Source organism: Abramis brama (genome assembly GCF_963993115.1).
Source record: "Abramis brama genome assembly, chromosome: 1".
NCBI lineage: Eukaryota > Metazoa > Chordata > Actinopteri > Cypriniformes > Leuciscidae > Abramis > Abramis brama.
In genome coordinates this window covers 23,169,625-23,227,727 of record NC_139963.1, presented here as the reverse complement: position 1 = coordinate 23,227,727, position 58,103 = coordinate 23,169,625, and the positions used below count along the sequence as shown (strand labels likewise).

Sequence of the window (58,103 nt, the reverse complement as noted above, 5' to 3'; positions counted from 1 at the left end):
AATTTCCTCCAGAGAAACCCGCCAACCCTTGCATCTCTCTGTGGGGGTCTTATCAGGCAAGTGTACAATAGTTTGACCAGCTTTCAAAAGACAAAAAAAGAAAAAAATGACACTATACCTTTAAACATAGCTATCTAGTGTTCATAGCGCCTCACGTCCATTCAACAATTTTGAGGAAAAAGTAATACAGCCTTATTTTTTTTAAAAAAAAAGAAAGGGCACATAAAGCAGTTTAATACGGACTTTATTTCCAAATTCACGTTTACAGCAAGGAGTATCAGTGTAAACCAATTAATAAAACACATTACGATAAGGACATCACAACTGTCAAGCTAGAATGAAGAACTGCGATGAGAAGAGCAGAGGCGGGAAATGAAACGGAGGAGAGAGAGAGGCCTCAGAACTGGTTAACAGATTACAGAACCGTTTGAAACACATCTAAAGGGTAGAATTACTAAGAAGGTTTTATCCTGTGCCATTTTTAAACATTTCATCGGATAAGTCTGTTCTTCAGCTTAACCCACACGTCTAAATGCTCAGGTTTATTCGCAGCATGCTGTAAAGAGGATGCAGTGTTGGGTTTACAGCAAACAGTCTAAAGCTTCTCACAGGGTCATGTGGCACTAGGCAAGACTTTTACTGATATTGGGTTCTGAATGCAAATTTTACCCTTATTTACCTATTTGTATTTGTTTTTGTGTTTTTTTTAAATGCAAGATATACGTCTTAATGAGTAATGTAGTTTGAGGCAGCTCAATATGTCTTGTCAAATCAGTGCATTCACTTTCAAATTAGCATAAAGCTGCAATGCACTGCAGATATTAAATAAAAAGCTTAGTGTCAGATCATCTGAACGCATTCGTACATTTTACATCGTCCACACAACACTATTAGAAAAAAAAGAGTGCAACATAAACCTGTATTTCAGCAGGTAGCTTTGTTCCTTTCATCTTCCTCCACTTTTTTTTTTTTTCTTTCTTTCTTTCCTTCCATGTTTTAAGACTAGTTAAACGCTCTTAAAGTCTAGTAAAGGTAGTTATCTAAACAGCTGGACAGGGATGTGGTGACTGTGGCTACTATATTCAAGACCATGGATGAAGTCTATTGCATGCTGGGAATGTGCAGCGTGTGTGCATTGTGGTTTGTTTTGAAGGCTTTAATACTGAGGGAAGCATGGCTATGTTTTAAATGTCCTGCATCGTATTTCAGACCAAATTAATCAGCTCTGTGCTGCTGTACATGACTAAACCAAAGAGAATCTTTAAAACATAGCCAGTTTTCTGAAATGTAGCTGATGGACACTGGGGAGGCACTGTCAGCTGTCTGTTGTCAATGCCAGATTTCCTGTAATGAATGTTGTTACAGATATTTTATTGAGTGATTTGAAATCCTCTTGGTCCATTCACACATTCTTTGGAACAGCATTTTATACACAGAAGCTGAAATCCATCAATACAAAAGCATTGTTACCATACAGGGAGGATTAGCTCATGAAAAACCGAGTGATTCCAGTTAGATGGTGCTTGTGCAGGGCAAAACTACTTCAGAGCTCAACTATAAGGATGACATGGTTGTCTGTGGCTGGAATTTCAGGAATTGTCACTACATCTTATATTTAGTGTCATATCTTTTTTTATCATAATCATAGTCTTTTTCTTTGTAAGAAAAATTGTAAGAATAATACAATGGTAGATAGATAGAATCAGTTTTGCATTATAATGCATTGTTTTCCAACAAAAGTTGCATGTAAAACATCAATTATTTGCATTAAATGGTTAAAAAAAAAAATCATCTCAAATTATCCTTATTGTTGAGCCCTGTACAACAGCTTTAGTTCAAAGTTTTGTATGATTTTGTGTGTTGACATTTGCTTTCTTTTCTGTCAAGAGTCACTAGAGGCCAAGCAAGACGATTTCCTTCAGCGATGCAACTTCCTGTGCATTCATCATCAGGACAGATAGGCCTGCAAAATATGCTGAGGTGAAGTAGATGTAGTTTTGAAGAACAGGCAAAGTCCAGTACCAAAATTTCCAATTCATAATATAAGACTGATCTGAATAATTATGTCTTATTTTGCTTTTGTAAAAGGAATTTAACAGCTTTGAATGACTGTAACATGCACTATAGTGGCCTCTGACCGATTTTATTTAAATAATTATATAGCATGCCTTAAATTTGTGTCCTTTACAGCCAGATTGCCTCAAGTTTTACCTAAGAGCGTTTGAAATGTTCGCTTCATGTCAAATTCACAGCCATTTTCATTAACCGCACACCCTCCAAACCATGTAGCATGTTTGCCTTCCTTACTGCTGCGAGTGCATAAGTTATGGTAAAGAAAAACATTCACAATAAGGCAACGAAGCAAATACAACTTTGAAAGCAAATGTCATTGTTGTTTCTTTCAAAAAACGGGGCATTAAATGAAACAAATCAGGCTACTCAGTGCTGTAAATTACCATTTGGGTCAATACACCACCAGCTCCTTTCAAATTGTAATTTTTTTTTCTTTTGAGGACACTAAGCCAATAACATCAATACCCGTCCCTCTGTGCCAAGAGGCAAAAATTATTTCACGAGCAGACAAGCCGCTGGGACAACCTTTAGTTAGGAGAAATCCGACAAGCACCTTATTTGAAAGGACTGAAGGAGGTACATTTTTAAATTGATTTGTCAATCGCCGCTCACAGGCCTTGTTTAGCGAGGGAGGCCGACACCTGATCAGCTAGCGTGGACAGTTGTGGGGAGTCGGTCATGTTGATGCTGCCGGAGGAAGACACATTGCTGAGGCGGCGGGGCGATCCGTCCGTGGAAATGTTGGGGGACTTGTACACGATCTCAGCGCCGTGGTCGGTGCGCGCTTTGGCTTGCTCTCGGAAATTTAGCTTGTGGCTCTCAATCTGATGGGAGGAAGGGTAGAATTTGGATTAAGTAGGATGGATATGAACAATTAACAGTTTTTTTAAAGATAATGCATACATAAAATATTGTGTATTGTTTGGGGTCGGTAAAAAAATGATTTATATTTGAATATATTTATTAATTTATTTGATCAAAAATACAGTAAAACATTACAATTTAAGATAACTGTTTTCTAATTTAATCATTTTAAAATGTCATTTATTCCTGTGATGGCAAAGCTGTCATTACTCCTGTCTTCAGAGTCATATGATCTGGTGATTTAGTGCTTAAAATACATTTATTATTATTATCAATGTCAGGATTCTTTGATCTTTAAAAAAAAAAGAGCATTTATGTGAAAAAGAATTTTTTTGTAATATGACAAATATCTTTGTCACATTTGATCAATTTAATGTTTCCTTCCTGAATAAAGGTATTAATTTCTTTAAAAGAAAAAAAACTTGAAAGAATGAAAGGTCTTGTGTCTGTTAATTCATTTGCAGAGACCGCTGAAACTGTAAGGCTGCCCTCTAGTGGGCCTCCTGTACATGGACAACTTGATGCAATATGGTAAGATGGGTCTTGTATAATTATTATATTTAATATAAATCTGCAGCACTAGTCTTCTTATAGGGATTAATATATGCCCTTTGCATCCATAACATGAGAGGGTATCAGAAATTTACCAAAATATGGTGATTAAGAAGTAAATGCACAATTGAACTGAAATAATACAGTGCTCAAGAAATTATAACTAGCACAGAATGACATAAAAGCCATGTAATGGTGACATGTCAGTTAAATTGACACTTCATAATTCTAATAATATACTTACTGAGGCTCTCTGACTTAAACCAGACTGTTCCCTTCAGTGGAGGGAAGGTCAAAGGTCATGTCCACATCATTAGAGTGAACAGCGTCCCCATTAGAGGACTCTTTTGCAGCCTGCGGCTCTGCTTCCTTCCCCTTCTCACTCTACAGTTCACAGAGTTATGGGTAAACAAAACAAATTATTGAGAAGTTGGGTTGGGATGAAAATTATGAAATTAGGTTTTGAAGGCAAAAAACACTCACACAAAAAAACAGGGAATGCTGGGAGAAGGGATGAAGCTGTCTTAAAGGATAACTGTCACCAAAATGCAACCTAGGGTCTTTTTGTTAATCTACCCGAGGCAAACTTTCGTTTAAAAGTATAATTAGAATGGAAACTCCACTTTTAAGTTTGACCGTATTTTCGTTTTCGGTCAAATTGCCTCTTGAATGGGAGTGCTAGGGGCACTACAGTGATAGCATCAAAAATCGCTATTTTAAAACACTAAGAAGGCTCGACACAACATGAAACTTTGCTCTAAGTATCACCAGGGGCTCTTCACATGAACTCGAGCATTGAGAACATTGTTTGAGTACACAGAGTTTACTAAAAAGAAAGATTTTGAACAACTCACTGTAGCTGTGTCTGCCGGAATTTTGACAGTCAAAAACAGTCGTGAACTAACCCTTTCAATTTTAGGGGATTTGGTGAATGTCTTTGTGAATTCTCTTTGAGTCATGAAAAAGTTTAATCTGAGATCAGTTCCATGATTTTATATAGGCTTATTAACTTGGTACTTTATTTTGATGGTCCACTTTAAACATTCTACTAACTATAAGTAACTTTGCAACTCCGTGTCAACTAACTCTCATTAGAGTATTAGTAGACTCACTGCTTTACATCTGCTAACTCTTTATTGTGATGCTCCTCCAACAAACATTCAACTGACTATAAGTAACTTTGCAAGTACATATCAACTTATTCTTAACCTGAACCCTGACCTACTGTAACAGTGAGTCTACAAATACTCTAATGAGAGTTAGTTGACATGTAGTTGCAAAGTTACTTATAGTTAGTAGAATGTCTAAAGTGGACCATCGAAATTATAACCATTAACTTTTATCTGCTGGAAATAGTTCTTAGATCAGCACTCCTAAACGATTCCTGAATGTGAACACATGAAAGCAGCACTCAGCCAGCAGTTTTAGGTTATGTGTGATAAAAACAGAGACAGAAGCAGAAAATTGCTGCATGGAAAAATAGTTAGCACTAAGAAAGGGAGCATTAGAAAGTGTAGTGATCTTGAAAATTACTGAAAATATGTTCAGTAGAGAGAGAAGATGAAGGAGAGCAAGATGCCCAGATGCTTTTTTATCACTCAGTAGATCCTGTGCTGTACTTTTATTTCATTTGTTACATATATAAAATCATCTTGATTCATTATGTAAATATATATGTAATTCGTTAGCACCTATATTAATGCAATCGATACCTTTTATAGGCTTTGATAACAATTTTATAGATTTAATAAGTTTTCATAAAGCTGCAAATATTTTCAATTAAGGAGTAGTTCATAATTTACTCACTGTCATATCATATGATTTTCTCTCTTTGGAACACACTGCTTTTGAAGCCCAACAGGCCCCATTCATTTTCATTAATGGAGTAGAGCAGCTAGAACATTCGGATAAATGTCTTCTTTTGTGTTCCACAGAAGACAGAAAGTCATGCAGGTTTGGAATAACGTGAGGCAAGTAAATGATGACAGAATGTTACATTTTGGATGAAATAAACATTTAAATAGATAATGGACCATGGGATACTAAATGACAGTTGCTCTAGATTAGGTGCTTTTCCAAACTTGTATTCTGTATTTAAACACACAGTCCAATTAAAAACAGTAAATCTAAAAGGCAACTCAAAGAAGTTGGTAAAAATCTGTGCAAAAGAAGTACATTGAAGTCTGCCAAGCAGGAGGAAGCATGCTGATCATAGCAAGATCTAACTTGAAGGAGATTTTCAACTGAGTAGTGCAGATAAAAGAATAGATAAGTCAAACTGCATCATGGAACATTGTCTTATGCATTGTAATATTTTTGTGAATTAATTCTACATCTATATTACACATAATTAAACACATTATTGCACATTTGTGACTCCTTTGAGACTTGTGGTGGTGTGCTTAATAAAGTCAAGAACATACCCTTCTCTGTCCACCCCGAGGAACATGTCCAATGTTCTCCAGAGATCCAACCTTTGACTGGGCTTTGAAATCCAACTTCTCAGATTTGATCTCCACATTTCCACCTCCTAAAATACAGATAAAAGTGTAAAACATTTGTAGAAATCTTGGAAAAAATTCAATAAATAATGCTATCAGAAATTATATTATTTTATAGTATTACATACAGTGATAAAAGCTATGTCGATTGGCATTGCATTATAAATATACATTATCCTTATGAAAATACCCAAGATGTCTTGAAGAACACAGATAAACCATAATACTGTCGCACGATGTGTAAATTCTCTCTATGTTTAATAAGTCAAAATGTCTCTATCTGTGTTTATTCTGCTACGTCGATCACTGGATATCTTTGTGCACATTATGGATTTCCTGGATCGTCCTAAGTTTTAATACTCTTATGGGTCTCACTTGTGGACTTTCTGCGCCCTCAAATGTCGAGTATGATTGACACATAATTACATGTGAGAGTTTAGCGCTCCATAATGCTCACATCGTCCTATTTTGGGTAAAGATATTTGAAGAAAACATACAATAATCCATAAGTTTTTATCTGAATGAGCACACTTTTGGACTAAAAGCCCAGAGGAATGTAAAACACAGAAAGTTGTCAGCAGTTAACATGAAATATAAATACCCATATATTGCGACACAACCATAATTAACACTATAGTGATATTTTATTTTTTAAATATCATGGTTGTCGTCAATATCACAACACCCCTAATCTGACTGAAATCTTACCCGGTTTGTGACGAATGTTGTCCTTGGAGCCGCACTTTGCTTGAACGTTGCTTAGGTCGATCTTTTTGTGCACTATCTGAACCTGAAGCACAAGGAACAGATAAGAGTCAGTCATCAACCAGAGGGAATGAATTGCATGCTCAGGCACCTGAGGAGCTGATGATCTGGAGTAGGAAAATGGCCATTAATCACAACAGCAGGGTTCATGGGACAGAGAGGAAACATGCTTCCACTGATAGGCCACTACAAAATGTGGTGATTACTATCTATCTGAATACATCATAGAGGGCATTTACACTTGGTCTTTTCATGATCAGATGTAAAAATGTGTAAATATCTTCTCAAATAAGATTCAAAACAGAGAAAATTTCCCCTGTCCCAGATGCCGAGTCAGAAAAGAGATTCACTCAATATATGCATCACTCATACAGTTACAGAGGGAAGAGAATGCAAAAACATCTGATTTACTAAGACAAAATTCAGATATAACTACATTTACATCTGAAGGCAATACCAGTGCTTGTAAGGCAAGAAAACAACATTTTTGTAGTACATTTTAAAAATAGTATTTTGTCTAATCTCTTAATCTAATTTATTCTAACAGTTTAAAAATAGAAACAATCAACACTGTCTTTCTGACTGTGTGGGTGTTTGGAAGATAATACTTGACTTGTTGATGGAGAGCTACTTAAAAGCTTTGACTGGGTAATGGGTATTTGTGTCAGGGTTTCATTCGTTACAAGAGGTGAATATTGACATTGAGTGTGCAGAACTGTCTTTGAGAGATTAACATACTTTAAACTGTTAGAAATATACAGCAGTCATTGTCAAAGCTTGAGGTCTTTAAATCGCTAATTTTTGATCATTTCAAAACAGATCAAGTAGAATATCTTATGTAACTTAAACAGCAATGGAGCGACACCCTGAGGGAACTGTTCCAATTCACAAATCATTTTACAGGATATGTCATGTACATTTTGTTTGTGGAGGGGCCTATTTTCAATCAGAAACACAGCTGAAATATAATGCTATATTTGGTTGTTCTTCTCGTTATAATTTTCTACATTATTTTACAACTATATCTAGTGTTAACTGCTTCTAACTACAGTATTTGTCTGAGCGAGTTCTAACCCTACCAGTTACTCGCATTACCACCTCCAGGAATATGCTTGATATTGTCTTTGGATCCACATCTAGACTGAACATTAGACAAGTCAATCTTCTTATGAACAATATCCACATGGAAAAGGATAAGGAGAGTCAAGGGCTATGCCAGTGAATGCTGTTTTACATGAAAATTATGACACGAGTGAAGCACAAAGCTTTGTTTACAAAATAAATAATAGGTTAGCAATTAAATGTTACATTGCAGCCATGGAAACCTTTGGATTCATGACGAATGAGAGAGTTGTGCGTGAGCCCATAAATGTAAGCTTTGTCGGCTTTTTAGTCTGTTTTGCGATCTGGTCACACCGATTATCAGATTATTCCACTGGACATGGAATCTCTTGTTTCTTTTCCCAAATCTTCACTCACGTCTCACCCATTATAATTATAAACGTTTCTTCCTTTGGTTCTCTTTTAAGTAGGCCTATTATATCCGCATTCTTTACTGTGGTAAAGTTCAGGCATGAAAACAGGTCAGGGGTAAAAAAGGTGAGAAGGATGCGGCATATATACCACCTCAGGCTTTCTTTCCGACGTGCGGTACTTTGTTCGGCAGTGTGTCCAGTTGTCAGACTCGCGGTGTAAAAGACTAACATTTCTGCCCTAACGTTACTCTGACTCGTATTGGCTGTCATGTTTCGGCATTAGGAATGATGATTGTTTTTTAAAGCTGCGAAGTTTATGGTAACTTTATAGGGGATAGATGCTGGCCTCGACCTCGACACCCCCCCCCCCCCAATAAATATTTTCTCATCGGATCTGCACAAATCACGTAGGTGACCCTTTTAGGTTTTAAAACGGCGAATTTCGCCGAAAGGTGAGGAGTTTTCATGCCTGAAAGTTGAAAAACACTGTAGGAAAGATAGCCTATATTTTTACTTGCACGTCAAATTCTTTTTAACACAGTTTGTGCTAGTTATTAGACATGGTAAGGCACGACAAGTTTATTTGTAAAGCACGTTTCGCACACGCGGTTGATTTTAGTTTCGCTTTCTCTGGCAGCGCAAAATGAAACATCGCTTAAATGTCTTGCCCTTGTGGAAGATAAAATTCGCTCTTCAGACCTTTTACAACAAGTAGAAAACATGAATATATTAGAAATGAGAATGACTGTCTCTTTCCTGCTCGTGTCCCACATCCCTCTCAAAGCGCAGAGCGGTAGGTTATATCACGTGTCTTTGTGTGGAAATATAAAACAAATATTTTTAAAATATTTAACTTTATTATATTATATTATTATATTATATATAAGTTAATATTATTTTCTGTTATTTATTTCAGTGCTTTACAGACTTTAGTGTGGTGTTTCATTGACGGAAGTGCTCAAATAAACACGCATGGCTGTTACGAAATGGATGTTTGAGCCTTGTTTATTATTATTATTTTATTTCAAAATGTATTTAATTGAGGTGTATAGGCCTCTCTCTCTCTCGCTCCCTCTCTCTCTCTCTCTCTCTCTCTCTCTCTCTCTCTCTGTCTATATATATATATATATATATATATATATAATATGAAGACTTCAGATGCAAAAGCCTCTAAGTGCCATCTGAAATTTTCTTCTAGAATGATCATTTTTATCAAGCTTATATATTTATGTTCAGTTATTTCACTTTAATGGCAATGAAAATTACCTATTAATTGTTATTAAAGTGAAATTACTGAACTTAAATATACGAGCTTGATAAAAATGCTTATTTTAGAAGAAAATTTCAGATGGCACTTAGAGGCTTTTGCATCTGAAGTCTTCATATATATATATACCTGGTGCTTTGAACTGAACTGCAGTTCCCAGGTTCTGCAAAGGGGTTTGTTCTACTGTTAAAGACAGTTTTCTTTTCTGGTGACGTTCTTCCATTTTACAACCAACTTTCCCCAACATGGATAAGCTTGATTATTGGATTTTCTGGAAAGTATCTTCCAGAGTCCAAATATCCATTAAACATCTCCACTCAAATATCTATGATGATTGGCCTACTTTCACTTCAGTCTTTTAATTACGCACTAAATGCGTCCCAACCAGCTGGTTTTGTTTTCAGACCTTCTAGATGTTTGATTTTACCAGTTGAAAAACATGTTGTCTAACATGCATGACAGAAATACCTTCCCGCCTCCAGGTTGGTGTTTAATGTTCTCAGTGGAGCCGATCTTGGACTTGATGTTCTTCAGGTCAGGCATAGGTGCAACAGGAGCGATCGGGGCGCGAGATCTCAATGAACCAGGTGATTTGGGAGGGGTGCGTACCACCGCTACTTTCTTCACCTGCTGTCCAGGGGTGGAGGACCGACTGGCCGGGCTGCTGCAACCACTACGGTCTGGGGTTTTAGGTGAGTCAGCTGACGGTGAAAAACAACAAAAGACCAGAATATTTCCTTCTGTTTTTGCTCTTCTGATTTTCTTTTTACTCTGTAGTTAATTAGCCTAAAGGAAAAGTTTTCACCTTTCAGCCTTTCTTTGGCATGTTAATATGTAACAGCTTTCATTACGTTTTGTGTAGTTTTATTATTTCAGCAGTGCAGATTTTTGGCAGGACCAACAGTATTTTACAGTAAAACTTTTGATTGGCTCCCGCACATAAGAGGCTTTTTTTTTACCTCTTTCAATGGACCCTGGTCCTGTCTTTCGCTGCTCCATCCGTGAAGCAGCTGTATTTCACAAATCAAAGTGGTACAAATCAGTCACGCAAATTCTCTATAAATAGAGAATCATTCCCTTGGGGTTTCCCAACCCATTTATAATATTCTGTACTTCCTGAACACTAGTTAAAGGGTTAGTTCTGTGGTCATTTACTCTCTTACATTGTTCCAAACCTGTATTAGTTTCATTTTAGTTTTTTCATCTGTTGAACACAAAAGAAGATATTTTGAAGAATGTTGGTAACCAGACAGTTGATGTAGCCGTTGAATTCCATAGTAGGAAAAAAAAATACTATGAAAGTCAATGGCTACCGTCAACTGTCTGGTTACCAACATTCTTTCAAATATATTTTTTTGTGTTCAGCAGAAGAAAGAAACTCAAGGGTGAGTAAATGAGGACAGAATTTCCCTTTAAGTGGTGCACAGTGAAATGACTTTTGCAGTTTGCCATGCAGTGAATACACTGAACCATATATACTTGCTTATGAATTTATAATTAGTGCACTTTTGTTTGCATACAGCGATACTGAATGTGGACTGGGTTTATGCCATGGGAGAATGTATTAAAAAAAGCTACATTTGTTATAAATTGTGAAGACTACGTTGCCTGAAAGTGCTTGGCTCACATAATAACATTTTTGTTTCCCTCTCAAACTGTCAGAAAGGGAAATTAAATGTTGAGTCACCAAGTACAGTATCCTTCCTTTTCATGGTACTAAATAAAGATTATTGTGGGGACCTTGAAAAGATGCATCTAAAAATCACTTACCAGGCATTTTAGTGCCAACTCCTTGGGGTTTGGCACCCACTGTCTTCGTCTTGGCATCTCCAGCCTAAATATGGACAATTAAAGCAAGAATCAGCTAATAGTGTATCTCTTACTTTTTAGAATTATATCACAATTCAAATGCAATAATATACCAAAACATGACAGTAAAATACATTCATTAACTTCTCTTTCTGGTCTAGTAATAAGGATGTTGACGTTGTAAAGTATCTCAGGTGCTGTAACAGTAAACTGAATCGCCTTCATGTTCATAAACAACCCTAATGACATAGGCTTTTTCTTGCCGCACAAAAGCTCCTGGACTGTTGGGTGTTTTTACAGAGTTTGCGGAGCCTGGACAGCTAAAGCGGCACGGTGGAGTTGAGGAGGCTGAGGGCTTTTTGCTGGGGATGCCTGAGACTGGAGACCCTGTGGTGGGTATCTTATGTTTTTTGAGGGTGATAGAGATTAAAAAAAAAAAAAGAAAAAAAAAGTAAAACAAGGGTAAAAAGCAATCAGTAAATTAACTTAAAAAAATGCTAAAATGCGTTTAAAAATAAAACAAAAACACCAAATAAAATGCTAAACTAAAACTGAAGATGATTTAGTTTTTAGAAATGTAAAGGAAATTAAGTGTAAACACAAATGAACTTATGAAACAGTGACTCCTCTCAGTAGTGATGTATTTTAACTAATCAGACTAACAGCTGTTTTTCAGACGAACCATAATATCACCCGTGATAACAGTACCTTTTTTTCAGGAGTTGCCCCAACTCCAGCCTTGGCTGTAAGAAAGGAAGGAACAGTAAGTGCAAGCTCATACATTGATGGTTTTAGTTGCCTGAAATCAAGACTTACGTTTATCAAGATGTCGATCTACTTGATTCAAAGAAGGAAAGTTGTTGTTGTGTTTTTACATCAGTACTAAATGTGATACTAAATGTAAAGGTGATCAGATGTGATGTTGAGAGTCCTGTTCCCAGAAGCACAGATTCCTGTTTCAGTTTTTATGTTTGTTTATGATAAACATTCAGAAACAAACATTTATTACAAAATGAAAATTCTGTCATTGTTTACTCACCCTCATGTTGTTCCCAACCTGAAAAAGTTTATTTCTTCTGTAAAACACGGAAGTATATTCCAAGTTTTCTAAAGCCATTCTAGAGCTTTATAGAAACAGACCAAAATATAATTCAAATCTCACATTCTTGGTGGATTTTTATTTATTTATCAGAGTTCATGTGGGAATTTTTTTTGTTTTGATCTCTGATTCATATTTTAAATTAACTGATGAATCCAGATCACAGAAAAAAATTGAATGATTCGTTCATAATGTGAACTTGTCTGGTTCTTGATTTCAGCTCTCACAATTATCTGTTTGGAGATGTGAAGATATTCCTTGAACACAGTCACATGGGTTTGGTATAACAGGAGGGTGAGGAAAATGATGACAAAATTACAAGGACCTTTTTTGGCATCAGTTGATTTGTACAGGACCTTGTTTTATTATTTTAACCTTGTACAGGGAAACAACAGTAGATTTTCTTTTCCTGGAGTAAATTGGTGTGCTTGCAAGGCAGCAAAAGAGTAGTGTTAAAGTTTTAGCTTAGGGTTTAAGCTATGAAGCTGTCTAAATAAAATGCACAATCAGAGCTGTCATTGTTGACATTATAATGAATGCACATCTTATTTTCTTTTGCCTTTGCACAACAAAAATCAACACATACATTGACACCTTCTTCACAATTTCTCAATCTGATTAAATAACCATAGGTAAAAGAAATCCAATTACAATTCAGTATACAAGTTTATGCAAGTGATGATCAGTTGCAATTCAGAATGCAAATATTAAAATGTCATCACAATATTTCAAAAAATATATATATATATATTATTTTGTCTTATTTCTTTATTAATCTCTTACATTTTATGTATTTACTTGTTTATTTATTGGTTTATTGCTAAATTAACAAAGTTTTGAAAAAAGGTAGATGGCTAAAGTAAAGACAAAAATTGTGAGAAGTGCAGAATGATTCATGAATATCAATATAGTGTTGCCTTGCATGCACCAAACTTAGATTGTTGAGCGCCAAAAGATTGCCTTAAGATGGTTTGCAACAATAAATGTTCCACATTTTTGAGCTTGTCTGATCTTTTTGTAGGAGATGTCTGCACAGCTGTGGGAGACATTTAGAGGACGTTTGTCTTGAACCCAGCAGCAAATGCTGATCTTCTCCTTTCAGTATGTGTTATAGTCAACCCCATCAGCATGGGCCCCTGGGTCCAATTGGTTGTTTAATAAAATGGACATCTTGGAAAGGAGTAGGCCCACAAAGGTAATGCACAGTTCTGTGAGTGATACATTCAACACACATCATGCACAGGTGACATGCAATACAGAGGGACAGGTGAAAACTGTGCCAGCATTAACAGTCAATCAATGCAGTTAGTCACAGACAAAAGCGGAATAACACTGACCACACACAGAGAGGGAATGAGAAGAGATAGACACACAGGGCATAAAGGATCAAGAGAGAGAGAGAGATTTTGTGGCTACAAGCAGCCCATTTCTTCAACCGAACACGTTCTTTACGTTGTGTGCGTTTATAAGAAAGGGTGCTGCGTAGTTCTAATCTACTATAAAAAAAGAAAAGGAAAGGAGAAATAAAAAGATTTGTGTGGGGTTTGGAGGAACAGAACGGAAAACAGACCTTTGGATGGGACACTTGCTTTTCTGGCCGGAGCAGCATCTTTAGAGGGGGTTTTCTGAAGTTTAGGAGCAGATTTGGGGGAAGGAGTGGCAGCGGCTGTAGTGACTGGTTTCTTAGTTTTTTTGGCAGGAGCTTCTTTGACAGGATCTGCTTTGCTTGGTGCTTTTGTGGGCATTACTTCGGCACTGGGCTTTACAGCATCTTTAGTTTTGGCACCATCAGGTTCAGGTTTGGCAATAGATTGTGGTGAGGCAACAGACTGGACCATATCAATGCGATCATTATTGCTCGTCTCCAAGTATGTCTCCTGCTTGATCTCTTTTACTACTTTAGGTTCTCTATGTTCCTCTGCCTTAGGCTCCATCTTGGGTGCAGCATCTTCTTGGGAAACAGGAGGAACGGTGGTCTCATCTTCTTCATGTTCTGGTTCTGGTTCTGGCAACTCTACTTCCTCTTCTTCTTCTTCTTCTTCCCGAGCATCCGTTTGGAAGTCTGTAAGAGATGATTCCACTTGGGTAGGGTCGGCGGCAGCACTGGGAGAAAGAGGTGAGCCTGGATCCACCCTGCATGAGTCGGGGCTCTTGCTTTCCGGCGGTGTTTTGTCAGAGCTGCACTCCCAGCCCACAGGACCACTTTGATGATTGGGATCCTGAGGTTCTGTGTAGTCAAACGATAGGCCACGTTTTTTAGCTTCCTCTGGGGTCATGGGAAGATGAGTAGGGATTTCATGTTCATTGTAGTCTTTCTGGGTTGTCAAGTCTGGGGTCACAGAACTGTGCACCAAGGAAACTCCTGTTTCTTCCTCTTCTGTGTCACTAACCTCCTCTTTGTCCTCTTCTTTATCCTCTTTCATGTTGATAGCACTTATAGGTGCTTCTTCCACTCCGAAAGAACCAGAAAATCTCTCAGACTTTTCTTTTTCATTCTCTTCTTTCTCCTCCTCCTCAGAACCACTGGGACTATGATGGTCGGAGATCTTATCCGATGGACTGCTTATCACCTGACTGTCAAAGCCTGTGATTCCTGAACCCAAACCATCAGCAAGGGTTGTTGGCAATGGATGTGGGGACATTGGTGATTCCCGTGGGCTGACAGAGCTCTCTCTTTCCCCATTCTCCTGCTCTCCATCCCCATCCACTGATGCCGCACTGCTCCGGCCACTCTCTGGCAGACTTCCGGGTGTTAACTCTTCTGATGACATGGAAGGCAGAATGATAGGAACAGCCACAGATAACACTGCAGAATTAGCAACACTCAACCACCCTCTCTCTACAGTCAACATTAGAAGCAGAGAAAGAAAAGGAATCAAGGAACTGAAAGAAACTAAAAGCACAGAACCACGTAAGGAGCCCGAACACAACACAAAAGACAAGTTTCTGTTTCCATGACAAAAGTTAAACAGTCCAAAAATCTGATTTTACACACTAAACTTTAAGTTAAAGGCACTTTTACACAATGCTTGCTAATCTAAATTAGCGAGCAGTAGGTTGCAACATGGATTGTACCAAAAAAATGGGTAACTATATAGTTGGCAAAATGAGGGGTCAATTAGGCTGAAGGGGTTATGGGATCAGTTCTTATAAAAGTGCCTCTTCACTCACTCAATCACAACAAAAACAATCAAAACCAAAAGCATAAATATCAACTGGCCAATCAGACCACAATATTCACAATGACCCACAACATCTCTGTGAGCTTCAGTGTGTAAAGCATTGATGACTGGTAGCAAAATGGCCAATGAAGCAATGAATCAGTGAATTGTCGATTTGCAAGTATCATTTAATACACTGATGGAAACTTTTGCATCTGATCTGAGCAGTAAAAAGCATTGTGCTGTGAATGCATTTAAATAACTTTTAATGCATTCAATTATAGCTGTATTTGAAAGCCTCATTATTTTCAGACTTTTCATTTCCTCAGATACAGTGATGCAATATAGAGCCAATATAAACAGATTTATTTAGAAAGAATACAGAAGTGGTTTCCACTGAGATCTCATATGCAGTGAAAGAATGCATCTGTGGTGGTCATGAACACATTGTTTGCATGTAAATCCACCGAACTTTTTTACACTGCAGGTGGATAAGGGTGTGGAGAGCCCACCATACCTTCTCCAGCTCCTGCTGTCCCTCCTGAACAGTCAAAATTGTGAAATCACATGGAAGCAAGTTAAAAGAACAGATGAGATATGAAGAACATTAACAGCAGCACTGGGATTCTTTTGTCCAGTTTGGTAGGTTTCCGATTACAAGAAACTCGACAAATATATTGTCTTCTAAACATGCTGAATTGTGAATTGAAGTGGCTGGCAGACAAGCACAATGCTTATCAACCTATAAATCACAGGAAACAAAGCAAAATGTTTTCATTCATTTAACCCTTCCCCTATAACTTTAAGTAAAATGAGTCTATCATATGAAATAAATGGGGGAGAGTCTACATTATATATGACTTGATAGACATTTGATCTCTCTGGCAGTTCATAAGAAGCAGGTTAAGTGAACCTTGTAGCAATTAAAGTTGCAGGCCCATTTCAGCAGTACTGCAAACATCAGCAACATGTTCTCTAACATGAAATATTCAGCTGATGGCTAATGGTAGTCTAATCCATTTACATCACTCCCAACTTCATAGAACCATAGCATACAACATACGTGATGCTATCTTAATGCCTTTGTCTCAACTAGACAGCTATTTCTCTGACAAGATCAATGAGTTTGCGGATAAATGATAAATGAAGTCCATTTACTCAGACCTTGAACTTTTCTGAGGTAATTGTGTCCTACGTAATGGCAGAAGAAGGTCTTATTGTTTTTCTTGGGACTATTTGGCCAAATGGCATTTTTCTGTAATTCATCTGTAATTTTAACTTTAAAGTCAAATATTGCAATTAAGGAAATTTAAAGCAAATATAGTGTACTATGAAATGCACATATTATGTCTCTCTTTTGTGAGAAGTACTGTTATGCGAGTCCTCCAAATAAACTCAGATGTGTGAAGAACATGCGAACACATCTGTATCGTGAAGTACAGTGCTCTGATTTCACTTTTTTTAATATTCACAATTTTAAATATGTTTGGCTGTTACAAGTTGGGTGCCTTAAAACAGCAAATGACAGTGAAGTGTTTACAAAAGAAATATATTAGCATTTCCCAAATGTACAATATTAACAACAATAATTAGAGCTAAAATTACTTACGGTTTAATAATAATTATTATTATTCCATCCTATATCATGCCCAGGTCATGGCATCAGACAGGTACATGCATCTAAGCCATTAGCGGTTTGAGTGCTTTTCTTATTTACTCATTTAACAAATGGATGTTCTGGGCACTACAATTTAGTGTAGTACTCGCCCTGCCCAGAACTGACATTATTCTCTTATGCAAAAAGGAAGGGTGAAGTAGACCTGCCTAATTGCTCTTTGACAAATATTCTGGGCTTTTACTGGCCTTGAATCCTTTAAAGAGTTAGTTGTGTTGCTTGGGAACATTACTTCCTGTTGCAGCTGCATTTTACAGCCTTGAAGGCATGCAATTAGCTTTCAGTGAATTTTTTTTTTTTTTTTGCAGTGCTGCTTTACATCAGCAAATCACAACATCAGCAAAAAATCAACTCAACTAAGTTTCCAAAAAGCTTCTAAAAGCATTGCAAGGTCATTCCTGAGAGGATCCAGATTTATTGCTGGTCCAAAAAGGCAATGGAATTGTCACTGTTCTGTTGGCAATGCTAATAAGCACTGCTTTTTGGAAAAGCAAAAGCAAGGCATGAATTCTTATGTTAGTGTCAAGGTTCCCACTGTTTTTCCATTACTTTTCCTGTTGTTCATTATGATTACATATGATGTACGTCAGATGCATGTCAGTCTCTAAAAAGACAAAAAAAATGGCCGGAGATTTGAATGTGGCTCAATGGAGGATTTAGCTTTCTGAGCCTCCATTCATGGCATAATCACAGAAATGTATTTTTACTATAGCTAATATCTGTGACATTTGATATTTGAGTTATTTTCAGCATAGAAATAACTTTCAAATTCTCAGATTTTTCCCAGGTTTTCCATGACTGTGGGAACCTTATGATGTGCAATTGGGAGAATTTTAAGAGAGAGAAAAAACGTTCATGTTATGCATTCAAAATAAGAACTGCATAACTGCCTGGAAGGGCCCTCCATTAGAAATAAAAGCATAGTGAATGGGGAAAAGCAGTAGGTGTGGATGATAAATGGCTAAATTTGTATCTAGCACTCTCATTTGTCCACTGAAATATGAGAGGCTGGCTTTTATCACCAAAAAAAACATTCATGTGCCAGTTATTAAATTAATAATTTCAATAACAATTATGCAGAATTATTATTATTTTTTTATTAGTACAATATAGTAGTATTTTCCATCTCCTTACGCTCTTCTAGTCTTCTAGGGAAAGGATGACCTTGATGCATCTTAGTATGCTCTTGAGACGAGAGCTATAACTGCAAAAACATAATTTTGTAAGGGGCAAACCAACTCTCTAAAAGTCAGTGTTATGTTGTTTTCCAAACTTTATTTTACTGAATTTTTCATTTTAGAGACATTCTGCTTCACTGACTTCTGCCAGCACAATTGAGCTGGAATTTTAGGTTGCTGGTTGATAAGAAGGTTTCGTTTGTGTTCTGTGAGGGAGCCTGGGGCTTGCTGAAAGCTTGTCAGTTGTGCCAGAACAATCCAAAGCAGGTAAGACAGATTGCCCTTTTTTTATAAACTATGACCTATTTCCTCACATCTGAGCCTCATCCAACTATACATCATAAACTATACATCATAAGAAACATAGAAAGAACTAATCTATGATCAATGTTATATGCACAAATTTATTTTTAAAAAACTATTGTGAACAGACTTCAGGCAGGACACATGTCTTATAGAAGCTATTTGTAGATTAACTTTGTTTTCCAACATTTGAAGACATCTCATCATTTATCCATGCGTCTTCCATAGTTATCTGATGGTGGCATGGTTTTTACACATTTTTAACAAATACATTTCCTTGATTTTTCCATGACTTTTTCAGTCATTCATAATTACAGGATTTTTAAAAATGTATATTTTTAATTATGGCAAAAGCATACACAGAGCGTTTTTTTGCCAACAAAATACTTGAGCTTAGCTAGATTATATATTTCTACAATTTTTCCATGTATTTTTAAGATTTTATTTTTCTGACTTTTCCCAGGTCTAGAAATCACATTATTTTTTGTCAGGTTTTCCATTGACAGACTCTGGTTGGGATTCCTTAAAATTTAACACAATCACCGTGTAAACTGTCTCTCTAAAGTTGTGATTGTGATCTTTATCATCATTCAACAAATGGAAAATAAAGTCCAACAAATAAATTCTACATGACATTTTGCAATTGACCTGAATGAATGAATATCTTCACAGACATTTGAAACCAACACATTGCTGAGTGGTGTCACTGTCAGCATGTGTCGGGTTTCTCAATATGAGACGAGACATAAGTGAGAAACACACTGTCATGAGTATCACTCAGCTCTTCTGTGCTTTGTGGGGGAAAAAGGGGATTTTCAGACTTTGTTTTTTCCTTCTATATAGTACAGTAACTACAGTATTTCTTCCCTCTTTATACAGACCTTTCACTGGACCGTCACCTGGTCCCATATGTGCTGCTGTCCCGTTCTTCATGTCTTGTTGATGTCCATCATTGATGGTCATGTTGGCCACACCAGATGCCATGTTGTTCCCAGGAGAGTGCTGAGAGTCACCCACCTGTCCAGAATTCATGTGGTCCTGATGGTCCATTTTGAGATGATTTCAGTCTGTAGAGTTAAAACAGAAAAATAAGCATGAGGAGGTTAATGTGTCAAAGAGACAATGTGCTGCATTGCCTTTTAACCCCAATATATTAGTAGTAGTATGAATGTACATAGACTTGCACAGACATATATACAAGGGTTGGACAACACTGGCCAATACGCCCATACAGGTGCTGGTCATAAAATTAGAATATCATCAAAAAGTTGATTTATTTCAAGAATTCAACTTAACAGGTGAAACTAATATATTATATAGACTCATTACATGCAAAGTGAGATATTTCAAGCCTTTATTTGTTATAATTTTGATGATTATGGCTTACAGCTTATGAAACCCATGAAATCAAAATCCCAGAAAATTAGAATATTACATGAAATCACACAGTAATTACATGGTAATACCATGGTCATTGAACCAGGTTTTGGTTCTTTTGGCAGTGTGGGCAGGTGCAAATCCAAGCAAAATTTGTGGAAAAAACAACAAACCAGTTATATATTGTCCTTGCATTCTTGTGGCTCAGTCACACATCTGAATGAAAGGCTCATTACGTATGCAGCCTCATTATGCGGGCCCCATTGACTCCTCAGGTGTGAATCACGCCCACCCGCATATGGCCTTTCCAAACAAAAAGTGTTTTACAAGATTTAAATCAATGTATTGTGTTATGTGAATGATTAGGCAGGATGATTTTCACATAATTTTGAAGAAAAAATTCTAGGCAACGACATCCATTAGTCAAAAGTCTTATTTACATATATTTAGAATGTGTTTTATGGCCTTATTTCAGAAACTTTAGTTTTTTGTTTTTAAAAAAAACATGCATAAACATTATTCTATCAAAAATACAAACATGTACATGCAAGTTGTTCACATATTATGGTAGCCCTGTTTGTGCTAAATAGAGTGAATTTACACCTTTGCCATTAATATGTTTATAAGCAACTGAAAAAAGCACAAATGTCAGGGCATGTCAGAACATCTCAAGGACCCCAAAAACCCCTCAGACTCCAGAGGGTTAACTATGATAAAACTATGATGTTAGTTAGGCAGTTAGCTTGTTAGTTAGGCGGGGAAATGTTCACAGACGTGACAGATGGTTGGTTAAATGAATGAGGGATTGATGGCACTGGGATTTCCTTTCCTCTTAAAACATACCCAGAGAAAAGAGTATCCTGTTATTTTACTTATGGTCACCAGTGTTGGGAGTAATGCGTTACAAAAGTAATGTATTACAGTAACTTATTACTTTTTGTTGTAACGCAGTAGTGTAAGGCATTACTAATCAATTTTCAGTAATATTTTACTCGGTACATGTTCAGTAACGCATGCGTTACAACACACTTTTAGCCCAAAATTTAATTGTTAAAAAAAAATTTAAATAAATAAATAAATACAGCCATTAACGAATGAAAAATGCCTGTTCGTGGTCAGTTAACAGATAAGTTATTACCTGTTCGTGGTCAGTCAATAGCCGCGTGCGTGTGGTGTCCAAGTTTGTAAATAATGACTAAATGACAGCTTCTGATATATTGATTTCATTCATCTCCCTCTTGCTGGTGCACCTTTGTATTGTGTGACATAGTCCAGTAAAAGCGTGTTTAGGGCTGGTTTTACAGGAGTGCCGCGATCATGATTTCAATCTCTTGTGCTCGCGCTGGCCAGTGGAAAAGCGGTTAATGGGAGAATATGGTAGAAGAAGACTGTACATTCGCGGGATGGACGTATGCGCATTACTCTGTTTGTTCTTCTGTGTTTTCTTTCTAACCAGAGAGCAGTCCGTTTTGTTTCGTTTTGAATTGTTCTGTTTAAAAGTAGACATGTCTGACTGTGAGGCAAGTAGACGCTGAGTTTCGGTATGAGACGCCCGCGCCTCCGTGTCCTGGTTATCTCTTGTCTACTTATATTTACTTCTTACTTATTAAATCCAGGCAATTGGTAGATGAATCATTGATTAAAATTAAGATACAATTAATACAAAACGAAATTCACTTTAAAGAAAGGCTTTGTGCTTTCTGTTTGAGGTCTATGTGAAAGCTTAAGCAGTCTTTATAGTGCCGCTTTCAGAGCGGTCGCGTCCGTTACGGAGAACTGACACGACCGTAACATCGTTTTTCCTCATAAATGCGAACACGAAAAATTAAATAAAATAAAATAAAATGAATATATTATGTTCTGTGGAGAGCCAACCCTTCTTCATCCGGTGGGTAGTATTAGGCCTACTTTTGGTTTGCTTAGTGTAGCCTAATTCACAGAATTACTAAAACATATTTTGCTATAACCTACCTAAAAGTTAAAGATTTTTTGTGTCACGCTATTTCCCTCATATTAAATATAAAATGCATGTGTGTATATTTTTCTAATGTCTGGACTCCTTTATTAAGGGAGTAGCCTATGGATGTATAAACAGACGTTTCAATATATATTGGTATTAAATGCATTTTCTGAGAATTTATATTTCAAGGTTTTACTGCAAATGTCATGTCCATAATGCTGGAATTGCCCAATTTTAAATAATTTATTCTCAACTAGTTTTGTGGTGTAGGTCTACGTATTTTATAATGTTAATTTCAAATAATACTAAAAGTAATTTAAAGATGTGGTAGCTTTGGATCTGGACGTGTGGGGTGTGTCGTGATTTTGCCTTCTTACACCGCACACCGACACAGGTTCATGAATCTGAGTGTCGCGGTTTCATATCGCATATCTTTACAGCCCTAGTCATTTTAGAATGTTCAGTTCTACTTCTGTAGTTATTTTGGTTAAAGTAACTCAAAAGTAATACAGGAGTAATGTAACACATTAAAATTCTGAAACAGTAATATTGTAAGGTAAAGAATTACTTTTTAATAACAGTAATGTATAATGTATTACAGTTTGGAAGTAACTTGCACAACACTGATGTGCTGTGTTGTGTGTGTCTGAGTGTGTGCTTCCTGTTACAACTAAGAATGTGGTTTTCCTTTTAGCAGTTCTGCTTTATACTTTGAACAAAGTAGATTAAACTTATGTAGTCCCAGCAGAGCTATTTGTAAATCTACACTCGAGACAGTAAAGTGAACACTCTCATCCATCTCCTTCACACAGGACGCCTATAAACATGAATTATATTCTTGTTGAAATGGAATAGATGGCTTACATGCAACATTGTCACATCCCATAAATCCTTTTTATCAATGACCCACGTGTATGTAATCAGATACCAGAATGATTTGCTTGTGCACTGAGATCACACAGCAAGGTCATCTGGATGTGGGGGTCATAATGAAAACCAAGTTGTTTTAGGCAAGAAGTGCTGTGTGGAGCTGAAAAAGTGACAAAGCTGCAGGGGTGGATTTACATTTGTCAATTACATCATCTTTAAAGTCAGCAGTGACCAGCAGGAAGGAACAGCACCAGAAGCCAAAATGGCTTTTTAAAGGGACAGTTCATCCAAAAATCTAAAATCTGTTTTCATTAGTAAACCCATATGACTAAGTACGAGTGGAGCAATTTGTTTTTTGTGGCCTTTTTACACTTGGAAGCTTTGGTTCCCATTTGTTGTAAATGCATGGCAAAGAATATGGAAAACAGTTGTCAAATTTACACCTTTCATGTTCCACAGATTCATATGGGTTTGAAACAACATTCATATTTTAGATTTTAGGTGAACTATTCCCTTATGCTTTGAACCTGAAGGTGTTTTGTCCCCAGGCCAGTAGGGATATATTGTGACACGATATATTGTTACACCCCTATACCCAACTATATAATTGCGAGAGAATGCAAAAGCATTGAAATATGTTTTTTATGTATTTCCATCACCATGTCCTTTTAGGAAAGCCGTTTTATTTCCTTTCCGAACATAGTATTCGGCTTCGGGCACATCCCTAGTCCCAGTACCATGACTGTATAAGTGTGTTGAAGATTGGGAAGCATCTCTCTCAAAATACCACCTTCATAATAAACTCACACAAGCTGGGTTTCCCTGAGGCAGCAGTGGTGCAAATTCAAGCCTGACTCCCACAGGGTCATCATGCATTATTCAGAATGGGCTGTGATATCAGTAAACAGAGCTTAGAAACCATCTGCAACCACAGTCAGTCCAGAACTAGGTAAGCAGTGGAAACCACCGCTACATCAATAGGCTCTGATGTATTTACTAAAAATGTTTGTTGCAAAACACAAACTGGGGAGAAACAGCTGAAATGCTCAAAAATGGAAAAAATAAAGGATAGCCCAGCAGCTGGTCCTCAGCAGATGGTGTGTTTAGGATATTGGTATTCTGATCAGATGTCTAATTTGGTCCATGCAGGATATTATAAATTATTATCCTGCTTCATTTTTTTTTTAAATTCGTGTGCCTAGGTAATCTTTCATCAAAAATATTATTGTCCTCTCCCCGTCACAATAACATCTCTTCTCTAATGACAACCCCTCCCTTTCAGCAACCTGTCATTCACACAATTGCAGCAGTTAGCAAACAAAAACTATCCAATCAGTTCCCCTTCCCCATAGACAAAATCAAGTCCTGCCCTACATTTTTTTCATTCAAGAAGCTGTTTCACTAGGTTATATGCCACAATAGAGGAGAAAAGATGATTGCAACATCTGTTTCATGCTGACTTTACAAGTTCATTGTGGTTACATGACATCACTATCACCAAAAGCCTTGTTTTTACATCATTCCATATGATTTTAAAGAATTAAAATTTGTCTGTTCCTCACACCCAGCTGAAACAGGCCTATAGCAAACTTGGGGCCATATGAATTATTTATTATTTTCATGGTACTCTTAAGAGCAGTGTGAACATTTTTGAAATTGTCTCCTTTTGTGATTCACAGAAGAAAGAAAATCCTGCAAGTTTAGAATGACTCACAAGGGTGAGTAAAACCTTACAAAAATGCTTGTTTTATGTTGAACTTTGCTGTAACTGTCTTGAAGCTTCACTTGCAATGCCATGCTGGTCAACCTGGTTTTGGAGGGAAACAAAAAGGCTGTGCAGGTTCACCAACTTAACCATCACCAAATGGCCATCAACTAGGATAAAATATCCTGAGAGAGCACTTGCTGGTCTGGACAGCAGGAAAGTGTGTTTACTTGATGTGCGTTATTCAGTGTTTGCTAGAAGGCTATGAACCCATGGTTATAAAAAGCATGTCAATTTCCATCAAGTCAACACTTGATCTTATCCATAGGGAATCAACTTTGGAAAGTGGGCACCAGATGGGGCTGAAGAACAAGAGAGATTGATGACGTCAACCAAAAAGAAAGTCATTTGGTTGGCGGAGCAAGGTATTACATCTTGATAAAAGATTATTTCTGTTGAATTACGTGGACAATGAATAACATATTAAGACCAGGAATGTGTATTAAGAAAGTAAACAGCGCAATTTGAGACATCATGTTGTTTTCTCTTTTCAGAAGCAGGCCTTTGTGAATTTTCTGGCCGAGTTTTGAGCTCATGCAATTTGGTCTCCTCTGGCTTTATGTCAGATTTGCAACAGTCGCTGTTCACGGTGCTTAGCGGGTGCACTTGATCTGAATGATTGTGATCCCTCCTGGGCAGTGCAGGCAGAATGTCAATGCCCCTTTAAGAGGCCTACGACTTTCTGCCAAATGATGGATGTCTCTCTCTGGTTAAGAGGTTGGCACAGAGCAGAAAGGGCAACGCTGAAATGAGCTGGATGGTGAAGGTGGATTTATTAAGGGTAGACTTGGGAATGCGGGAGGGCTCTTAAAAGACAACACATGGCTGGCTACATGTGGCTGATCTGAGTAGGGGGTGGCTCGTACTGAAGTGGGCAGGGGTGAGGCGGAGAATTGTAATGTGAGTTGGCCAGCAGCCAGGGACTGGCAATTCTCACCTCATCAATATTCAGGACACATTACTGCAAGAAAGCATGATAGAATGAGAGAGCAAAAAAGAGAGGATGAAAGGGAAACAAAGACTGAGAGAAAAAAATGGGGGGGGGGTATTATTGCAAGTTTATTATATTAAAATATACTGTTATTATTTATATAAACTTAAATTGTAATAAAATTATGAAAATTAAAATATATTATTTATAAATATTATTATTAATATTATAATAAATATTATTATTTTTTGTAAAAAATTGAAATTAATAAAAAAATGTTTCATGAAAATATTAATTTTCTGCCACATATTTTATGCTAGTTTTATTCTCTATATTTTATGCACTATTTCACACCACATTTAATATACACTTCATAAAATGCTTAATTGTTGGGGCAACAATTATAGCAGAGAAGGTACAAATCTGAATTATTGACCAGCTGGGGAAAAAAAGACGTATTGCTGAGCCCTGCTACCCTTTCAACCCTACAGTAAACAGCGAGCAGGGAGAGCGAGGGATGAGGAAGACAAAACAGAGAGAGACAGAGAGGGAATGTGTGAGGGTTTCTGAGCTGAAAGGACAAGAGCGAGTAGGCGAAAAAGGAGAGAGAAACAAAGACGAAACAAGCAGGAGGAAAGAATTCAACGAGCGAGAAAAAGAGAGGGAGGAGGACAGAGAAAGAGAGCACTTCAGGGATGAAAGGATAATGGAACTGCAGGCAAGAGGAAAGAAAGAGTGACAGACACACACAGACAGAGCCTGCAACTGTATGATACAGCAGATTTCTAGAGGGACTTTCACTGATTTTGCCACAGTGCAATGGGCTGCCATCACATCTAGAGGACTAGAGAATCGTGGGTATTTTCACTGCACTGAGCCCTGTCCTCTCTCATCAGATCACGTTATTTTGCCTGAGCACACTGTGCTAAATGATCCTGCAGCACGACAGATCTGAAAGGTTTCTTGAGGTCGTGTTCGTCGACAATGTAGCCACTAGACACGCACCTACAGTCCACTCACTGACCGTCTGATGACCTTCTGAGTTTGGTTAGCTCTAATCTGATAACGATGAATGATAGCTCTAAACCAGGGGTGCCCAACCCTGCTCCTGCCGATCGACTGTCCTGCACAGTTCATCTCCAACCCTAATCAAACACACCTGCCTTTAATTTTCAAGCGATCCTGAAGACGTTAATTGGTTGCTTCAGGTGTGTTTGATTAGGGTTGGAGATAAAGGTAAGGGTTGGGCACCCTTTCTCTAAACGGACATGGCAATAGTATAAAAAAAATAGATGGGGGGGGGGGATTATTTCAATTATTTCAAAGATTTTGCGTTCTCTCGCAAAAAAAAACTTGTGTTCGCTTGCAAAGCTTTTGTGATGGAAATAGTATGTGGTTGGAAGGAAAACTATATTTGAGTGCTTTTGCGAGCAAAAGTTTCTCAGGGGAACACTTTCATTTTGTGAGAGAAAGAAAATGTTTTCTCAGGGGACAGCAATACTTTTGTGGGAGACCACAGAGTGAATACAACCCCCCCCAGTCACATATTTTTCCCATCTTCATATAGATTGGCTGACTTACATTACACAAGTACAATGTCGTAACTCATCAACTAGCCCTAAAATTGTTTTGTCGCAAATTTGTCATTCAACCACGTTGGTTAATGATGTCACACAGGTGGAGGAGTAATAACTTTTTTTTTTTTTTTCAGATTCAATCATAGGCTCGTTCTTGTGTACTAGAGCACGTACGCACATGCGCACTCATCAAAAATGCTGAAGGTAATAATTTATTAGATTTTTATTAAAGTACCCATGTCATAGAAACAAGAAACTATGCTTCTAAATGCAGGTCAAGAGCCGTCATTCCAACCACACAACGTTGCAATGCTGTTTGTAGTGCTGGGCGCCGGTATGACCAAAAATCCATTTCATGGTTTTTTTCAAAATTATACCAGTTTCACAGTATCTGACGGTATTTAGTTTTTTTCAAGCATGACTGGGTGTAAACCATATTTTCTACTGATTGATAGAGGAAATACTGTATTCGGTATGAACCCGTATACCGCCCAGCACGAGCTGTTTGCGAATGTTTGTTGGAACTATGGTTTCGGGAAACCCGACTCGTTGAATTATGCTGATAACGATGCATCTTGAGACCATAGTTGGCTAACAATGCTTTTGGGAAACTCACCCCAGGTTGATACAAGAGGTGAATCTGAGGATGAAATAATCACTGGATATGTCAATATTTTATTGGAAGACCTTTTTTCACATTGGTGGTATAGCCTAGTCAATATTATTCTTATAATTTAATGTGATATATATATATATATATATATATATATATATATATATATATATATTGGCAGCCTTTTCAAATAAGACAGTTGTTTTCTTTTAAAGCTGTACATACTGTAGTTGGACAAGTTTAACACTGTCCTCTTATGATCGAGTGCTAATATGAGGCATAAACTTCGTCAACAGCATCATATATTGAAGAAACAGTGACCAGTTTTCAATATGGCATGGCATTGATCCAGTGATGCGTATTAAACGTGGCGCAATGTAACCTGTCAGTGGTCCTGGTGAGTAGGATTGGCCGTTTTTCTGCTAAACTGACTCGACTTTTGCTCATTCAATTGGAAAAATGGCCATCTGTCAAACCCCGCACACCAGATACCAGGAGTTAGGGGTGTGTTTGTGCCTCAACTTGATGGCATGGCGATCCATAACCTTGTGTAACCTCATGTATGTCTGTTTCTATATTTAGGCCCTTTCAGTAAATGTACAGCCCTTAGCAAGGGCAGAAAATGAGGCAAACGCCCTGCTGGTCTAGAGAATGTGTGAAGAAACTGCAGACGTTTACAGATCCCAGCTGATACAATAAAAGGAGAAATCAATAGAGCGGCCATCTTCAAAAACTATATTAAACAACAAACAGAAGAAAACCTGGTGAGATATGAACATCCATAATGCTCTCAAAGACGTTTCTTGCTTCTACGGCAAGTCAATATGGTGAATACGCAATAAATCCTGCCATTCACCAGGTTCAGTCATGGACTAAAGACTCAATTGAAAACCTTAGAGAGAGCATTGGAATCTGTTTTTTAATGATTTTAATTGTTGCAATGACGATCATGAGTCTTTGAATGACACGATTACCAGTTAGGCTACATACATTTTTGTACAGGGGCGGTGGTTCAAACAAAAAATGTTAGAATATTCCCAAACAACAAACCCTGGATTAACAAATATCTTAAACAATCTTTAAATAAGAAAAAAATGGCTTTTTTTTAACGAGGTAAAATAATTAAATAAAGAAATTAAATGTAAGATAAAGGAGGCACAAATACAGTATAAAAGTAAAGTTGAAAATGAATTTAAAACCGGTAATGTCAGAGACGCATGGAGAGGATTAAATACAATGATGGGCAGACAACAGAAACGGGTACAACTGTTTGATGATGACCCCCATAGCTTTGTAAATAATTTAAAGGGTTAGTTCACCCAAAATTGAAAATTCTGTCAGTAATTACTCACCCTCATGTTGTTCCAACCCCGTAAGACCTTCGTTCATCTTCTGAACACAACTTAAGATATTTTTGATTAAATCTGAGAGCTGGCTCACTCCTCCATAGGCTTCTAAGACATTATAACTTGCTGGCCCAGAAAATGAACAACACGAGGGTGAGTAATTACTGACAGAATTTTCATTTTTGGGTGAACTAACCCTTTAAATGATTTTTACTCACGATTTAATAATAATGCAGGTGTTGAGCATAATGTTACTCTGACAGAATCTGAACCTATGAGAATAGAGGTAGGGGAGGTTATCAAAGTGTTGAATTAAACCAAATAAGGCTACCGGGCCAGATGGCCTTAAGGGTACTGTTCTAAAAGAGTGTGCAGGACAACTTGGGCATGTATGTACTAGGCTGTTTCAGGTCTTTTTAGATGATGGTTTTGTGCCAGTAACATGGAAAAGTACTACTGTTATCCCAGTACCTAAAACATCTTATGTCAGAGCTCCTAAAACCCTTCGCCCAATTGCCCTTACATCTGTGCAAGTGCATGGAGCGTATTATGCAAGGAACTTTTAGCACAAATTAATGGCTCTGAAGATCCATTGCAATTTGCTTACATGCCCAATCGGAGCACAGTGGATGCCTCCTTGACCTTGCTTCATAAGGCCCAGCACCATTTAAATAAAACAAATGCTCATGTCAGAATGCTTTATGTGGATTTTACATCAGCATTCAATACTGTACAGCCGCAAATCTTAAAAGAAAGATTGCGAGATTTTGGTGTTCGTAGCTGGTTAATCTTATGGACTAAGAAATTTTTTTAGTAATAGGCCCCAACGAGTCTGTGTTAATGGAATCTCATCTGATTGTATAGTCTTAAATTCAGGGTTACCACAGGGGATGTGTATTATCCCCTTTGCTTTTCTCTGTTTATACTAACGAACTTCAATGTAACAGGGATGATCTCACTTTAATCAAATAAACAGATGACTTGGTTTTATTTTCTTGCCAAACAGACAGAAATTGTTCAACCTATTTTGAGTGTATTAAAAGTCTTTTACAATGGTTTTACAACAGTCATCTACAATTGAACATTGAGAAGACAAAGGAATTATGCTGTGGGAATCAAATTAGGAAAGGTACAGCTGGCCTCCCATATGAACAAGTTATTATAAAAGGTATAAAGATAAAGCAAGTTTCAAATTTTAAATATCTAGGTACAATTATTGATGACAAACTCTCATTCCAGGAAAATGTGGACCATACACATAAGAAAACAAGACAGCGTTTAGGTCTACTAAGTTAAGAAATTTTGTCATTGATAAGAGGATCCTAACTATTGTTTACAGATCGATGATCGAAAGTATTTTAACTTATAATATCGTTTCATGGTATGGCAATTTAACAATGAGACAGAAGAATAAATTAATATGAGTAATTAACGAAGCAAATAAGATTACCGGCCAAAAACAGAGTATATTGCAAGAGCTGTTTTCACATTTTATGGAGAAAAAGGCGAAAATAGACCAGACTTATCCCCTCCACCCTGGCTTTGAGGCACTTCCTTCGGGGCGTAGGCTGCGTATACCGTTTGCTAAAAAGAACATTTATTAAAGATCATGTTCCATTGGCGGTGACTGTTTTAAATCAAATTTTCAATTGAGGTAGTTATAGGTGTATGAACGTGTGTATGCATAAGCATGTGTGCATGTATTTATGCAGATACATATTGTATTCATTTGTTTTAATCATGTATTCCCCATGTGTTTTATTATGTTGTATACAATGTGGTTGTACAGTGTTGTCTGATGTATCTGTTTTTTATGCCAGTGTTAAAGATGAATTTCTGTCCAGTAAATCTGAACGGACAATAAAGTCAAACAAACAAACAAAGATAAATTCATCATAATTTCCCTAGGTTGGTCCCTCAGAAGGTTCATAATCCATGTACCAGCTTTTCTAGCACTAAGAATCTGGATTTTTCCTGCGTAATAAAGGTTAATGTCTTAATAAGAGGATTAGCCTACCATGTTAGCCCCTTGTGGCTATCAATTTGTAGTCTCCCATTACCAGCCTATATCCAAACCACTAATACATTGAGGTTTTCCTTAAGGTCAACATAAAATCAAAGCTTTACCCTGTATCATTTCTTTCTTAATAAACATTCCTGGTTTTATTGTGAACTGCTAATCTGGTCATGTTATTCCAAAGGAAAAACCCTTATAATCTTTTAAAATATAATATCTTGCCTGCCCTGAAGACTTTATGGACTGACATCCCAAAGCCCAAATTTGTAGGGATGCACAATATGTTTGATTTAATTTTACTGCTTTACCGGCATCTAGCAATCACTTAAATGGATACTCTACACAAATCTGTCAGGTTTACATCATAATAGCCTAGTTGTTAAGTTCAGGTTAACAGACTGAAGACAAATGGACTATGACTGTCTAGAGTCTAGACGTTGGTGATTATTCCTTAGACCAATGAATGTGCTTAAATCCACTCACTATGCTAGTTTACTCTGAACGCAGCTCCATACTGGAAGGTCATTGCCCTGTAACTAAAATACTAGCTTGTTTATCATTCATCCCCTTTAACAGCCCAGATATGCTCTGAGGGTTAAATTAACCAGACTGTCCTCTCCAGCTCAGCATTTCTGTTCTGTTCACTAAATTTACAGGTCTCTCTCAGAGTGTTTCAGGCAGACCAATTACGTAAGTGCCCTGTGCGCAGTGTAATTGAAGTGCCCAGGAGATGGTTCTGGAATGCCTCTGCAACAATGCAGTAGCAAAAAAAAACCAAAGACCGAAGTTAAGTCCACTCAAATGAAACCACTTCCTGAGGGCAGCTCAGCATGAAATTGTTGAGTATTTTTACAAGTTGTAGAGAAGTAAATTTTGTGTTTGTGCTTTGGTTGTTGGTCTCTGCTAGCTTCTCTGTCTGTACACAGTTGAGTGCCTCTCTGCCTCTGACCTAGTTTTGTCCATCTCAGCTCGCAGCGCAGATTGCAGCATCACTTCAGAAGTGTGCAGCCATCTCTCCATCTCATGTCTCCACCCTTTAGTCTGTCTCTTTCTCATTTTCTCTCCGTCTCTCTGTCTGTTCCCGCAGAGCTCCAGCACTGGGCAGCAGGATTAGTGAGGGTAATGGATGCATGTCTCCACGTGTCCAAGTGCATGGCAGGTGCGGACTAATCAAGAAAATGTGGCAACGGGATCTGGCCATTCTTTTTAATATAATCAAAGTAAATGGGGACTGTTGAGCTACAGAATTACAAAAAAGCACCATAAACATATCAAAAAAGTGGTCGACACAACTCTTGAACTATATTCCATGTCTTCTTAAGTCAAATGATAGCTTTATGTGAGAAAAATGGTTATTCACCATTCATTTTCTCTCCAGTGAACTGATATCCAGTGGGAATGGATGATTGAGTTAGTGAGAACTAGATCTGTCCGATTCTTGAACAAATCAATTGATTCACTGAATTTAAAACAATGATTTGTTCACAAATTGTATATCGCTGTCTAAAAAACACACCAAGGCTATGGCACAATGAATAATGACTAATTAATAATTAAAAGTTGGTATGTTCCTTAGATACTCAGTAAAAAATGGTGTAGAAATGACTTTGAAACAGTTTTCACTCAGATTTTGCTTGTCACAAATAATTACTATAAGAAACGGTAAGTATGAAATGAAATGAAATTTTAAAGAAGACTGAAATTATGTATTATATACATAATCCAACAATCTTTGTTTTATTTACAACAACAACAAAAAATATTATTTTTACAGTGCAGAGTGCAGTTTATGTCTTGAAGATCTGGAATATAGTTCATGATGCTTTTTTGGTGATTCTGGATCTTGATCCCTAACTCACTTTGTGTAACAAAGTAGCCAATATAGTCTTCAAAGATTTACATTTCGAGTTCCACAGAAGGTAGAAAGTAATAAAGGTTTGAAACGACATGAGGGTGAGTAGATTATGGGAATTAAAATGTTTGTGTGAACTATCCCTTTAAGAGAAGCATCATACAAGATTTAGCAGATTCTATTTAATCTTACCAAAACAAAAGTGCACAGAACGATATTATTAGAACTAATAAATTAATTCTCAAAGAGAATGTAAATAACATGCATCACTACAAGAATGCATTAAACCTCATTTCTGCATAAACAGAGCTGTGGTGATCACACCCGCTCAAACAGCAGAGATGTCCTTGATCTAACCGAAACACGTAACCTTCCCATCTGCCATGTGGTTTCTGGACCCGCAGCCCAGACTCTCCTCAAGAGTTCAGATCACACCTCACTGAACTGAATCTGGACATTAAATTAACCGACTGGCAGAGCAGTCAGTGTGTGTTTGTGTGTGCCAACTCTGGCCGAATTGAAATAATGGTCATGCTGCCAGACGAAATTGCTGCCGATAACAGCATGATCCACTTAGCATAAGAAAATATTCAGTCCCCAGAAAGGACGGTTGGCATTTACGTGAACATGTGTCGTACAGATGCTGGCATGAAGAGGAAAATGTCAATCTGATGATATACATCCAGCAACAAAATGTGTGCGGATGCAGATAGCTGTGAGGCACAGACATTCTAACTATTCAACTGGCTTCAATATAGAGAATACAAGATGTATTAAGTCTATGAAATCTGTGTGTGTGTGTGTGTGTGTGCAAGACAGTTTTTTGTGATCTCTAGTCGCTGCACACAGGAAGTTAGTCATCTGTTGCCATGGTGCATCAGAGAGTTCAGGACTGCAGTGCAAACTGCATGGGATCTGGCCTACCAGACCAGAGAGACACTGTCTCACTGTCTTCAAGCAGCAAAAACATGTTGAATCTGGATTGTCATATGTTGTAGTCAACAATGAGCAGCTCCGGTAACTCCAGATGCGTAATTTATCCCTGGAAGTTCCTGAGATCTGATTGGGCAATAATGGCTCTTATAATCAAATCAAAGTGGTCCCTAATGCTCACATCCCCCTTGTGGAGACCCTCTAACAAAGTATACTATGAAACGTAGTCTATCACTACATACTCTAATTTAGTTCATGTTTTTAGAGGTCAAAATTGATTGACAATATTGATTAAATTACTTATTCTGACTTTTAATGAATGAACTAAGGTAAATTATGATGCAGTCATTATAAGAAGCAATATTCAGAAAGATGCAACCTTCATATATCTTCATATAGTGACATTTTTATCTTATCTTAAAGGTGCACTATGTAACTTTTTTTTTCTTCAAAATTAAAGTCAATATACCATCAATCCAAACGTATCCAAAACGTGTTTTTGTCTTACCCTGATTCACAATGGTAAGCCCGTTATAAGAGTTTATATTTTAGACAGAGCGGGATGCTTTTTGCTCGAAATCGCATACTTGCGTCACTCCTCCTCTTACGTCTGGTCATATCTGTAAATAGAGAAAAGTTGCTCCGGCTACTTTGACGCATGTAGGAGTGGCATAGGTTAGTTGTCACAACGAGCAAAAAAGGTTGACATGGAGCAGCTACAGCTCAAACTCAAACAGCTAAAAAAAAAAGCTGAAAAGAGGAGAGTCTGCTAGCAACAACGGCATTTTGGAGATGGCGATAACTGAGGGATTTTAAATGTTTGAAAAGCGACATGGAGATGCGTTTTTATTACTCAACAGGTGAGTAGGGTATTTTATTGAACAGATAAATTGCCATATGTAAAGCATTATCTACTGTGAGAGTCATTTCATGGTTGTGTAGCTGTGCTGGAATTTATTTTCAAGGAAGCACCATGTCTACTAATAGGTAAATCTACAGTAACGTCTTCAGCTAGTCAGCTTGAGATCCTTTCCATATAAACTGGTTATATCTCTTAAGAGCAGTAGTGAATGTTTTCTGAGCAGGAGGATAACCATATTGATCCGCAGTCACACAGATGCCGAAGCACAACCAAAACAATGTTCTTCTGCAAAATGCATGCCGTTTTGTTTTTTAACCTCTAGAGGGCCACAAGTTGCATAAATTTTAATTAAAAGAGAAATATAGTTTGAACTGAGTTCCTCCTCCTCTGTTCTAAAATGATAAAAAGATCAACAGTTTAAAACTGAAGCGAGTAACAGGCGGTTGTCCGGCAGGAGAAACACACACTTCAGTGCATGGTCTGTAAACTGAATCAGATTTACCAAATGTTCCATCTCTCTGTCTCAATAGCTGCCGTCAAAATAATATGACGATGATGTTTGTATTTGTGGTCTTCAATGGCAAATTTTGCATCTGTATTTTTGTGTGCAAAAGCAACCCCCTCCATCTAGACTTTTAAAAATGTACTTTTTTGCTTTTATTCTACAGACCGCAGACTGCAAGTGACATCCTAAATCTAGGACCTGAGGAGTATTAACTACAAAAGAGTTGAGTTGACCTAGAATTTGAAAGAATGTTTGTCAGATTTACTGGAATATTGGGTTTTCTACATTTGTTCAAAACTGGTCAGGAGGACCTTTCTTTTAGAGGTAAATATTCTCCTTCCAAAAATTATTTTTGCTCATCCCTTGCTGTTCCTTTTTGTTCAGTTTGTCCAACTGAAACTAGAACAACCCCAAGATATTCTTCCAAGATTTTTTTTTTCCAAAAAAAAAAAAAAAAAAAAAACATGTCTAATAAGGTTTAGCTAATCTACATTTGTCACATGTTATGATATGCAATGCATAATGCACAGACAGGTATACATTCGCCGACAAAATACCAACTCCGCTATAAAGCCATGGTGAAATACCAGCCGCAGATTTCATTTCGTAATCTTTAAATATTAGGATATAAAAATGAAAGCGACAGTGTCGTTGGGCTAAAGACAGACACGGCGTGTTCAGCAGAGAGATGGGCGTGGGGGAGGAAGTGCTGAGGAAGATGCAGGCGTGAATTTCGACCGTTACGTTCCAAACACTACAGTAAAGCTTTTCAAAATTATAATGTTATTTTCAAAAAGAGAGTACTTACGATGGGCGCGGATGATGAGAGTGTGGCAGAGCAACGACCGTGATGTGATAGAGAGAGAGAGCACGAGCCAGAGAGAGAAAGAGAGAGCGCGAGCCAGAGACAGAAAGAGAGAGAGACGGGGAGGGCGGGGGAGCAAGGTGTGTCCGCTGCCTTGAAAATCATCATCCATCCTCATACAAATTATAAAAATGGAGGAAAAATTTTTTACTTTTTTTTGTTGTTTTTTTATGTTTAATAATTCATTCATTGTGAACTGAAGTCAAACAAAATAGAACAGAGAAAATGTATTAAATGTTGCGGTCCAGGTTTTCCATTAGCCTAGAAAAAGTATTTTTGTGTAATGTCACACTATAAAATGTTTTATTATTATTATTATTGTTATTAAAGACTTGTATTTGCAGAGTCGCCCAGACAAAAGCCCCATGTGGTGTTAGGCTACAGATGTAAGGTCAGAATCTAATAAGCGGTGTTCCCGTAAAGAAAAGGGGTTTTTTTTCATTAAGATGCGCTTTAAAATCAGTTTAAATTGACAGATAAGGGATTCTTTCAGATTCTATGGAAACCATGACAAACCATAGCCTACACATGCAACATCAGCACCATTTTCAACATGGAGCAAACTGCGAAAATCCCTTTACACCGGAGGATCAGCGAGACACGTCGAGTGCGTTTATCGCTTTCAGGCGGATCAGGTCCGGCCGCAAAAGCTGCAAAACCCCGATTATCGATTTGTCAATGGTTATGGCCACAAAAGATCTCGAGAAAACCCTGGCACCTTTCATCCAGACTGACTTAACACACCGGTGTGAGCCACATTATGTTCCATCAATGTCTCATACTTCTAGGTTTTTCCACACCGGCAAACCGCGTGCACGTGAAGCATTGCATGCGTGAATCGACACAATGCATCGAGATTTCTACGATGCGACGCACGTCATTAAAAAAAAGACAAATAAAGTGGAATGTAATATTCTTTCAATTAAAATAAATTATTATTGTCCATATTGTGCATCCATGAAAATAAGTTGCTACCTGTAGATGCAAATGAATAAAGAAAGCAATCAGATTTATGTGCACCTCCTTATCGATGCAATCTCAGTGAAATTACATGTATAGTGTTTCTTTTTAAAAATCAGTCTATGAAGAAAAGCGGGCCCATAATGTCTGTCACACACCCAACAGTCGGATTTACTAACATCCTAAGACCAATACACTGGTTGCAGCGATAAAAACTGTGGTAAGGCTTATGAATCTTCATTACTTGATTAATAATGAATCGCTATTAAATACAAGTCTTTGAGTTTGTAAACCGGGTTGACTTACCTCTGTGGCACACTGAGTTATTGTCTGTCCAACTGCAGCAGTCAGCCAGTGAGCAAACCCTGACAAATCCTTCCGCGTCCTGCAAAGGGAGGATGGCGCTAGAGAGCAAGAGCGAGAATGATGTCAGTCAGGATAAACCAGAACTCGAAGCTGACATTTCTATGATATTTACACACAAATGATAAATGATAAATACACGCTGTGTATTTTATTGTATCTTATTTGACAATGTCTGCATTCGAATCGATATTAGAACAGAAATATCATTCTATTTATGGTCAGAGGCTTTCTTACTGTAAAAGCAAGGGTTTTCAAATCATTGATGACAAAAACAACTTCAAACTTTTTGATGCCTTAAATGCTGTAAATGCTTCGATATATTTAAATATATAATGACCTTTATATATGCATGAAGGAGAGAAAAAAAAAATGCTTTTTGGGGGTGGGGAAATGCTCCCTTAACAGCTCCCGAAGTTCCCAGACCTCAGTTTACTATCATGATTAAGATTTTGTCCAAAACTTTTTAGTTAAGTTAAAGTTTGCTGATGTGATTACACTTAAATGTGGTCATAAAGGCCAGACGAGGCCATTCCAAAGCTCATATTTGAAAAAATATGCTGAGTGATCAATATTTGTCTGTTTATGTTCTTGGCAGATGCTTTCTTTCCATAGTTCCCTAAAGGATATAAGATAGCTTACAGGTTGCAAGCACCTTTGCTAAACCTAGTAAATCAAGTTATATACAGTACTGTGCAAAAGTCTTAAGCACACTAGTATTTTTGTATGGTTTTAAGCCAGTTATTTATGGCTTTTGTTGTAGTGTTTCAATAGGAAATGTCAGTTTACATTTCAAAACATTCATTTTTTCCTTTAATTGTAATAATCCAGTGAAATGTTTGTATGCACAAGGAGTCTGACAACAGCCGATGTCCTTCACATGGAGATCTGATCTCACCATCACAGAGTCAATCAGTTATTACATGAAAAAACAGAAAAAAACGGAGACAGACTAAATCCAGAAGAACTGCAGAAACGTCTCCAAGATGCTTGAAGAAACTTACCTGCAAAGCTGAAAAACTATGAGCAAGTGTACCGAGGACAAAAGCTGTTTTAAACGCAAAGGGTGGTCACACCAAATATTGATTTGATTGAATATATAAAATATATTTATGACATTATTTTTAAAAGCATCCTCACTTTACAGCATTTTACACAAGTGCCTAAAACCTTTCACAGTACTGTTGCTTTCCAGGAAGGATTCTTCAAGCGTCTTGAAGACATTGCCACAGTTCTTCTGGATTTAGTCTGTCTTAGTTTTTTTCTGTTTCTTGATGTAATCCCAGACGGACTCGATGACGGTGAGATCAGATCACATCACACCAGCTGTTGTCAGACTCCTTGCGCATACAAAAATCTCACTGGATTATTGATATTTTCTACTGACACACTACAGAAAAAAATATTTGTATATTTTATATATACATTTTTTATTTGTGAAAATACTAACGTGCCTAAGACTTTTGCACATTAGTGTATAATGTTTGTGACTATAGACAAAAAAATAATAACCATTTTATTTTTTTGTCCTGGAATTTGTATAAAACATTAGTTATTCGGTTATTTTTAACTGTGTTCTCCATTAAACATTTTGGGTCTGTTTGACTCTGCCAGCACTTTCAGATTCTGGCTTATTCACTGCATAATGCAGCACAATCGTAATATTAATTCAGCACCATTTCTGTTTATAAACAATATGTTTTATATGAACAAGTCCCATATATTTTCACAGTCTGTTCTTAAACAAACATGCATGATACACACACACACACACACACACACACACTGCACCATCTGCTCCCCCAAATTCCGCCATATTCTCCAGAGTTACATACCAAGCCAAGTCCTTCACCTGGACACCTTCACATAAACAGTCCTTGTGTCTTTAAGAGATCCTCTGTTTAACCGCTGCACAACCTGCTGGTGTTTTCCCCCAAAAGACAGAAATTGCTATATCAAATGTATTGTAAATTCTCCTCCTTCCTATTGCTAAGCAAGTAATCTTGATCTCTTACTTGCAAAAACAACATAGATTTTTTTAGAATATGAAAAAGAGCAATGCTGTTGATGCTGTCAGTGTCCTTGTGTTCTTCAGATGTGTGAGATGCTCGCCTGAAAGCCAATAGAGCTCTTGGTTGAGGTCGGGCTTGGGTGGGAGTTGCTCAGCAACCAGCCCACTTGAGAATGAGTAAGCATTTTTCTTACATTTCGAGGTGTGTCTGTGAGAGAGACAGCCCTAATGGCCTGATAATGTTTGTTGTATTGTCTTCCTGTGTTGGATTTTTAAACCTCTCTTTATTTCAATATGCTTTGATGCATCAATCATTAACGTTTCAAATGATGGTTCTTTCCTACAAAAGATAAAGTATGGCTGTCACAAACACTTCTGGCCATTAGATGGCGTCTCAGCCCTGTCAATGTGACTGCTTGCGTGAACTTTCTCAGAAAGGGTTGTAATTGATTTTTGTAATTCAGTAAAAATCTGACTTTAATAACATTACTTGATTCGATATTAATTAATGCACATTGGTCCAATGAGAAATAAAATGCATATTTTGTTATTGTATCTAACTATGCATTTGCTAGTTTTACTTACTGTAGTCCAAACCCCTCTTAAATTAAAACTGTAATAAAATAAAGTATTTTAATATCATCATATTTTTGTAATAGTAGCCTATAGCTCACATCTGTCTTAAATGTTGAGATTTTATGTAATTTATTAATTACAACTTTTGTTACAACATTTTTGTTGTTACATAATCATTTCGTGTTCATAATTCATCATTACTGTTAAAAATTAGCTAAAAAAAAAAAAGTTGTGATGCCCCACTATTAGATCAGTGTGTGATCTTTTTCCAGGTCAATAGGCTATGTTAGGAAACTGTCAGTTGTTTTGTTTTGTGTGTTCTGTTTTAAGTTGTGTCTATACCGTATAGCCGAATAGAAATGTGACAACTAGCCATGTCTCCACTATAACAAAACAAGAACAAGATAATAGTAAGTAAGATAACACTAGTTCAGTTGTCAGTAGTTTTTGGCTGCATCCAAAATTGCATACTTCCCTACTACAGTAGGCAAAAAACAGTAAGTGACGAGAGGTAGGAGGTAGATTGGACACTTGGACACCTTACTATAATATTAGGCCATGGGAGGGGATTTATTTATTTATTTATTAAATACGAGAGGGGATTTATGAATGAAGGTGAAGCAACATAACTGACGCTCACATGATAATGACAGCATGGCGATGTTGTACGTCCAGATTACATCACATTCATACTATATGGAACATACTTTTTTTAGTGGTCGTGAAGTAATTACTTAATCAAAAATGTTAAATGGGTGGAGCTTGACCTTGTCCATGATCTAAAGGGGTAGAGCTTAACCTAATTATTTTAGGGTTAAAGTCGTCATGAAACGGAAGTTGCGATAGTTTTTTCTTCCATATTGTGATGTGTATCCGAATGAAACGGCTTCACAAACAAGAAAAAATGTAGTGCGGGACTTTGACTTTGTGTATCGAGAATTGATTGGATGGTTGTGGTTGGCTATTGCTGTGATGCCATGTGAGTGGCAGGTTGTCCCGCCCTCGCATCATCAGAGAAGAGATGAGATGTTGCTGCAAGTGGGAGGGGAAGTTATTTTAATTAAAGATTATGAGGGCACATGCATTTAAAAAAAATGGAGTGCATGGATAAATCATTTATAATAAATACTGCAATATAAAGATTGGACCTTTTAGCTTCACCAATTAGGTACAGAAAGGGGGTGCTTGATGTCATGCTCTTGTTTTTGGTGTTGTTGCAAATCTGTTTTATGAGAATAATAGGCCCTACACTATGACTATGTTAGTGTAGAGGGCCCCAGTCAGACCAAATGAATTAAACATTGTTATTCCAAATGTGAATTTAAAGGTATCCTGGAAACAAACAGGAATTAGCAGTTTATTTCTGGCAGCAGCTGTAGGTATATTTGGCATGAAAATCTTCAGAGATACAGAGAAGAATCCCTTCTTACTGCTGCTTAGATTGTGTTTTGTGTGTCTTCCCTCTCCATGTGTCAGTGACACAATGACCTGCTCTGCCTCAGTGTTTCTCAATCGGGACACAGCTGAAGCTAATATGTTATTTATGCATCATTGTGTTGAAAAATCAAAGGAGATGCTTGCGTCCCACAGCCCAACAATAAGGGAGACAAATGATGGCATCTCCGTTGCCATGAGCCACAAGGACACACAGGGAAAATACAATAGCCTTTGAATGGAGAGCTGTTCTGGTCTGTAAGTTAACACTTGTCAGCTGTGGACCCACACATGTCCATCGCTAATCTGTGTCTGTAACATAACCAAGTGTGTGTACAGACAGACAAACTGTTCTTCATTATATTCACCTAGCCACTCTTGAAGAGACTATCTGAACTGATCAATCGAGGCATCCAGTGGTCAGATGTTATTTCTTTATAATGGCACTACTTTCATGTGTCTCGTATCACACCTTGGACACACTCTCTGGTTTTAAACGGATATTTGTTCATAGCTTTCAGAGAACCTTTTCCAAAATGTTAGCCCAAATTTTAATAACATTCCCTGTAAGCTGGGTGAGTGTCTGCTGAAAACCAGTAAGATCATTCTGGTAGAATCAAATACAAAGTAATACAAGTATTCCCATGAAGCTTGCTAGCAATGATAGCAAAGCTGAATTTTCCGCATCAATAGCCTCCAATCTTCAGTATCACATGATCCTTCAGAAATCATTCTAATATTCTGATTTAAAACATTTATGTATTCCCAAGAAACATTGATTATTATCAATGCTGAAAACTGAAAAATGTTGAGCTGCTTAATATTTTTGTGGAAACCGTGATAAGGATCGTAAGTAATCAAAAATTCTTGAATAGAACAGCATTTATTTGAAATGGAATTTTTGGTAACAATGTAAAAGTCTTTCCTGTCACTTTTAATCAAAACATCCTTGCTGAATAAAAAAAAATGTCTTTAAAAAAATCTAACTGACTGAGATTTACTGCAATGCTTTTTTCCCTTTAGTAGGTCAGAACAAAAGTGGATGTTACTTAGGCTACTTGTTCAGATGACATTTTCCGGTAAAAATTCTTATGTTGGTCATACTTCCAAAAAGTAGAATCTGTGATTCTGAACGACAGTTTCCAGACCAGCGCGGTGATTGACAGCCGCACATTCTCCTCAAAACATTGGATTCATCCGCGCTGTGCCGTGCCGAGGCACAACCCACGTAAAGTCGATAATTCCGCGAATAACTGCAATTGCAGATTTTGAACAGAGATGGCGACAAAGAGGAAAAACTAGGGACTGCAGCTTTAAATGAAAGCAGCAAATGAATACAGAATGGGGAATAAACTGATTTGGAACTACCTGTGCATTAAATAGTTTCAATGCACACCTTCCAGCCAATCAGAATCGAGTATTCAGACCAGGGATGGATTATAACCCTGTACGGTCCTATCTAAAGGCCCCCCAGGTGCTCCGCAGCTTGTCTGGGCCCCACTCTGGTCTAGTGCCCTTGGCACGTGTGCGGATAGACCATGGTATAATTTGGTTTAATTCATCCATATCACATCAATGATGCCACATTTAAAGCATTTACCAAATGGCTTTACCAAAAATCAAGAAACAAGAATCAAATCAACAGGATCTAAGAAATGTGCTTTCCCAGAAACCATTAAAATGTTTACACATGTAATGTGAATTTCCTCTTGTCGTTTATCCTGGCTTTGTAAATCTTTAATTCGCATTGATGCTGGTGAGAGTCTGTTTCAGAGTCTTTTCTCTTTCCAGCTGTTGCTGTGTTCCTTTTTAAAAGGAAATCTACACATTCAGAGTTCTCTGCAGCTGTCTTGAAAAGAAGGTGAAGTTTCAACGGTTGGGGTGATGTCAATTTTAATTTTGATGTTTGTTTATTTTTTATACCACCTGCTAGTGAGTTTTAGACTTTGTGAGTGTGAGCACTGACACAAAAATCAATGACATAATTTCATGTGAAAAGATCTGTAGCCTAATGTTACAAGTAGTTTCAGTAACCAACAAATTTGGAAATAAATGCATTGGTTGTAAAATGGCAACCTAGGAAAGGGTTTGCTCTCGTTTGGCCTGCAACACATACACAAAAAAATCAAAGACAAAATCTCATACAGGAAAACTAGTTAAGAGCATTAGAGAGAGGAGAGCTGGGCTGAAGGACTGTTGAGAACTGCAAAGGACAGTCACATTAGTACCTACGGGGGGAAATGTGAGAAGACAATCAGATTATTTCTCATTTCCTTTTGCAAAAGTAAATGTGGATGAGCACATATAATTGAATTTAAAATTCATAACCACCACTGACCTTATTTGTTTACCCAGCCATGATATGTTTAACAAATGCTGTGGGAGAAAAGGATGAAAAGACAAGATTATCATCTACCCACTGGAAAGCAAAGATCATAGACAAATATGGGTAAGATTTTTTTTTTGTGTGTGAAAAAAAGTCTCTTGTTCATCAAGGCTGCTTTTATTTGATCAGTAAAACTCATTAAATGGCTATATTGTGAAATATTATTACAATTTAAAATAACTGTTTTTTATTTAAATGTATTTTGTCACTTTTGATCAATACATCCTTGCTGAATGAAAGTATTTAAAAAAAATTTTTTTGAATGGGAGTATAGTATACTGTATAGTATAGTAAGATAAGTAATTTGCAGCTTTTCAAATGTAAAAAAATGATCATACCTTCATAGTTGATACAGCCATTTGCATCTTCCTGTCCTGCCATTAGCAGTTCTACCTCTGATTCTGTCATCTTCTCACCTGCAGTCAAGACATGTGACACTCTGTGGGTGCTTGTTTCTGGTGTTAATCTCAAGGTAAATATGTATGTCAAACACAGATTTTAATAAGATGCTTATGTTCCAATAAATCTCTTCCTAACAAAGCATTCATTGGGTTTGTTAGTAATGGAGCTTTTTTTTGTAGCGATGTTTTGTATTTACCCAACGTTGCAAGTACATGGCGAAGTTCAGCACCCATTACAGTGCCATTTCCTTCCTTGTCAAAGACTCGCAGGCCCTCAACAAAGTCCTCAAACGTGCCCTGATCTTTGGACTTGGACACGTGTTGGAACATAGGCAGGAAAGTCTCGAAGTCTATCAGTTTGGTGTTCATTTCTAGAGAAAATGGGTATTGCAAACAACATTGAAAAAATGATTCATTTTAATTGTGCAATGTTTAGCCTATACGGTCAAAGCACAGTTTATTTCTCTCACCCTCAGGTTTGGGTTTGCCAAGTACTTTGATGACCTCAGCATTTGTGGGATTCTGACCCAACGCCCTCATGACATCACCACACTGGGCGTAAGTGATCTTCATTTCACCAGTCGGTGTTCTGTCGAATAGCATGAAGGCCTCTTTAAATTCTGTGTGGATATTACGATAATTGTATTGTATATGAGGAAGAGATATGAAAAATCAATTTCATATTTCATAGGTATATTTCATTTAGCAAATATTTACCTTCAATCTGGTCAGCTGTAAACTCCACCTAGGGAGGGTAAAAAAAGGATTTTAGGGAACTTTTATAAAGAAGTTGATTGATTAGCATTGTGATTAATAATGGTAAAGTGGATTTTTTTTTTCCCAAACAGAATTATAAATGCAGTTAACAATGGCCAATCACAATGGAAATGCAGATGTTTGTAATTCTCAAACAAAGCTTTCTGGGGCCATTCAGCTGTCAGCTGTTCCCCCACTCATGTAGACTAAGAATAACAAACGTTCCCGGAGGGAATTACAGTGAAACCTTATCCGTTTTATCCACCGGACAGAGAGACAAGAGAACAGGAATGCTACGCTGTAATATGGGAGACACCAGTGTGGAAGGCTGTATGACCACATGAAGGCTCTTTCATACTGACCTCAGACAAGCTTCCACTCTCCAGAGTCAGACCCCATCTCTGACCATCAGGTTAGTTAAAGTTGCATATGTGGTCTCTGATCAGTTTGAATAACGTCTTCACATAGGCACTTAGCTTAGACGTTTGTGTGAAACATTTTAACCTTATTCATTGATTTTAGCCATGATATTGTTTAGGGCACATCATGTATATAACAAAGTTAGACCAATCAATATCTGAATGTTTTTAACTCAATAAGACATCAAGGTGGGAATGTTTTAGTCCCTAACACAAGATCAAAACTGTCACCTAAATGTTATTTTTTGTGTGTGTGAAAGAAAGAAATAAGCTCTGTGTCCTTAATTGTCTTTCAGGTCTACCTCCTTGTGATTTTTGGGAAGAAGTTACTTCAGGTTTTTCCAATGTTTCTCATGATGTTCTAACACTGAGCTGTTAGTAAAACTGCAATACAGACGTAGCCATAAGTGTACGTACCTTGATGCTTTTTGGGTCAAACTGAGGCTCCTTGGGTCTCTCTGGTTCAGGAGGGGGTGCTGGCTTTGCTGCCTCCTTCTTCGGTTCAGCTTTTTTAGGAGCCATTCTTCCACCAAGATGAAGAGCAGGAGGGTGTGAGATGGGAAACAGGAACGAGAATGTACTTTGAGAAGATTTATACCCTCCTCAATGCTCCTCGACTGCATCAAGAGGGTTGGTCCCATCCCATCATCATCATCCAAACAAGGACAGGAAAGCTTAAGTGTTCACAAGCCAAACCCCTGAGACAGATGCATGATGGTATTAGCATGTTAACATGGATGAGAACCAGTAAACAGTTTATAGTTCATAATTATGCTCTCAAACTTTTCGGCTAGTGATTTTGGCACTCTTTTCTACACTCTAAAAATAAAGGTTTCAATGAAGAACCTTTTACATCCATATAACCTTTCTATTGCACAAAAGGATCTTTATAGTGGAAAAAGGTTATTGAGATTATTCTAATGTTCTTTACCCAAAATGTTATTTTAAAGAGTACTTTGAAACAGAAATTGCAATAGTGTTTTCTTCCTTATTGTGACATATATCCGTGTGAAACGGCTTCTCAGATTTACTTGACTATTGCTGTGATGTCATGTGAGTGATAAAATTGATAATGGAGTGATATAAACCTAAAATGGATCTTCTATGAAATTGTTGCGAAAACCTCATTTTGTAACCTTTATTTTTAAGAGGGTAGTAAGATCTTGTTTGTCTATGTCTCTGATGAAACTGGCAGGTCCTGCAATTTTCATATAGCTTGGCTCACAATTGAGGAGATGATGTTTGAATTTCAGAGAACGCATTACCATGGATAAATTTGGACACTACTGGAAACTTGTCTCATTTACATTTGTATGTATGTTTTACCCCTGTCTGCCATTGGTGAGTATAAAATCAGCAATATTTTGAACACCACAGTTTTAAATTTTTCAGAGGAATCAACTTAAAAATGTCTGTCTTAATTGTCTCTCTGCATATTAATCTGCGCTGGGAGAATTAAAAATATTACACATTTCACTTAATCACCAACTACAATGATTAAGAAAACAACTGTAACAATTTTCTGTAACTGTAATCCATTTTCTCCTGTTTAGATATTTGTTATATTTCACTGGACAGCCCTCTCTCTGTCTTTGTGAGTTTCAAAAGATCAAGGGAATTATTAAGGATAAATACCTTATGTCTTGTTTTGTTATGAACAGCAGCTGCTTGCCGTTCTCGCTTTTTTAACCCTTGATATCCAGGCGTCTGGAGCCGACACCAGTATAACAACAGTTTAAAAGAGAAGAAGCATCATCCACCTGTTCACTCAGCCCTGAACCTCCTGCTCCAGATGGAAGGAATAAACTATGGATAATACAGTGTGTGTGTGTGTGTGTGTAAATATGTTGGGGGAAAGTTACTTTTAAAGGGAATGCATTACAATATTGCTTAACTCCCTAAAAAAGCAACTAATTGTGTTACTTAATTACTTTTTATAGAAAGTAATGTGTTACGTTAATTTAAGATTACTTTTTCTCAGCTGGGCTTGTTTGTTTTTTAATCCCAGAAAAAAAGTTGTATTTTTGGCAAATGGGCTCCTTTGCTTTCTCACCGTAAATGAAATGAAAAAGCCTCAGGCTGAAGAAAATACAAATTCTTGCCTGTACAATAGGCAGAGCCTGATTTCAACAGAAGAATAATCATTTAATAAAAATCAATGAATATCTATATCTATTTAAACTATTTAAGTTTGCAGATTAGTGCATGCCCATAACTTCACTGAAAGCTCAAAATAAACATCCAGACAGAAAAAAAAACAGCGTATACTGAAGGTATGAATTAAACTCAAATCCAGTAACCACTTTCTGACCTGCAACTGATCAACTTTCTGTCTGAACCTGCACCTCCTAGATTAATTGTTCAATCTAAATTCCCCTTCCATGCTCCATCTGTCAGTTCAGCACTGGTGTTAATACCAGAAGCCTTTAGTGAATCGCATAAGACAACACAGCAGGAGTGGAGTATAGACTCCTACTCATCCGGTATCCGTTTGCATGTATGGATCACACTGGCTGTGACAGGGGACCCTCTTCTGTTGCTGTGATTTCATCCCCTCTAGGTCTCCCTCTGTGGGATGTCCCTCTCCAGACAGAGAGAGATGCAGGGCTGTTGGGAGTGTCTGGTTTCATGCTGTTAAGCCTACTTGAACTCTTACTGACAGGGTAGGAGGAGAGAAGTGTTTCCAGGATGTAAGTATGTGCATTGTTTTCAATGTCTGTTACTTCACTCTGTCTAGAACTTTATATAACTCGAGGTGCCTGACGTATTAAATCATATAATTCCATGAGTCATATAACTCAATAAACTGTTGTCTGATTGTAACAATGTTGGATGATGCACTGCATGTAAATTTTGTGATGAGTGATTTAACTTGCCACAGCAACAGTTTCCTTGAATATTCAAGTTATAGTAAAAGTAGGCTTCACCAAAATAAGCAACAGAATAGAATAGAATAGAATAGAATAGAATAGAATAGAATAGAATAGAAAAAACTATGGAAACAATCAATAAAAATACTATAAAATTATCTTCTATGACGCATCTGGACTTCTGAATCAAATCTCATCATTGACAGTAAATGATTCTCTTATATCTACAACTTCTGTCTTTTTGTCTGTGCTCCACAGGAGGGCAGCATAACTAATTATAGAAGCTGCTAATCCAGATTTGCTGTTGAGTATCCAATTGGAGAAAAGTTATTTGAGAATTGAAAGTGAAAGCTGCAAATTTCTCTTTTAATTTACTTTAACTTGATGTACTACAATAACTCAAATTAAAAAAAAAAAAAAAAATCTTGATGAAATTTTTTATAAAAGTGACAAAAACACAAAATTACTAAAACTTTACCTAAAATGGAAAACAAAAATAAAAACTAATTCAAAATATTAAAACGACACCATAAGTTCAAGCCTAAAAATAAATTGGCGCCCTAATGATTGAACCAAGCTCTGTTTTCTTTATCTATGTCTAGACAGTTTAAAGACACATTATTTTAGAAAATATAATAAAGTAGGCTGTGTATCAAGACAGCAAGTAGATAGTTTAAAATGTTGCTCAATTACATCCAGAGCTGTAATTGTAATTTCTGTTAACACAAAATAAATGACTATGTTTTTATTACTAAATTGTGAAAATTATAATCTCAATATAACCTCTAAACCAAAATTGATCTCTTCAGCCCTTGAATGTTCTGGGGCCAGTTGTTTAAAGTATAGCCTAATCTGATTGGATTTCGGTGAACGGATTGGGTTAAATCTTGGGTTGTTCAAAAGAAAAAGAAAAAAAGGATTCTGAAATCAGATTAGATCACAAAATCCAATCTTGGTTTTGATCTGGATCAGATCGTCAGGTTTTTTTTTTTTTAGTAAGATTGGGATACCTCTGATCCAAAAAAAGGGGTAGCCGAAGGGTAGATTTCAGCAACAAAAATGTACTGAATCTTTAAAACTGGTCAAAAATACAATTAACATTTTTATCATGTCATATACACATTTCTATTTTTATAATGCTCTTGATTAGTTTAACTGTTAAAGTAATAAATTAGAAGTAGACACTACCTGTTAAGCCTTTCAGTACAGTGAAGATTTTGCCACTTGGAAGATTTTTCCCTTAATCTAACTATCTGGGTCGTCTCCAATCGACGTTCCCTTCCTACTCTAAGTCTACCTGGGTCGTCTCCAATCGACGTTCAGTATATAGTCTACCTAACTAACTTGCATCCCTAACTAGCTTACTTCCTGCACAGGAATAATCGACAAACAGACTTCAGCAAATGTCCTTTAAATGCTTTAATCACGGCCAGGAGATCTTCCCGAGCAGTTCTCAGGGAATCTCCCAAAAAGCAAGGCCGGAGGATCTCAGACACATTCCATTGAGAATCCCACCAGCTAACACGAGTACAACAGTTTTTATAGAATAGGGAGGTATGGCAAAATGATATGAATTTGATTGGTTCTTCATATGCAAACCCTTCTGTTACTAGGTGAAGCAAACTTTGTTTTAATGATTACTTCATTGTTAATCACAAGGTTCAAATTTAGTCATCTGTCTAGTTTCATTTCCCATTATTTGTTATTTTTACACTCACACAACCAAAGTAAAAGGGGTATGGCAACACAACATACAACATTCAAAAACACAGGACAGAATGTTTTAGTACATTGTGTTTCAAAGTGTTATCATGTTAGGCCTAAAAAGAGAAGTAAGGTTAGATGTTAGAAACATGGTTAGTTTAATATACAGTTTACTATTTTATCTATTAAAAATCCACCACACCACCATAAAACAATCCCCCAAACAGCTGTCAGTATCAAACAAAACTGAATTTTAATGCTTTTGTGTTCTCTTGCAAATGTTTTGCATTCCCTAAGAAACTTTGTGTTCACTCTCAAAACTTCTGAGTTCTTCGCGAATGAACAAAACATTTCTTGGAGAACGCAAAACTTTGTGAGAGAACACAAAAGCATTAAAATATCTTTTTTTCCATCACCATGTCCCTTTAGTGCTTCCGTATAGGGTCTGATAGTTATGATTCTTCTACCTGTTCTTCTTAACATAGCTAACACCCTACAATTGTGAAATGTAACCCCTTTGGAGCATTGGTAATCCGGAATAGGTAATCTGAAAAGAGTGTGTATTTGGATCAGGGTGATCAATATTTTGCTTTGAAAAACCAGCACAAAAGTAAGATGGATTACATGATCCTGGAGAGCAAAACATGGGATTAAACATTTTGAACAACTTGGCCCTTATGCTCAAATCTAGTGTTCTTGTGCATTACTACAAATGACCAGTAGGTTGAGCCGTTGTGCTGCCAGTAGGCTATTATGAGATGAAATGACAGGTGTTGAGACAGATGGATTGACAGCTTCTGTCTGGGAATGGAGTTCAAGCTCAAGTCTGTTAGTCATATCCATAGGTCATATCTCAATATACACTTTTAAATAACTATTTTAGTTTCCTTTAGATGCATTGCCACTTATACCAATTATAACATTGCTATTTTTTGAAAATATTAATAATTTATATTGATTATATTATATTGATGTTTGCCCAATATGCTTTCTTGGGTAAGAAAGCATATTGGGTAAGAAGGTAAGAAGATGTAAGAAGATGATATTATGAGGGCCTTACTGAATTTGGCATGGCAAAATTCACAGTATGATAAACCTGACATCTGTTTGGCCTTTCAAGTAATATTAAATTAATGCTGAATAGCAATACATCATGTCACAGATTACTTGGTGTCTCTAGTCCATTACTGAGTTTTCATTGTGAATAACAACTCTGAATACACCATTGTTGTGTATGATGTAGTCTATTTTCTACAAAGCCTTTTTGTATCGGCAAATTCATGCATGGGATTTAACTTCTTCCAGAAATCCTCTGGAAATATACACACAAAACTAAATGAAGAGAGAGAACAGATGATCTCGTCATATCCATGAATGCAGTCTATTCATTTAATTTCCTGTTTTCATCTTCAGATATTCCAAAAACATGATTTAATGCAGTTCTTCATAGAACATTGTGAAACATATGAAAATGTGCTTTGTACTTCCAGTGGAGTTGAATCGATTTCACCAAGAACCCCTTAGCACAAGTGAACAGAGCAGAACTGAGGCTACACTCAATTATAGCCCACATATTTGTATTAACACATTACATTCCTTTCACATCAGTATATGGTCAGCATTCATGAGATCTGTTTCTCAAATGTGAACATTTTTGATTCATCTCATTGACAGTGAGTCGAATCCTTTGAATCTGTTGACCAAAATAATTTGAATCTGTTGACCACAATAATTAATTCGGTGTTGACCAAAATCCTTTGAATCTGTTGACCAAAATTATTAATTTGTTGATTCTTTCGGTGGCTTTTTGTGTTCTATGTGAGTCATTGGATCACTCACTCAACCAATCACGACCAAAATATAATCTTTTATTAAAATTTGCGTCTAATAAGTAATTTATGAGACTGCTAAAAGAGTATCTCAGTTAAATCAGATGGCTGATTCATTAATTTCGTTAATAATAAAAACAGTTCCTCCAAGGGTGTTCAGACTCAAAACTGCGTCTCCTTCAGTCAAGGAAGTTAGGACATTCAGTAGGTCCTACCAATGAAATGCTTCAATGTCATCACTTTGTTAACGACTTGTTGAAAACACGGACTTGTTGATGAACAAATCACTACTAGACATGATAAGAGAGTCCAGTATTGGCTGTTGTAGCACTTCAGGGAGGTCATAAATTAACGCGCTCCCAGAAAGCACTTGGTTACCTTTTAAAACGGATTCATTTCCAAACCGGACAGCTTCCTCAGCGTGCTCATGGGCAACGAGAAAATCTACATCATGTCAGGTCATGGTGTTGTTGCAATCAGTTGACAGATTGCCTGTGAAGTAATCAATTCTATACAGCTGTTTAATTTATTTCTAAACCGTGGTTAATTCGTTTAATTAAAATGATCTAGATGATTTCGTGCATCCATCTATATGACAGCGCAAGAACTGCCTTATTTAATTTCACTTCTTCACTCCTGTCAGCGTGTTAAGGTTTACCTAGTGAACGTAACTTTATTATCCATAATCATGTTTAAAATCTACCATTATGTTGGTCTTAATCCAATTTTTATCCCCCAGGAGTGTGACAGTTGGGAGAAGTTGGCAGTGTGTCACAAGTTTAAGGCGAAGTGATGATCCTACCTGAGGCGTTTCTCAGGTTTCATCAAGACACCCGTGCGTAAGCGACAGCTGCCCGGAGCCTGGACTTTCTCCCAGACCAGCAACAGTTTCAGCGTGGATTTAAACGAACACTAGCCGAAGGACCTAGGATACAAGAAAAACCTTTTATTCTTGCTGAGAAAGGTAAAAATAAATAAATTGGCAATTATGATGGTTGTCTTGTACTGGCAACAGCTTTTAGTAAGTTTAGTAAGTTGAATTTATTAGTCTTGAATAACTTGGCATTAAAGTTTGATCTTAATATAATCTGGTTGCATTGTGCTTTTATGAAGCTTAAAAGCATTTCCAGATATTATGTTGGTCCTAAATGTGAGCTATACCTGTCATGATACGACTTTTCTTTTTGCCTTCAGAACACTTTCTAAGTATCATTTTTGTCTTGTCACTTTAGTATTTTCTTTAACATTTCTGTTTCTATGAGCTATTATATATTCTTTTATTACTGGAATAGCCATTTACGCAGAAGTTCTCCTCCTGAGCCTTTATTGGTTGAAAGAAGTGTTCTCTGTAAGTCAATCAAATATGCTAATATTATACACCTTCAGTGCTGTAAGTAAACACCTTTAGTTGAATGATATGCTTCATATATATATATATATATATATATATATATATATATATATATATATATATATATATATATATATTAGCTCAGAACAATTTCCGCAGAACTAGTGATTATTATTCACCGAGGCACTGATTGCTCCGAAGAGGTCACAGTAACAGTCTCTCTGAACACTGCCTGCCTCGTTCAACTGTCTGTCGGATAGTTTTCCTCTTAAAGATGATGTTCATGTATCCTACATGTATGCACTTACACTTAATTTTGCATTTAGCTTTGTTAGCATGGTCAGGAGAAAAGTGCACTGATATAGCTTACTGAAATAAGATTTGAAATCAGATCTCTGGAGCTTCTTCCACAGTATTTTTTGCTGCTTCGACACAGCTTTGCATGTACCTAAAGTGAAAAACAGGTTGCAATCTATTTTTTTAGAATCTTAGAATAGAACACTATAATAAAGAATACATTGGGGCCCGGAACATCAATCCTTATTGACCCCTACCAATATGGCCCAGCTTGTGGGGTGCCATGTCTCTTATTTATCAATGTTTGTGGGTCTGCCTTGGGTTGGCATGAATGATATGAAGTACTGAGCACAGCAGTTGAGAGGAAACAGTGGCTTTGGCATGTGTGTCAGCTGACATTCCTATACAGCTCATCATTACAGACTTGTGTTGATTTGTATCAGAGCCTATAGAGGAGGACACACAGGATAAAAGTTATCCTAAAGTTTGTTATCAATATACGGATGGTTTTTGTTTGTGATAATGCATATGCACAAATCTGTGCTAGTATGATTCTTGATAAAATTAGGAATCAGAAGAGACCGTGTTTTCATGCTTCTATTTACACTACTGTTTTCAAAATAAGCATTGTTCTTTAAAACTTTCTATTCATCAAATAATCCTGATAAAAATGTATCTCTGTTTCAGCACAGCTATTTTCAATATTGATAAAAATAAGAAATGTTTCTTGAGCAGCAAATCACCGTATTAGAATGATTTCTGAAGGATCCTGTGACACTGAAGACTGGAGTAATGATGCTGAAAATTCAGCTTTGCATCACAGGATACATTTAAAAAAATATTTTAATAGAAAACATTTTACATTGTAATAATATTTCACAATATTACTGTTTTTGCTGCATTTTTGATCAAATAAATGCAGCCTTGGTGAGCATAAGAGACTTATTTCAAAATTATTAAAAAATCTTTTGACCCCAAACTTTTTGAACGGTAGTGTAGGCTCTATTTATTATTATTATTTTAATTACATTTTTTACATGTAATTTTAATTTTCTTTACATATGTATTATTATTATTATTTCTTTTAACTTGACACAATTTTTTATTTTAACTTGAATTTGAAATCAACTTGACACAAAAATCTGAAGGTGCTTTCGCCTCTGGATTTCCAAATATACAGAATCCAGCTGTAATTTAAAAAAAACAAAACAATATAAAATGTTTTGGAAATAGGAAATTAAAAAATATTGCTCTAGAAAATGTAAAATTAAGAAATAATTGTTGATAGTATTGTTGAGAGTTTGTGGTTCTTTGCCTATAGAGTGACTTTTTTTTTTAATGGAGAAAGTCTCAAAACCTTTAGAGCAGTAAGCTACTAGGAACCATATGTTACATTGATTTAACCACGGTCCAGAGATGATGTTGGCTCGACGCTAAGCAGAGTGTAGGCTGTTTAGCGTTGCCAGACAACTTGGTGCATGAATATAGAATTCATCTTTTATAGCCAAGCTTTATTTGTGGAGACACTTTGAGATGTTGAACTGCTGACCAGACCTGTATATACATATACTATCTCTCCCTGCCCTTAGATAAGGTATTGAGACTCAGATTCACATTTCATTTCACTGCATGGCTGAGGCTATTTCATGTCACTGCAGGATGTCCATGTAAAACTAGTGGCGGGAGTTCCCTTTGATCTGGCCATTAGAGCCGACATTCTGTCTACCCATGCGTCTCTCAGCATATTCACCTCCAGAGACATCCGGCTCTCTGGACTATGTTTACAGACATGCTGAACTCAGATGGTGTAATGCACATGTGTTAGTGTGTGTGCACTGTGCAGTCAAGCACAAATAGTCTGAATATTATTTGAGCGTGAGTTTGAATATGTTAAATTACTGTATGTTTTTTTTTTTTAAGTACAGTAGTTAAAGACGTGGGCAGGTAACCCTAAGGATGTAGCTTTAAACCATAAAAAAGGATTATTTACTTTATAGTTTATATTTGCTATAGATTAGGGAGTACTGGCATTTCTGTGTCAAATCAAAACTATTTATTTGTTAAGTAACAATACCACCTTTTTGTGTAGTATTGGAAGCATCATCTCAATTCTTGTTATTTTGACTTTATTCTCAAAATATTTCTACCTGAATCTTGTTATAACTTTATACTTAAAACATTGTGACTTTTTTCTCGTTATTTTAACGTGGCACGAAAATGTGGCTGTTGTACAATATCATATTGTTTACTACCGTTCAAAGGTTTTTATATTGAAATTAATACTTTTATTCTGCAAGGATGCATTATATTGATAAAAAGTCACAGTAAAGACATATAATGAGCAAAAGATTTCTGATCGACATAAACGGTGTTCTTTTGAACTTCCCTAAAAAAATCGATCGGTTTCCACAAGAAATTTTAGCAGCTCAGCTGTTTTCAACTTTAGTAATAATAATATAAAATCTTTCTTGAGCACCAAATCAGCATATTAAAGTGATTTCTGATAGTTTGTCAAAGGTTTGGTTCATGAATGTATTCAATATTCAGACATGATTTTATTTGTTCATGCTGCTAATGTTGTTAACGTTCACATACGCTCATTAATATTCATGAGCCAAGCTCTCATCATAGTAAGTAAGATTGTGCAACTGAACTTAAAAAAAAATGCTCATTGGGAACAAAACAAAAAAGTCTTAATAGCTAGTGTGCTTTATGCAATTTTACTGTTTGCTATGGTATTGAAACTAGAATCAAGAATCGTTGAATTCCATTTGTTTTGGCAGGTCATTGACTGCTGAAGTTCTGATATCGTAACAACCCTACTATGCAAGCATCTGTTAAATGGTCACCTCCTATCTTGCAAGTGAGATGTTGGGCTGTCTTGTCTTTAGGCTGTCGATGGCTTCATCTGCTGATCTTTGGAACTGAGAGGATCAAATGCGTGCTCTTGACTTGACTTGGCCCTTCATTCCCTGATAATCTACTCTCCTGCTACTCATTGCCAGACCCCACCAAAGCTTGCGACATCTCTGCCAGGCTTATGCCATAAGTAAGAAAACAAGACATCTCGGGGGGCCAGGTCACCCCCTGTCCCGCGGGCCTTCATTAGACACACAGATCAAGTTGGAGTCTCTGTCTCGTATTAATACCTGTCAGCAGCCCAAACTCCATTTAAGTCCCGACTCTGCTTCCTAGTAGAAACGCCTGCGCTGCGATCAGACTGCAGGCTCGCTGGACGTCCGCGTTGACTTTGAAAGAGCATGGCAGCTTCTCAGGCTTGGTTGTGCATGGGAATGGAGGGTTTGACAACAGATTCATTGTTTAGAGATGTTTTCCTGGTAAAAGCCAGGCTATCGGCTGTTTGTGACATTCAAAGGATGTTCTCAGTTTGGGAGCACAAAAGCATTTCGGGGACAGTGGGTCATGAGATGACTCTGATACATGGGCATCTCTTGAGACTGGGGCACAGGGGCGATGAAGTTTCTCACCTCTGGATTGAATTAGTTTGCCCATTCAACTCAGACGCATGCCTAGCACAAGGCAGATCATCACTTCCTACGCCCTTCAGCACTTGAAATCTATACCATGATTACTTAATAAAGATGCATTAATGGTATACATTTCCCACTTGGAAGCTTCAGATGTTATGCCCACAAATTTTTGCCTGTGCTGACATTGAAGACACATTCATCATTCACATTTCATATTGGTATAAATGAAGAGTGGGGTCCCTAAGTCAGATACCACTTGTGCAAGTGCTAATATTTTCTAATTTAACACAATTTTTTAAATGTTTTTTTTTTTTTTTTTTTTTTTTTTTTTCAATGGGGTCCATCAACTTTTTGGTTACCAACACACTTCAAAATATCTTCTTTTGTGTTCAACAGAAGAAAGAAAATCAGGTTTACAGGTTTGGAACAACTTGAGCCAAATAATGACAGAATTTTCATTTTTGGGTGAACTATCTCTTTAACTTGATCAAAACTGACAGCAAAGGCATTTATAATGCTACAAAAGATTTCTATTTCAAATTAATACTGTTCTTTTTAACTTTCTATTCGTCAAAGAATCATGAAAAAATGTATCAAGATTTTCACAAAAATATTAAGCAGCAACTGTTTTCTATATTGATGATGATAAATGTTTCTTGATCATCAAATCATCATGTTAGAATGATTTCTGAAGGATCATGTTTGCGTCACAGGAATAAATTACATTTTAAAATATATTCAAATAGAAACCATTTATTTAAAATTGTAATAATATTTCACATTATTACTATTTTTACTGTATTTTTGATTAAACAAATGCAGCCTTAATGAGCATAAGCGACTTCTTACCAACACCAAACTTTTGATCTTTAATTTGTAAAAAAAACACCTGCAGGTCTGTTAGTGTGCGTACCTTTGCGCCATTATCTCTGACCGTGTGATGGCCGTATGATTGAAATGTTTTTTCCTTTTCATCATTGGAAAATAAATCTCTTGGTTGCACGATTGGATGTAAAGTGATCCCTGCTTGTCACAGCAGTCGAGTTTAACCTTAGAGTTT

The 58,103-nt window shown here is 36.9% G+C and overlaps 2 protein-coding genes across 10 annotated transcripts; both read right to left on the bottom strand.

Moving 5' to 3' along the window:
- Positions 1-227: 227 nt before the first annotated feature.
- Positions 228-39,632, bottom strand: maptb (microtubule-associated protein tau b). Of its 9 annotated transcripts, XM_084087662.1 has the most exons (13): positions 39,354-39,617; positions 37,462-37,559; positions 19,604-19,789; positions 16,084-16,107; positions 13,976-15,166; positions 12,015-12,049; positions 11,268-11,331; positions 10,457-10,507; positions 9,966-10,198; positions 6,699-6,780; positions 5,913-6,019; positions 3,734-3,873; positions 228-2,897 (listed from the first exon to the last, which is right to left on the bottom strand). In XM_084087662.1, the coding sequence occupies exons 3-12, from the start codon at positions 19,770-19,772 to the stop codon at positions 3,748-3,750; spliced, it is 2,082 nt and encodes a 693-aa protein (XP_083943788.1). In that variant the 5' UTR covers positions 19,773-19,789; positions 37,462-37,559; positions 39,354-39,617; the 3' UTR covers positions 228-2,897; positions 3,734-3,747. The 9 variants fall into 9 exon arrangements, with proteins under 9 accessions (XP_083943788.1, XP_083943790.1, XP_083943783.1 ...); XM_084087664.1 differs by lacking the exon at positions 16,084-16,107 and having other exon boundaries at positions 39,354-39,619; XM_084087657.1 differs by lacking the exon at positions 3,734-3,873.
- Positions 39,633-42,408: 2,776 nt separating this feature from the next.
- myl4 (myosin, light chain 4, alkali; atrial, embryonic) lies at positions 42,409-46,169 on the bottom strand. Its single transcript, XM_084135165.1, has 7 exons — positions 45,919-46,169; positions 45,044-45,071; positions 44,797-44,946; positions 44,524-44,697; positions 44,264-44,341; positions 43,878-43,915; positions 42,409-43,767 (listed from the first exon to the last, which is right to left on the bottom strand). Exons 1-6 carry the CDS (start codon positions 46,021-46,023, stop codon positions 43,887-43,889), a joined length of 564 nt encoding a protein of 187 aa, XP_083991291.1. The 5' UTR covers positions 46,024-46,169; the 3' UTR covers positions 42,409-43,767; positions 43,878-43,886.
- Positions 46,170-58,103: the final 11,934 nt, after the last annotated feature.

Bases quoted from the DNA above. Each gene is read 5' to 3' on its own strand.
- maptb (XM_084087657.1), bottom strand. From the start codon at position 19,772: ATGGACCATCAGGACCACATGAATTCTGGACAGGTGGGTGACTCTCAG. The intron at 10,199-10,456 runs GTAAAAAAAAAG...TTTCACCGTCAG, and splicing joins ACCAGGGTCCATTGAAAGAG to CTGACTCACCTAAAACCCCA. The intron at 2,898-5,912 runs GTATGTTCTTGA...TCCTCCCATCAG, and splicing joins CTCGGGGTGGACAGAGAAGG to ATTGAGAGCCACAAGCTAAA.
- myl4 (XM_084135165.1), bottom strand. From the start codon at position 46,023: ATGGCTCCTAAAAAAGCTGAACCGAAGAAGGAGGCAGCAAAGCCAGCA. The intron at 44,947-45,043 runs GTAAATATTTGC...ATATCCACACAG, and splicing joins TACAGCTGACCAGATTGAAG to AATTTAAAGAGGCCTTCATG. The intron at 43,916-44,263 runs GTATGATCATTT...TTTCTCCCACAG, and splicing joins TGGCTGTATCAACTATGAAG to CATTTGTTAAACATATCATG.